This window comes from Pelophylax lessonae (assembly GCF_965119305.1).
Source record: "Pelophylax lessonae genome assembly, chromosome: 1".
Taxonomy (NCBI): domain Eukaryota; kingdom Metazoa; phylum Chordata; class Amphibia; order Anura; family Ranidae; genus Pelophylax; species Pelophylax lessonae.
In genome coordinates this window covers 519491-591579 of record NC_138768.1, presented here as the reverse complement: position 1 = coordinate 591579, position 72089 = coordinate 519491, and positions in this window count along the sequence as shown.

The following is a 72089-nucleotide window of genomic DNA, read 5'->3' as shown; positions in this document are numbered from 1 at the left end:
CATTAATAGCCCCCAACACAGGTGTCAGTGGACGCATTAATAACCCCCAACACAGGTATCAGTGGACACATTAATAGCCCCCAACACAGGTATCAGTGGACGCATTAATAGCCCCCAACACAGGTGTCAGTGGACGCATTAATAACCCCCAACACAGGTGTCAGTGGACGCATTAATAGCCCCCAACACAGGTATCAGTGAAAGCATAATAACCCCCAACACAGTTGTCAGTGGATGCATTAATAACCCCCAACACAGGTGTTAGTGGACACAATAAACCCCCCCCCCCCAGCATTAATGTCAGTGGACGCAATAAAACCCCCCAACATTGATGTCAGTGGACGCACTAATAACTCCAAACACAGGTATCAGTGGATGCATTAATAACCCCCAGTAGAAGTGTTAGTATGGAAATTGAACCCCTCCCATGACCACCAATGTAGGGGGAGGGGTTAGTAATACTGACATTACCACAAATACAGAAGGGGGAGGTGGGATAAAATGGCAATGCCATGAGGACAATGCAAGGTGGGGGTGAGGGGGGTTAACTTTCACTGCCACTGACTCCCCCCCATCCCCCACCTGGATGTGGCAATGTTAACCCCTTCCTCACTTCCAGCCTGCTCTCCAGTCCCATTCTCCTAGTGCTCTGGCAGTTAGGTACAGTCAGCTGATCTTACCTCAGCACACACTTTCTCCTGATCATTAAAGCGGAGTTCCACCCTAGTTATACATTTTTTTATAAAAATACCCCCGGGACAGTCAGGGCTAGCACATTCCACAATGGCTAGCCTCTGATCTGTCCCGGGTTGCACTTACCTTTCAGGAGAAATACTTACCTTGAAATTGTCTTCTCCAGCGCTGCCATCTCGGGTGTGGGCAGCTTGAAGCCAGCGCGATCGTCTTCCGCGTCCTCTTCGGTCCTCTTCCTCCTTCTTCGGTCCCACGATGCACTGCACCGGCCCCGACGTCACTTCCGGGTCGCGCGCGTCATCCCTCCACAGCTTCTGGGCATGCCCAGAAGCTGTTTAGAAGGGAATGACGCGCGCGCCCCGGAACTGACGTCGGGGCCGGTGCAGGCGCAATGATTCCTGGGAGCGATGACGTTCAGCTCCCAGGAATCATTGCAAAAGCCAGGAAGTGACGAATCGCCGTGGCCGCCGAGGGGAGGAAGAAGGAAGTAAGGTGAGTATATTTTCTCTAAAAGGTAAGTGAAAAAAAAAAAAAATTGCGATTATCCATTTGTTTTTCAGGTGACCGGGAGCGAGAAGATGGAGGTAAGTATAAATTTCGGGTGGAACTCCGCTTTAACATCTCTCTCCGAGTTGCAGCAGGTGGCAGGCCGGGCAGGCGGCAGATGATTCAGGTGGGTGGGCGGGCAGTTCAGACATGTGGGTGGGCGGCAGATGATTCAGGTGGGTGGGCGGGCGGTTCAGACATGTGGGTGGGCGGCAGATGATTCAGGTGGGTGGGCGGGAAGTTCAGACATGTGGGTGGGCGGCAGATGATTCAGGTGGGTGGGCGGGCAGTTCAGACATGTGGGTGGGCGGCAGATGATTCAGGTGGGTGGGCAGGCGGTTCAGACATGTGGGTGGGCGGCAGATGATTCAGGTGGGTGGGTGGACGGTTCAGACATGTGGGTGGGCGGCAGGTGATTCAGGTGGGTGGGCGGCTGGTTCAGACATGGAGGCAGTAGGGTGGGATCTCCCAAGCTGGCCGCATCCCGATTCCACCTACACAACAAGAGCCTGGCAGCCAGAGGAGATCCAGTCCCACCCTTGGAAAAAGGGGGGGTGGGGGGGGGAGCAAAAATCAAACCTCCTGCACTGTCCTATTACAACAGGGAGTGACTGCAGTGTCACTCCTGTCGTGTAGGTAGCTGGAGAGCGGAGCGCTCATCTGCTCTCAGCGCCCGCTCTCCACATAGCGCCCCCTACTGATGTGCGCTCTAGGCCGGCGCCTACCTTGCCTATAGGTAGTGCCGGCCCTGGCTGTGTGCATGCGGCCCCCCGCTGAGAGAGAAGGACGGTCGGCTGTTGTAAACCGTTCTTCTCTCTGAAATGATCACAGAGCTCATGTGATCCTTCTATAGAAGATCACATGTCTCTATGGTCATTTCAGAAGCCACGCCCCCCCACATTTAGAATCACTCCCCTAGGCTCACATTTAATCCCTCCATCATAGGGTTAACCCCTTCCCTGCCAGTGTCATTATTACAGTGACAGTGCATATTTTTTAGCACTGATTACTGTAGTAATGTCACTGGTCCCCCCAAAAGTGTCAAAAATGTCAGTTAGGGGTCCGATCTGTCCGCCGCAATGTCACAGTCCCGCAAAAAATCACAGATCACCACCATTACTAGTAAAAAAAACAAAAAAAAAACAAATAAAAATCACATAAATCTTTCCCAAAGTTAGTAGACGCGATAACTTTTGCGCAAAGCAATCAAAATACGCTTATGGTGATTTTTTTACCATAAATATGTAGCCGAAAACAAATTGGCCTAAAATGTTAAAAAAAAATGTAAAAATCTAAATGTTTTGAGAATGTCAAATAGCAGAATGTGAAAAATAAATAAATTATTAAGAAAATTATTATTATTATTTATTATTAGGAATTTGAAAAATATTGGAAATGTATGAATATATATGTATGTGGAAAATATATCATGTTTTTGGGAGTTTTATGTAATCTTTATGCCTAAAATAATTTTTTAAGAATGTCTGCAAAAGTGGGGAAAGAGATCGCCTCAAAGTGTCCATTTATCAGCAATCAGTGTTTGCGCTTTCCTTTCATTCTAATTTACAATGATTTATAGCGGAAAGTAACAAATAGCTGTTTTTTAGTAAATAATCCCCCCCCCCCCAGTGATTAATAAATATCATCAAAAATAAATAAAAATGTTTAAAAAATGATAAGTACGGATCTTTATGGTAATGTGTCAGCTTTGTACATTGAGCCTCACACACACCACAATAAAGATTGTTTAAAAAAAAAAAAAACTGACAGTTATTTTCAGGCTGGCAGATTTGTATTTTGTCAGTTACAGAGGTAAACAACCTCACATGCAAGGCCATGTGACCTCATTTGCATACAGAGATAGCCCCTCCCCTTTTTTCCCTTATATAAAGGTCACACACAGCAACTGTCACTCGCTTGCCGATTTGTCTCTGACTAAGCAAGTAGCGATTTCTCTCTCTCTGCAGTGTTGCTGATTCTATTAGAACAATGACACAATTTCAGAGAAAGAACGATAACAAGGCGAAGAAACTTCTGAAAACCAACCAAGAAGATTCCGTTTTATTACTAAACGTGCGCCCATTAACAGAGGAGTGCCAGACCATCGCACCTCCCACCGCTACCGCCCCTAATAGGGGTGGAGCCAGGGCAATTGGGAAGAGGATCAGGTCTGCCATACGCAGAATCTTTCCCTTCCGATGCCACAAAATCACAAATCCAGATGACGTTGATGGTAAGTAGTTTATGGCTAAGTTTACACCTCTGTGTGCACCGGAGGCATTTTTTTTTTAGTTTTTGCAGCAAATATTTTTTTTTTTTTTTTCCAAACAAGCTTATTTCAATTAGCAAATCAGAATGCAGCACATATTTTATACTTTTTTGTTTTTTAAACACAAAACCCCAGAAAAAAAAATACACATACAAGCGTTTCTCATGCGTTTTTCTTCCACTTTCATTGAAGTCTAATGACCTGAAAATCACTGCTCTGCGTGTAAAAAAAAAAGTCCCTGGACCTTTCCAAAAAACACAATGCAGGAAATTGCATAGATGTGAATGGGAGCCATAGGAAATAATGTCACATGGATTGGCATGCATTCCCGGGGTTCAGCAAACGCACTAAAACCCCCCAATAGGTGTGACCCGAGCCTAATAGTAAAATATAATGCTCATCACTGCAAGGCAACTTAATGGGTGTCATCCACACAGCATTTATATATATAGATACATATATAGATACATATATAGATACATATATAGATAGATACATATACAGTATATGTTAAAGGGATGTGTAAACTGTTGGTGCTATACAAATCCTATATAATAACAATAATTAATAATAATAATAATAATATGCAAATAAATAAATATATATACATATACACATAAAGTATGTAAACCCCCCCAACCCGATGACTGAGTTCAGGTTTCCCAGTGAATCTCCTGATAATATTATCAGATTTTGGGAAAATAATACTCCTTATGGTGAGATGTTACATTGTAGCTTTGTACATTGAGCCTCTCACACACCAAGATAAACATTTGTTTTTTTTTCAAAACTGACAGTTGTTTACCAGGCTGGCAGATTTGAATTTTGTCAGTTGGAGTGAAAAATAGAAACCTCATCCAGCTGTTAAAGCTGTGTGTATACACTCCATAGACAGGACTAAAATGGTTTTATTATGGGCTGGATACAGAAAACAGATGTAAAATGAGCAACGATGCCCCATATTTCATTTATTGATAAAATAATTGCCAAATAAACCCGACATAGCAAGCCCAATGGCTTTCTTTACCAGATATTGTGGTGTGGTTGCAGTAGCAGGGTCATGTGACCTCATTTGCATGTACAGTGATAGCCCCTCCCCTCTGAGAGGAGAAGAATCTTCTGAACACCAACCAAGAAGATTCAGTTTTATTACTAAACGTGCGCCCATTAACAGGGGAGTGCCAGAAAAATGCACCGCCCACCGCTACCGCCCCTAATAGGGGTGGGGCCAAGGCAATTGGGAAGAGGGTCAGGGCTGCCATAGGCAGAATCTGTCTCTTCAGATGCCACAAAATCACAATCACAAATCCAGATGACGTTGATAGTAAGTAGTAGAATGAATAAATATAATGCAAGGCACTGTAAGCTAACATAATGTATATATATATATATTAGGCTTGTGACGGTATCAGATTTTCATGCTGCGATTAATTGATTAAGGTTTTGCCACGGTATACGGTATTATCACGGTATTCTATTATTAAATTTAAATTATTAAATTTCTACCTCACTTGAATTTCATTGCAGAATTTAGGGGCTTTGGTTCACTTTTGCACATTATTATATAGTCAGTCAGTACAGACTCTGTGAACCAGGCCTAAAATAGGTCATCAAGCAGTGTCTGGCCTAACTGGTGATAACTGGTCCTGGCGCTCGGCTCCGATCCGATGGCCTGGTCATTAAGAGGGCAAATCCTTGTGGTCAAGAAGTGGTTAAACCTGAAGGAGGTGTTGTTTATAAATTACTTTACTATTGCTTTAGGCCTGGTTCACATGTATGCGGGTTGGCGGTTCACATGTATGCGGGTTGGCGGCCCACATTTGCACAGGCATAGCAGCCCATTGATTTGAACGGGCTGCTATGCCCTCATTTTCCGCAGAAAAAAGGTGCATGCAGCATTTTTTTAAAATTCAGTGGCCTTGAAATCCATCCTGCTTTTGCACCATGCGACTAACCTGCAGTTCCTGCTCTGGCAAGCTTTCTGCATTTTTTGTATACGTGGGCACGGCATTTAAAAACAGTTTGCGTGTGCAGCAACGACAGGTAAGTCGCATGGTGCAAAAGAAGGATGGATTTCATGGCCACTGCATTTTTTTAAATTCTGCATGCACCTTTTTTCAGCTGAAAACGCAGGCATAGCAGCTCAAGCCCATTCACATTAATGGGCTGCTATGCCTGTGCAAATGTGGGCCCCCAACCCGCATACATGTGAACCACCAACCCGCATACATGTGAACCGCCAACCCGCATACATGTGAACCAGGCCTAAAGCAATAGTAAAGTCATTAATAGATAAAAACACCGGTCCTCCTGCAGGTTTAACCACTTCTGGATCGCAAGGATTTGCCCCCTTAATGACCAGGCCATCGGATCAGAGCGCCAGGACCAGTCATCACCAGGTAGGCCAGACACTGCTTGATGGCTATATAATAATGTAATGTGGGCTGTTATGCGTGTGTGTGTATATGTACATATATATATATATATATATTAGAGCTGCACGATTCTGGCCAAAATGAGAATCACGATTTTTTAGCTTGGAATAAAGATCACGATTCTCTGTGTAACAAAAAAAAAAATTGGAATAACTTTACTGTTACGTTTTTTTTTTTTTTATTCATTAAAGTCTATTAATTGCGTTTGAAAGACTGCTGCGCAAATACAGTGTGACACAAAATATTACAACAATCGCCATTTTTTTCTGTAGGGTCTCTGCTAAAAAAATATATAAAATGTTTGGGGGTTCTAAGTACTTTTCTAGCAAAAAAAAAAAACTGATTTTAACTTGCAAGCAACAAGTGTCAGAAAAAGATCCAGTCTTTAAGAGGTTAAACTTCCTTTCTCCCTGGCAGAGGGAAGGAAAAGGTACAATGTAATCATTTTTGTTTATAGTTAGGTGTTAGCTGTGTGAGTGAATGAGTCATCCAGCTCACTGAAATGTATCAATTCACAAGTCAGACCCAGGAGCAGAGGAACTCGGTATTTTAAAAATGCCACAATAACAATACCGTGGCTATGCAATACCGCGATATATCGAATTACCGAAAACCGCCATATGTCTAATATATATATATATATATTTTGGTAATAGATATTTGGGTCACATCCATATACACATAGCGCAAGCACCCTTTAAGACACACCCAATATTTAGCACAATGTAGCCACACCCCCATATATATTCTTAGTGCATTTAGCACCATGCAGCAATGTATACAGAAGATACATTTTTATGAATGTGTTGGGGGTAGAGCAGAAGTTTTCCGTGTGTTTGGAGGTGATCCTGCCACCTCCTATATGCATTTCTTTTTAAAAAAATTGACCAAAATGTAAAAATTTGGGCTGATGAGACGCGATCACGGCTGTGGTATCAGTACCGCCCCCTCCGACTGCCATAGTAGGATTTAGTATGGGAATTTGGGGGGGGGATCACTGTTAGAGATCTCAGGGGGACCTTTTAGCTTAGACTTGTTTTGGCATAGAAAGCCATGCACTGAGAATGCCCCCCCCCCCCTGTCCCGGTACTGAGAAGTCCCATATTGTCCATGTATATAGAGAATCACCATGATGACACCCAAATATGTAAAAGACAATCCATCTAAATATCCACAGATTCTGGGTAAGATCGATCAATGACGTGGAATGAGCAATAATAATAATGACTGTTTTCTTCTCTCTCCAGGACAAATTCAAGATCGTCTCAGCGTCAGACAGCCTTATATACGGATTCCGTACACCAGTAAGGCTGAACTGGATAAAATGATGGAGGATGAACAACACCAAATCACTCCATCCACCAATGATGACCAGAAGACTGTACAGGACCCAACCGTGGAGGACAGTGACATGCAAGTCACTCCATCCACTAATGAGGACCAGGAGATTGTACAGTCTTGGACCATGGAGGACCACAACACTCCAGCCAGTCCATCCACCGAGGACAATACTGCAGTAAGTTCATCTACTGAGGACAATACTGCAGTCAGTCCATCAATGGAGGACAACACTGATGCAGACAGTCCACCCATCGAGGACAACAATACTGCAGTCAGTTCATCCAGTGGGGACAATACTCCAGCCAGTCCATCCACTGAGGACAATTCTCCAGCCAGTCCATCCACTGAGGACAATAATACTGCAGTCAGTCCATCTACCGAGGACAATAATACTGCAGTCAGTCCATCCAGTGAGGACAAGAAAGCAGCAGAACGGAGAAGCGTCAAACTAAGCAAATCGCTCTCACTCTCACGCCACAGTGCAAAACCAGGCCATGTACCTTCATTTATTGCACTCAGCAGTGATGTTGAGAGTCTGCAATCTTCACCCATCAGCAGCACAAGCCATGAGATGGCCTCACCAGTCCTTTCCAGCGTTGTCATCAAGGTCCCGCCATGCGTACTCTCCTTTAAACAAATGACCTGTTATAGAGTCCTTGGAGAGGGGTCCTACGGGAAGGTGGTGTTGGCCACTCATCCCGCCATTGACCAGAAGCTGGCAGTTAAACTTGTGGAAAAGAAAAGATTACTTGACTACGATGACGATTGTGAGATGCTTTTCTTAGAACGTGACGTGCTGAAGGAAGCCGGGGAGAGTCGATTTATTACACATCTGTTTGGAACGTTCCAGACAAAGGTAAGTCTTTTCACCTTCCAATTTCTTCACCAGACCAGAGCAGACAAAACTAGCATTGCAAAAAAGACAGCAAAGGCAATGGCGGCCTATGTAGTTTCTCTGTTCGCTTTTCCTAAATTGTGTGTGTGTGTCTCTGTCTATTCCTCCAGAAAATGAAATCCTGCATGTCTATAATGTAAACTTTACCTCTTCTATTCACACAGCATCATCTCGTCTTTGCCATGGAATGCCTAAGCAGAGGGGATCTTTGTAATGTCTTGGATGCAGATCTAATTCCTACGCAATCTATAAGGTAAGCTTAATGACCGGGTCACTCTGGAGACGGGGGTGACTGACCACTGAGGACAGCAAGTGACATAGTCAGCCCCTTCACCTGAGCCCCATCCCTCTATAACCCTATGTGCTACAGGGGGAAATCATTTCATTTTTAGATTTCATTGGTCTGAGATGATTTGTGATGCTAATTTATATTTCTCTTTCTCCATCAGATACTTCATAGCGGAAATGATTTGCGGTCTGCAGTTTCTGCATTCTAGGAAGATCGTCCACAGAGACATCAAGCCTGCAAATATCCTCTTGGATGACGCTGGCCACATAAAGATCGCAGATTTCGGCTTGGCAGAAGTCGGTGTCACAGAGTCCAAGAGGACTAGAGAACAATCAGGGACACCAGGGTACATGGCGCCAGAGGTAAGTAACATACCTGATTTTCACCGGATATTAGACCTAATTGTAATATTTGTTATTATGGGATATAGAGATAACCTAAAGGGAGCTTAATTTTCACTAAATGAAGAATTTCTCCACTGGTGCCCTTGTTGCTTTTAGTGGGTTTCCAGGCTGGAACTATATTCAAGTTGTATGCGTTCCCCATTGGTTTGTATTGGTGACCAATGTCATTGGGTAAGAAAGTGAGGGGAGATCCAAAATGTTAGAGTTTTCCCCAGATGAGGCGAGGAGAAACCTTGAATGGGGACACCTGTTCTGGGGAAATTCACCTCAATTTGGAAGATTTCAGCCACTTTCCTTTTTTGTCTCTGCGAGACCTAAAGCCCCTCCTCCAATATTCACAACTCCGCCTTAGTTTGATGTCTTCTGAGCAAAATTTTAAGACTCCTGGGAGTCTTCATAGATCCCATACACCAGCATGGAGTCATCTCTGTCCTCTACCGGACAATAAACTCATCCTTATTTTTCTCTATTATGTTTCTACAGGTCCTTCAAAAGATTCCATACTTTGGTATGGCTGATTATTTCTCCTTGGGAGTAATAGTATATCAGATGGTGTTCGGCTTACATCCATTTCTTACCGGCAAGGAGTCCTTCCTAGAAATACAGATGATAGTGACCACCATGGAACCGTATTATCCAGAGATAAGTGGCACTGATCTCCATGACATCATTGACAGGGTAAGTATACACAGAACTTTTACATCTTTTAGGGACAAAGTCCTTTCCAAGTTACATATATCTTTACAGGATTTTAGAAAACACGATTTCACCTTCTTATCGGCGCACATTGATGGAGGTCACAGCAGTACTTTCAGCAAGCTGACTGCTTAACCACTTAAGCCCCGGAGGATTTAGCTGCTCAAAGACCAGGGCCTATTTTGTGATTTGGCACTGCGTAACTTGAACGGACAATTGCGCGGTCGTTCGACGCTGTACCTAAACTAATTTGACGTCCTTTTTTTCCCACAAACAGAGCTTTCTTTTGGTGGTATTTGATCACCTGTGCGATTTTTATTTTTTACGCTATAAACAAAAAAAGAGCGACAATTTTGAATAAATAACAATATTTTTCACATTTTTTATATAAAATTCCCCCAAAAAATATGTAAAAATCAAAATTTTTTTACATTTTAGGCCAATTTGTTTTCTGCTACATATTTTTGGTAAAAAAAAAAATTGCAATAAGCGTATTTTGATTGGTTTGCGCAAAAGTTATTGCGTTTACTAAATACGGGAAAGATTTATGTCATTTTTATTGTTTTTTTTTTTAAACTGGTAATGTCGGCGATCTGTGATTTTTTTTGCGGGACTGCAACATTGCGGCGGACAGATCGGACCCTTGACTGACATTTTTTACACTTTTGGGGGGACCAGTGACATTACTACAGTAATCAGTGCTATAAATATGCACTGTTACTGTCAAAATGACACTAGCAGGGAAGGGGTTAACTTTATTGGTGATCAGTGGGTTAAATGTCCCTAAGGGCGTGATTCTAACTGTGGGGGGGCGTGGCTTGTTAGATCATAACAGAGACATAGGATCCTACATAGCAGGATCACATAGCCTCTGTCATGATCTAAGGGAGAATGACAGACGGCTGTGTTTACATCAGCCGTCTGCCTTTCTCCCTCTCCTGAGCGGGATCGAGAGTGGACAGCAGGATGCCCGTGAACAAGCGGAAGCGCGCCTCCGGCGGCACGAGCTCTCCCCCTACAGGCTCCTGGGCGAGCGACATAGTCCTATGGCAGTTTGCCCAGGAGAGGCTGACTGCCGCAGTAAATATACTGTGGGTGGTCAACAATTGGTTAATGGAAGGATCTGCCTTCACCTGTCATAAGGAAAACAGAAGCCTTTTTATCCCTTTAGCAGTGGTCACAGAAAGTCCAATCTAAGAAATGAAAATCTAATTGCAGAGGATGTGTGAGGAAATCGGCAGCCCTTGTGTCTCCTAAAATCCAATTGCAGAGGATGTATTTAACTTAAATTCACAGTCTGGGGGTTCCCTTGGATAGTGATGGGGCCAATCACACACACAGCAAATTACATTTCTGGGGACATTCCTTACACAGACAACATATAGAACTACCCTGGGGCTGTCATTATCAGAATAAAAAATCATGGCAGCTGCAGAATTCATAGAACTATATTTTTTAATCCATTCCTCATAACAATTCATTACAAATCAGCTGATATTTATTGTCTTTAAAAAGTCCTCTAAACTAATATGACACAAATAAGACACCATGCTACCATCCAATACATTTAGGACATATTAGCAGGTTAGAAAGCAAAATAAAGAAAACTGCAGGGTTCGGACACCAATTTTACCAATAAAATTCCATGACTTTTCCATGACTTCAAGTAAATATTTATGACCTAATGTTTCATGGAATGTCTATGTAACTATTGTAATTTAACCAATATTATCAACTATATTGGAATATACTGGAGAAAGAAAAAGATTTGATGGGCGCTCCTGCTTGGGGATAAAGCTTCAGTTCAGGCAGTCATGATGGAGGTGCAGCCGGACTGGTATGGATGGCACAGATGCACAAATGTGGCGCTTACATCGAGGGCAGCTCTTTGTTAGGCCGAAGCAACAGTCCCACGAACAGGCAGAAAAGAGAGAAAGGCACCACTCAGTGTAGCAGATGTAAATCATTTTATTGACACATATTAAAAACTTACATGGAGGTAAGCGTCTATCTTCATAGCTCAGCGTCCTTCCGGGTCCACGGTGTTTCCATCCATGACGGGAGATGACACTAGGGGAGAACCAATCAGGGGCTCAGTCAGATCGAAGCAGCTGTGAAGCGCATACCTCACTGAAGGGCCGCACGAACGCGATGACGCGGGGGGGGGGACGTTAACCAGTTTCCAAGCATGCGTGAACCGCTCCAGTGAGGTATGCGCTTCACCACTGCCTCGATCTGACTGAGTCCCCTGATTGGTTCTCCCCTAGTGTCCTCTCCCGGGTGCTGGCCAGCCTAAGGGACGGAATCACCGTGTACCCGGAAGGACGGCGAGCTATGAAGATAGACGCTTACCTTCATGTAAATGTTTAATATGTGTCAATAAAATGATTTACATCTGCTACACTGAGTGGCGCCTTTCTCTCTTTTCTGCATATTCGAATATACAGCGATTGTGAAACAAATTTCCATGACTTTTCCAAAACTTTGTGGGTTAAATTATTTTCCAAAACTTTTCCAGGCCTGGAAATTGCCATTTTTAAATTCCATGACTTTTCCAGGTTTTTCATGACCGTACGAACCCTGTATGTAACTGTCAGAATGAAATAATACAATTTTCAGAGATTGCTCATGTTATTGCAGTGTGTCTTATTATATTTTGTTCTTTTGTACAGTTCCTATGTAAAGACCAAGAGAAGCGGATGAGGCTAGTAAGAGATATCAGAGAACACCCCTTCTTATGGAAGGTGGACTGGAAGGAGACAGAGAAGGGGAAGTCACCGCCTCCATTTCCATCAAAACATGTAAGTATATAGATAAGGGAGGAGTCCCAGCACAATGGGGAGATTTCTAGGGATTTTTTTCTGTATCAGAAACATTGACAAAATATTTTTTTCTCATTCCAGATTTATGAGGAACATCTGACCAAAGGAGTGCCAGGCGATGTATTCATTCAACATGTAGAGCATGGGAGACTGATAGATCCATGGAAGCAGAAGAAATTCTTTGGCTTCACCTACATGAGTGGGCAATTGAATTGCAGCCGGAGGCCTGATAACCACCATTGGAAAACCAGTAACATCAACACAGAGCCTCGTCGCCACTATCATAGGGGCAATGACATTAACAGAGAGCCTCGTCGCCATGATCAAAGGGCAGAGCCTCATTACCACCATCCGAGGGGCAATTACATTAACAGAGAGCCTCCTCGCTACCATTTGAGGGAAGAGCCTCATTTCCACCATCCGAGGGGCACTGACATCAACAGAGAGCCTCCTCCCTACCATTTGAGGAAAGAACCTCATTTAAAGCATCCGAGGGGCACTGACATCAACAGAGAGCCTCCTCGCTACCATTTAAGGGAAAAGCCTCATTTCCACCATCCGAAGGGCACTAACATCAACAGAGAGCCTCCTCGCTACCATTTAAGGGAAGAGCCTCATTTCCACCATCCAAGGGGCACTAACATCAACAGAGAGCCTCGTCCCCACTATCCGAGGGGAAATTAGGTCAACAGAGAGCCTCGTCGCCACCATCCAAGGGAAGAGCCTCATTGCCACCATCCGAGGGGCACTGACATCAGCAGAGAGCCTCCTCGCTACCATCTGAGGGAAGAGCCTCATTACCACCATCCGAGGGGCACTGACATCAACAGAGAGCCTCCTCGCTACCATCTGAGGGAAGAGCCTCATTACCACCATCCGAGGGGCACTGACATCAACAGAGAGCCTCCTCGCTACCATTTGAGGGAAGAGCCTCATTACCACCATCCGAGGGGCAATTACATTAACAGAGAGCCTCCTCGCTACCATTTGAGGGAAGAGCCTCATTACCACCATCCGAGGGGCACTGACATCAACAGAGAGCCTCCTCGCTACCATTTGAGGGAAGAGCCTCATTACCACCATCCGAGGGGCACTGACATCAACAGAGAGCCTCCTCGCTACCATTTGAGGGAAGAGCCTCATTACCACCATCCGAGGGGCAATTACATTAACAGAGAGCCTCCTCGCTACCATTTGAGGGAAGAGCCTCATTTCCACCATCCGAGGGGCACTGACATCAACAGAGACCCTCCTCCCTACCATTTGAGGAAAGAACCTCATTTAAAGCATCCGAGGGGCACTGACATCAACAGAGAGCCTCCTCGCTACCATTTAAGGGAAAAGCCTCATTTCCACCATCCGAAGGGCACTAACATCAACAGAGAGCCTCCTCGCTACCATTTAAGGGAAGAGCCTCATTTCCACCATCCAAGGGGCACTAACATCAACAGAGAGCCTCGTCCCCACTATCCGAGGGGAAATTAGGTCAACAGAGAGCCTCGTCACCACCATCCAAGGGAAGAGCCTCATTGCCACCATCCGAGGGGCAATTACATTAACAGAGAGCCTCCTCGCTACCATTTAAGGGAAGAGCCTCATTTCCACCATCCAAGGGGCACTAACATCAACAGAGAGCCTCGTCCCCACTATCCGAGGGGAAATTAGGTCAACAGAGAGCCTCGTCACCACCATCCAAGGGAAGAGCCTCATTGCCACCATCCGAGGGGCAATTACATTAACAGAGAGCCTCCTCGCTACCATTTGAGGGAAGAGCCTCATTACCACCATCCGAGGGGCACTGACATCAACAGAGAGCCTCCTCGCTACCATCTGAGGGAAGAGCCTCATTACCACCATCCGAGGGGCACTGACATCAACAGAGAGCCTCCTCGCTACCATTTGAGGGAAGAGCCTCATTACCACCATCCGAGGGGCACTGACATCAACAGAGAGCCTCCTCGCTACCATTTGAGGGAAGAGCCTCATTACCACCATCCGAGGGGCACTGACATCAACAGAGAGCCTCCTCCCTACCATTTGAGGGAAGAGCCTCATTTCCACCATCAGAGGGGTACTCACATCAACAGAGAGCCTCCTCGCTACCATTTGAGGGAAGAGCCTCATTACCACCATCCGAGGGGCACTCACATCAACAGAGAGCCTCCTCGCTACCATTTGAGGGAAGAGCCTCATTTCCACCATCCGAGGGGCACTCACATCAACAGAGAGCCTCCTCCCTACCTTTTGAGGAAAGAACCTCATTTCCAGCATCCGAGGGGCACTGACATCAACAGAGACCCTCCTCGCTACCATTTAAGGGGAAAGCCTTATTTCCACCATCCGAGGGGCACTGACATCAACAGAGAGCCTCCTCACTACCATTTAAGGGAAAAGCCTCATTTCCACCATCCAAGGGGCACTAACGTCAACAGAGAGCTTCGTCGCCACTATCCGAGGGGCAATTACATTAACAGAGAGCCTCCTCCCTACCATTTGAGGAAAGAACCTCATTTCCAGCATCCGAGGGGCACTGACATCAACAGAGAGCCTCCTCCCTACCATTTAAGGGAAGAGCCTCATTTCCACCATCCGAGGGGCCTGGACATTAACAGAGAGCATCCTCGCTACCATTTGAGGGAAGAGCCTCATTTCCACCACCCGAGGGGCACGGACAAAAATAGAGAGCCTCCTCCCTACCATTTGAGGAAAGAACCTCATTTCCAGCATCCGAGGGGCACTGACATCAACAGAGAGCCTCCTCGCTACCATTTAAGGGAAAAGCCTAATTTCCACCATCCGATGGGGCACTGACATCAACAGAGAGCCTCCTCCCTACCATTTAAGGGAAGAGCCTCATTTCCACCATCCAAGGGGCACTAACATCAACAGAGAGCTTCGTCGCCACTATCCGAGGGGCAATTACATTAACAGAGAGCCTCCTCCCTACCATTTGAGGAAAGAACCTCATTTCCAGCATCCGAGGGGCACTGACATCAACAGAGAGCCTCCTCCCTACCATTTAAGGGAAGAGCCTCATTTCCACCATCCGAGGGGCCTGGACATTAACAGAGAGCCTCCTCGCTACCATTTGAGGGAAGAGCCTCATTTCCACCACCCGAGGGGCACGGACAAAAATAGAGAGCCTCCTCCCTACCATTTGAGGAAAGAACCTCATTTCCAGCATCCGAGGGGCACTGACATAAACAGAGAGCCTCCTCGCTACCATTTAAGGGAAAAGCCTAATTTCCACCATCCGATGGGGCACTGACATCAACAGAGAGCCTCCTCCCTACCATTTAAGGGAAGAGCCTCATTTCCACCATCCAAGGGGCACTAACATCAAAAGAGAGCCTCCTCGCTACCATCCAAGGGAGGAGCCTAATTTCCACCATCCGAGGGGCAATTACATTAACAGAGAGCCTCCTCGCTACCATTTGAGGGAAGAGCCTCATTACCACCATCCGAGGGGCACTGACATCAACAGAGAGCCTCCTCGCTACCATTTAAGGGAAAAGACTCATTTCCACTATCCGAGGGGCACTGACATCAACAGAGAGCCTCCTCGCTACCATTTAAGGGAAGAGCCTCATTTCCACCATCCGAGGGGCACTCACATCAACAGAGAGCCTCCTCCCTACCATTTGAGGAAAGAACCTCATTTCCAGCATCCGAGGGGCACTGACATCAACAGAGACCCTCCTCGCTACCATTTAAGGGGAAAGCCTTATTTCCACCATCCGAGGGGCACTGACATCAACAGAGAGCCTCCTCACTACCATTTAAGGGAAAAGCCTCATTTCCACCATCCAAGGGGCACTAACATCAACAGAGAGCTTCGTCGCCACTATCCGAGGGGCAATTACATTAACAGAGAGCCTCCTCCCTACCATTTGAGGAAAGAACCTCATTTCCAGCATCCGAGGGGCACTGACATCAACAGAGAGCCTCCTCCCTACCATTTAAGGGAAGAGCCTCATTTCCACCATCCGAGGGGCCTGGACATTAACAGAGAGCCTCCTCGCTACCATTTGAGGGAAGAGCCTCATTTCCACCACCCGAGGGGCACGGACAAAAATAGAGAGCCTCCTCCCTACCATTTGAGGAAAGAACCTCATTTCCAGCATCCGAGGGGCACTGACATCAACAGAGAGCCTCCTCGCTACCATTTAAGGGAAAAGCCTAATTTCCACCATCCGATGGGGCACTGACATCAACAGAGAGCCTCCTCCCTACCATTTAAGGGAAGAGCCTCATTTCCACCATCCAAGGGGCACTAACATCAAAAGAGAGCCTCCTCGCTACCATCCAAGGGAGGAGCCTAATTTCCACCATCCGAGGGGCAATTACATTAACAGAGAGCCTCCTCGCTACCATTTGAGGGAAGAGCCTCATTACCACCATCCGAGGGGCACTGACATCAACAGAGAGCCTCCTCGCTACCATTTAAGGGAAAAGACTCATTTCCACTATCCGAGGGGCACTGACATCAACAGAGAGCCTCCTCGCTACCATTTAAGGGAAGAGCCTCATTTCCACCATCCGAGGGGCCTGGACATTAACAGAGAGCCTCCTCGCTACCATTTAAGGGAAGAGACTCATTTCCAGCATCCGAGGGGCACTGACATCAACAGAGAGCCTCCTCGCTACCATTTGAGGAAAGAACCTCATTTCCAGCATCCGAGGGGCACTGACATCAACAGAGGGCCTCCTCGCTACCATTTAAGGGAAAAGCCTCATCTCCACCATCCGAGGGGCCTGGACATTAACAGAGAGCCTCCTCCCTACCATTTGAGGGAAGAGCCTCATTTCCACCATCCGAGGGGCACTGACATTAACAGAGAGCCTCCTCGCTACCATTTAAGGGACCTGTGACTATAATGAACTCATACTCCAGCCCACGAACTTTCAGATTACTGCACATTAAAAACAATACCGATATTTCCAAGGATCCAATACATGATCGACCAAAATCGGGCAATCAATATCCCGCGGCCAGATCCTCAATCATTTCCTCCAGCATTGCCCCTTCAGCAACCGGTGTGATGAGCCGACATTAAGAAACTCCCACATCACGATCAAACCTGAGTTAGTACAGCTGAGAAGACCAAAATAAAAAGGGATCAACCGACAGACTCAATCACGTCCAGACGAAGCTACGCAAGAGGAAGCAAAACGCGTCGACATCACAGCCCGGCGGCACACTCTATCATCACTCCCCACAGACTACGGACGCCAGGGAGAGCGGAAGCCAACAGACAGCCCGGACAGAGGTCGGACGTGGGTCAGTAACGGCAAGGCAGGTGTACTCGCTCCACGGACCATCGATAAGGTACATGGCACTCGCATAACAGGGGTTAAGAAACGGCTCCAGGCCGTCAGAGCTAACAGGACTAACACTTACCAATATACTGAACCGCCATACTTCACTTACAGTCAGTGGGAAACAGGGACATTGAGCCGATCATTACTGACTCTGCTTAAATTCCACACCATTAATACTAACTAATCAGCCTGAGCAATACCTAGCCAGGAATAGGGGTGAAGAAACGGTTATATACCGTCAGGGATCAGAACAATCACGTTAGATCTCTGCCTAGTCCCCATTAAGCACGGTATTCGCTCAGCTAAAGTGAAGTAACAGCTCATAGCTGTTAGAAGACAATCAAAGGTATCTAACCTGATCATCACCGGCTCTGTCATAGCCCCCTGCACTTATGCATACCGCCATATCACAAATACTAGCTAATAAGCTGTAACCAAGAGCGACACCTAGCCACTAACAGGGGTGAAGAAACGGTTATATACCGTCAGCGATCCAGGCATTTGTCAGATCCCTGCCTAGTCCCCACCAAGCCGTACTAGCATATGATTAGTGTATCACTATACAGCAACTGCTCGAAACAATTATACTGTCTCACCGAACCGCCTGTCGGACCAAAAAGGTACCTCCCAATCCTCTCCCCAAAAAACTGAAGCATACCAATAATTTCATTCCGAGTGATTTCACCAGATGAATACTTAACAATAACGGTATACTCCGAATACCCACTTTATTGGCGCCCTAATGTCCCACAAGGAGTCTCTTCAAGAACATTATTAATGCAAATTTGCAATTGATTGATCACACATGTGTTGAGAGTCTTGAAGTACATTTAAGTGCCGGCCGGTTTTTGTCACTATATGTTTAATGTTAATTACGTCTTGCTTCTTGTCTTTTGCACTGATCGTAACCACATATTCTGTAATCTTGCAGGGTTATCACACCCCAGAATTTTTTATCAATAAATGTCTATGATCACTTTACTTAGAGCCCGTCATCTTTTGCTGACCAATAACCTGTCTTTCCTTCTGTGGTCTATACAGAAAATATTTTGTTTATATGCTGTTTTTTGGTTAAGCGGAGAACACGGGCATACACATAGACTCAGCTAAATCATACTCCTAACAAACTACTTTATATGCATTTAAGGGAAGAGCCTCATTTCCACCATCCGAGGGGCCTGGACATTAACAGAGAGCCTCCTCCCTACCATTTGAGGGAAGAGCCTCATTTCCACTATCCGAGGGGCACTGACATTAACAGAGAGCCTCCTCGCTACCATTTAAGGGAAAAGCCTAATTTCCACTATCCGAGGGGCACTGACATCAACAGAGAGCCTCCTCCCTACCATTTGAGGGAAAAGCCTCATTTCCACTATCCGAGGGGCACTGACATCAACAGAGAGCCTCCTCCCTACCATTTGAGGGAAAAGCCTCATTTCCACTATCCGAGGGGCACTGACATTAACAGAGAGCCTCCTCCCTACCATTTGAGGGAAAAGCCTCATTTCCACCATCCGAGGGGCCTGGACATTAACAGAGAGCCTCCTCCCTACCATTTGAGGGAAAAGCCTCATTTCCACCATCCGAGGGGCACTGACATTAACAGAGAGCCTCCTCGCTACCATTTTAGGGAAAAGCCTCATTTCCACTATCCAAGGGGCACTGACATCAACAGAGAGCCTCCTCCCTACCATTTGAGGGAAGAGCCTCATTTCCACTATCCGAGGGGCCTGGACATTAACAGAGAGCCTCCTCCCTACCATTTGAGGGAAGAGCCTAATTTCCACCATCCGAGGGGCATGGACATTAACAGAGAGCCTCCTCGCTACCATTTGAGGAAAGAACCTCATTTCCAGCATCCGAGGGGCACTGACATAAAACAGAGAGCCTCCTCCCTACCATTTAAGGGAAAAGCCTCATTTCCACTATCCGAGGGGCACTGACATCAACAGAGAGCCTCCTCCCTACCATTTAAGGGAAAAGCCTCATTTCCACTATCCGAGGGGCACTGACATTAACAGAGAGCCTCCTCGCTACCATTTAAGGGAAAAGCCTCATTTCCACTATCCGAGGGGCACTGACATCAACAGAGAGCCTCCTCCCTACCATTTGAGGGAAAAGCCTCATTTTCACCATCCGAGGGGCCTGGACATTAACAGAGAGCCTCCTCCCTACCATTTGAGGAAAGAGCCTCATTTCCACCAACCCGAGGGGCACTGACATCAACAGAGAGCCTCCTCGTTACCACTTAAGGAAAGAGCCTCATTTCCACCATCCAAGGGGCGCTAACATCAACAGAGAGCCTCCTCGCTACCATTTGAGGGAAGAGCCTCATTACCACCATCCGAGGGGCATGGACATCTACAGAGAGCCTCCTCCCTACCATTTGAGGAAAGAACCTCATTTCCAGCATCCGAGGGGCACTGACATCAACAGAGAGCCTCCTCGCTACCATTTAAGGGAAAAGCCTCATTTCCACCATCCGAGGGGCACTGACATCAACAGAGAGCCTCCTCGCTACCATTTAAGGGAAAAGCCTCATTTCCACCATCCGAGGGGCACTGACATTAACAGAGAGCCTCCTCCCTACCATTTAAGGGAAAAGCCTCATTTCCACCATCCGAGGGGCCTGGACATTAACAGAGAGCCTCCTCGCTACCATTTGAGGGAAGAGCCTCATTTCCACCACCCGAGGGGCACGGACAAAAATAGAGAGCCTCCTCCCTACCATTTGAGGAAAGAACCTCATTTCCAGCATCCGAGGGGCACTGACATCAACAGAGAGCCTCCTCGCTACCATTTAAGGGAAAAGCCTAATTTCCACCATCCGATGGGGCACTGACATCAACAGAGAGCCTCCTCCCTACCATTTAAGGGAAGAGCCTCATTTCCACCATCCAAGGGGCACTAACATCAAAAGAGAGCCTCCTCGCTACCATTTGAGGGAAGAGCCTAATTTCCACTATCCGAGGGGCACTGACATTAACAGAGAGCCTCCTCCCTACCATTTGAGGGAAGAGCCTAATTTCCACTATCCGAGGGGCACTGACATCAACAGAGAGCCTCCTCCCTACCATTTAAGGGAAAAGCCTCATTTCCACTATCCGAGGGGCACTGACATTAACAGAGAGCCTCCTCCCTACCATTTAAGGGAAAAGCCTCATTTCCACCATCCGAGGGGCACTGACATTAACAGAGAGCCTCCTCGCTACCATTTAAGGGAAAAGCCTCATTTCCACTATCCGAGGGGCACTGACATCAACAGAGAGCCTCCTCCCTACCATTTAAGGAAAGAACCTCATTACCACCATCCGAGGGGCACTGACATTAACAGAGAGCCTCCTCGCTACCATTTAAGGGAAAAGCCTCATTTCCACCAACCGGAGGGGCACTGACATCAACAGAGAGCCTCCTCCCTACCATTTGAGGGAAAAGCCTCATTTCCACCATCCGAGGGGCCTGGACATTAACAGAGAGCCTCCTCCCTACCATTTGAGGGAAAAGCCTCATTTCCACTATCCGAGGGGCACTGACATTAACAGAGAGCCTCCTCGCTACCATTTAAGGGAAAAGCCTCATTTCCACTATCCGAGGGGCACTGACATCAACAGAGAGCCTCCTCCCTACCATTTAAGGGAAAAGCCTCATTTCCACTATCCGAGGGGCACTGACATTAACAGAGAGCCTCCTCGCTACCATTTAAGGGAAAAGCCTCATTTCCACTATCCGAGGGGCACTGACATCAACAGAGAGCCTCCTAGCTACCATTTGAGGGAAGAGCCTCATTTCCACCATCCAAGGGGCACGGACATCAACAGAGAGCCTCCTCCCTACCATTTGAGGGAAGAGCCTCATTTCCACCATCCAAGGGGCACGGACATCAACAGAGAGCCTCCTCCCTACCATTTGAGGAAAGAGCCTCATTTCCAGCATCCGAGGGGCACTGACATCAACAGAGAGCCTCCTCGTTACCACTTAAGGAAAGAGCCTCATTTCCACCATCCAAGGGGCGCTAACATCAACAGAGAGCCTCCTCGCTACCATTTGAGGGAAGAGCCTCATTACCACCATCCGAGGGGCATGGACATCTACAGAGAGCCTCCTCCCTACCATTTGAGGAAAGAACCTCATTTCCAGCATCCGAGGGGCACTGACATCAACAGAGAGCCTCCTCGCTACCATTTAAGGGAAAAGCCTAATTTCCACCATCCGAGGGGCACTAACATCAACAGAGAGCCTCCTCGCTACCATTTAAGGGAAAAGCCTAATTTCCACCAACCGGAGGGGCACTGACATCAACAGAGAGCCTCCTCCCTACCATTTAAGGGAAGAGCCTCATTTCCACCATCCGAGGGGCCTGGACATTAACAGAGAGCCTCCTCGCTACCATTTGAGGGTAGAGCCTCATTTCCACCATCCGAGGGGCACTGACATCTACAGAGAGCCTCCTCCCTACCATTTGAGGAAAGAACCTCATTTCCAGTATCCGAGGGGCACTGACATCAACAGAGAGCCTCCTCGCTACCATTTAAGGGAAAAGCCTAATTTCCACCATCCGAGGGGCACTAACATCAACAGAGAGCCTCCTCGCTACCATTTAAGGGAAAAGCCTCATTTCCACCAACCCGAGGGGCACTGACATCAACAGAGAGCCTCCTCCCTACCATTTAAGGGAAGAGCCTCATTTCCACCATCCGAGGGGCCTGGACATTAACAGAGAGCCTCCTCGCTACCATTTGATGGAAGAGCCTCATTTCCACCATCCGAGGGGCACTGGCAAAAACAGAGAGCCTCCTCCATACCATTTGAGGAAAGAACCTAATTTCCAGCATCCGAGGGGCACTGACATCAACAGAGAGCCTCCTCGCTACCATTTAAGGGAAAAGCCTCATTTCCACCATCCGAGGGGCACTGACATCAACAGAGAGCCTCCTCGCTACCATTTGAGGGAAGAGCCTTATTTCCACCATCCAAGGGGCACAGACATCAACAGAGAGCCTCCTCCCTACCATTTGAGGAAAGAGCCTCTTTTCCAGCATCCGAGGGGCACTGACATCAACAGAGAGCCTCCTCCCTACCATTTGAGGGAAGAGCCTCATTACCACCATCCGAGGGGCACTGACATCAACAGAGAGCCTCCTCCCTACCATTTGAGGAAAGAACCTCATTTCCAGCATCCGAGGGGCACTGACATCAACAGAGAGCCTCCTCGCTACCATTTAAGGGAAAAGCCTCATTTCCACCATCCGAGGGGCACTGACATCAACAGAGAGCCTCCTCGCTACCATTTAAGGGAAAAGCCTAATTTCCACCAACCGGAGGGGCACTGACATCAACAGAGAGCCTCCTCCCTACCATTTAAGGGAAGAGCCTCATTTCCACCATCCGAGGGGCCTGGACATTAACAGAGAGCCTCCTCGCTACCATTTGAGGGTAGAGCCTCATTTCCACCATCCGAGGGGCACGGACATCTACAGAGAGCCTCCTCCCTACCATTTGAGGAAAGAACCTCATTTCCAGCATCCGAGGGGCACTGACATCAACAGAGAGCCTCCTCGCTACCATTTAAGGGAAAAGCCTCATTTCCACCATCCGAGGGGCACTGACATCAACAGAGAGCCTCCTCGCTACCATTTAAGGGAAAAGCCTCATTTCCACCAACCCGAGGGGCACTGACATCAACAGAGAGCCTCCTCCCTACCATTTAAGGGAAGAGCCTCATTTCCACCATCCGAGGGGCCTGGACATTAACAGAGAGCCTCCTCGCTACCATTTGAGGGAAGAGCCTCATTTCCACCATCCGAGGGGCACGGACAAAAAAAGAGAGCCTCCTCCCTACCATTTGAGGAAAGAACCTCATTTCCAGCATCCGAGGGGCACTGACATAAAACAGAGAGCTTTCTCGCTACCATTTAAGGGAAAAGCCTCATTTCCACCATCCGAGGGGCACTGACATCAACAGAGAGCCTCCTTCCTACCATTTAAGGGAAGAGCCTCATTTCCACCATCCAAGGGGCACAAACATCAACAGAGAGCCTCCTCGCTACCATCCAAGAGAGGAGCCTCATTGCCACCATCCGAGGGGCAATTACATTAACAGAGAGCCTCCTCGCTACCATTTGAGGGAAGAGCCTCATTACCACCATCCGAGGGGCACTGACATCAACAAAGAGCCTCCTCGCTACCATTTGAGGGAAGAGCCTCATTTCCACCATCCAAGGGGCACGGACATCAACAGAGAGCCTCCTCCCTACCATTTGAGGAAAGAGCCTCATTTCCAGCATCCGAGGGGCACTGACATCAACAGAGAGCCTCCTCGTTACCACTTAAGGAAAGAGCCTCATTTCCACCATCCAAGGGGCACTGACATTAACAGAGAGCCTCCTCCCTACCATTTAGGGGAAGAGCCTCATTTCCACCATCCGAGGGGCACTGACATCAACAGGGAGCCTCCTCGTTACCACTTAAGGAAAGAGCCTCATTTCCACCATCCAAGGGGCGCTAACATCAACAGAGAGCCTCCTTGCTACCATTTAAGGGAAAAGCCTCATTTCCACCAACCCGAGGGGCACTGACATCAACAGAGAGCCTCCTCGCTACCATTTGAGGGAAGAGCCTCATTTCCACCATCCAAGGGGCACGGACATCAACCGAGAGCCTCCTCGCTACCATTTGAGGGAAGAGCCTCATTACCACCATCCGAGGGGCACTGACATCAGCAGAGAGCCTCCTCGCTACCATTTGAGGGAAGAGCCTCATGTCCACCATCCGAGGGGGACTGACATCAACAGAGAGCCTCCTCGCTACCATTTAAGGGAAAAGCCTCATTTCCACCATCCGAGGGGCACTGACATCAACAGAGAGCCTCCTCGCTACCATTTAAGGGAAAAGCCTCATTTCCACCAACCCGAGGGGCACTGACATCAACAGAAAGCCTCCTCCCTACCATTTAAGGGAAGAGCCTCATTTCCACCATCCGAGGGGCCTGGACATTAACAGAGAGCCTCCTCGCTACCATTTGAGGGAAGAGCCTCATTTCCACCATCCGAGGGGCACGGACATCTACAGAGAGCCTCCTCCCTACCATTTGAGGAAAGAACCTCATTTCCAGCATCCGAGGGGCACTGACATCAACAGAGAGCCTCCTCGCTACCATTTAAGGGAAAAGCCTCATTTCCACCATCCGAGGGGCACTGACATCAACAGAGAGCCTCCTCGCTACCATTTAAGGGAAAAGCCTCATTTCCACCAACCCGAGGGGCACTGACATCAACAGAGAGCCTCCTCGCTACCATTTAAGGGAAGAGCCTCATTTCCACCATCCGAGGGGCCTGGACATTAACAGAGAGCCTCCTCGCTACCATTTTAGGGAAGAACCTCATTTCCACCATCCGAGGGGCACGGACAAAAACAGAGAGCCTCCTCCCTACCATTTGAGGAAAGAACCTCATTTCCAGCATCCGAGGGGCACTGACATAAAACAGAGAGCCTCCTCGCTACCATTTAAGGGAAAAGCCTAATTTCCACCATCCAAGGGGTACTAACATCAACAGAGAGCCTCCTAGCTACCATGCAAGGGAGGAGCCTCATTGCCACCATCCGAGGGGCACTGACATTAACAGAGAGCCTCCTTTCTACCATTTGAGGGAAGAGCCTCATTTCCACCATCCAAGGGGCACGGACATCAACAGTGAGCCTCCTCCCTACCATTTAGGGGAAGAGCCTCATTTCCACCATCCGAGGGGCACTGACATCAACAGGGAGCCTCCTCGTTACCACTTAAGGAAAGAGCCTCATTTCCACCATCCAAGGGGCACTAACATCAACAGAGAGCCTCGTCGCCACCATCCAAGGGAAGAGCCTCATTACCACCATCCGAGGGGCACTGACATCAACAGAGAGCCTCCTCCCTACCATTTAAGGGAAGAGCCTCATTTCCACCATCCAAGGAGCACTAACATCAACAGAGAGCCTCGTCCCCACTATCCGAGGGGAAATTAGGTCAACAGAGAGCCTCGTCACCACCATCCAAGGGAAGAGCCTCATTGCCACCATCCGAGGGCGGAGCCTCATTACTATACATAGCATGTCTACATTGCACCATACACAACACCCTACATTGCATGTCTACATAGCACCATACATAGCATAATACATATCACCATATATAGCACCGTACATAATCACCATTTATAACTCCATCAGGACCTCCAATAAGGGGGTACCACCAATCCTCTTGTAGTGGGCTGGGCACAGACGACATGAGGAATTGGTTCGCCGGGTGGATGCACTGATCAGTGGGGGGGCACTGATCTGTGCAGATGCTCAATGCATATATTCTGAATGATGATTGTGAACAAGCAGATACGTGTGCTTCATAACATATATACCACAATACATATCACCATATATAGCACCGTACATAGGCACCATTTATAACTCCATCAGGACCTCCAAAAAGGGGGTAGCACCAGTCTTCTTGTAAGGGGCTGGGCACAGACAATATGGGGAATTGGTGCGGCGGGTGGATGCACTGATCAGTGGGGGGGCACTGATCTGTGCAGATGCTCAATGCATATATTCTGAATGATGATTGTGAACAAGCAGATACATGTGTTTCATTACATATATACCACAATACATAGCACCATACATACCACCATACATAACATATGTCGAGGAGATGAACTGGGCACCCTAGACTGATGATTCAGGGATATTCTGATCGCCTTAGGGGGTCAGGAAGGAATTTTTTTCCCCTTTGGAGCCCATGTGACTGAGGGGGTTTTTCGCCTTCCTCTGAATCATCAGAAGGTTTAGGAGTGTGAAAAGGCTCCTCCTCTAAGGAGTCCGAGGATAACAGTGACCGATCTCTGATGCTCTCCGAAGAATGACAATCATTTCCTTCTATGTATTTATCTCCAATAAAAATTGGTTGTACCTTAATTATCTTTGTGAATGTTCTTTCTTCTTTACTCTAATGATAAATATAATGAGGAATTAATGCAGGGTGAGGAATCTCGCCCCATATTTCACTACTAGATCATCCTTCAGCCATGGGATGTTGTTGGTAAACACCATAAGGCTCAGCTTACATACAGTATTTGCGACTTGGATGGATTTTGAACCACATCCGATCGGCATTTCATGTGAACCAGCAGCCTTTTCTATGGAGCTGGTTCACATATATGAGGTGCAGCAGCAGTGCGAATTTGCTGCAAATTGAAAGAGTCCTGTGTGTTTTCTGAGCACTGTGGTGCAGTTCAGATGGGAATTCCCAGCTATTGCCTTCTATTGAATCGCATCTGATTTGCACGTTATCAGTTTTGAACACAAATTCCATCCGAAAAAAAAAAAAAACCAGCGGTGGGGGCCTCCCCCCATCCATACCAGACCATTATCTGAGCATGTATCCTGGTAGGCCAGGAAAGGGGGGAAATGAGTGAGCACCCCCTTCTGAACCATCAACGCCAGGTCGAGGGCAATAATTCTTGCAGTAGACCTCCTCTGTAAGTCCAAAGTGGTAACCTGTAAAGACTTTTAAAGGCTTTTAAAACCGTACGTAGTTTGTTGCCCTTGCGCAATTTTTAAAGCATGTCATGTTTGGTGTCTATGTACTCGGCATAAGATCATCTTTTAAACTTTACCAAACAATAAGGAATTATATAGTGTATTTCATCAAATATAAAAAAAGTGTTTTTTTCCGCAAAAATTGCATTTGGAAAATCTGTGTGCAAATACCGTCTGACGAAAAAAATTGCAACATCCACCATTTTGTTCTGTAGGGCCTCTGCTTTAAAAAATATACAATGTTTGGGGGTTCAAAGTTATTTTCTAGTAAAAAAAAATATATTTTTTCATGTAAACAAAAAAGTCACAGAAAAGGCTTGGTCTTTAAGTGGTTAGAAGAGTGGGTGATGTGTGGCTAAGATTGAGCATAAAATGCCAGGACAGTCCAAACAACCCCCAAATGACCCCTTTTTGGAAAGTAGACACTCAAAGCTATTTGCTGAGAGGCATATTGAGTCCATGGAGTATTTTATATTTTGCCCTAAGTTTCGGGAAGGTGACAATTTGTATTTTTTTTACACAAAGTTGTCACTAAATGATATATTGCCCACGCATGCCATGGGTATATGTGAAATGACACCCCACAATACATTCTGCTGCTTCTCCTGAGTACAGGGATACCACATGTGTGAGACTTTTTGGGAGCCTAGCTGTGTACAGGACCCCGAAAACCAATCCCCACCTTTAGACTTTCTAAGGGCGTAAATTGTTGATTTCACTCCTTACTACCTATCACAGTTTTGAAGGCCATGAAATGCCAAGATAGCACAAACCCTGCCCCCCCCCCCCCCCCCAAATGACCCCATTTTGCAAAGTAGACACACCACGGTATTTGCTAAGATGCATGGCGAGTATTTTGCAGCTCTCATTTATTTTGGAAAATGAAGAAAAAAAGACACTCAACATGCCTCTTGGCAAATAGCTTGGAGTGTCTACTATGCAAAATTGGGTCATTTGGGGGGGGTTTTGTGCTATCTTGGCATTTCATGGCCTTCAAAACTGTGATAGGTAGTCAGGTGTGAAATAAACAATTTATGCACTTGGAAAGCCTGAAGGTGGCGATTGGTTTTCGGGGTCCTGTACTCGGCTAGACTGCAAAAAAGTCTCACACATGGGGTATCCCCATACTCAGGAGAAGCAGCAGAATGTATTTTGGGGTGTCATTTCACGTATACCCATGGCATGTGTGAGCACTATATCATTTAGTAACAACTTTGTGTAAAAAATAAATAAATAAATAAATAATAATAATAATTTCCCGACTTTTGTGGCAAAATATAAAATATTCCATGGACTCACCATGCCTCTCAGCAAATAGCTTTGAGTGTCTACTTTGCAAAATAGGGTCATTTGGGGGGTGGGGGGGGGGGTTTGTGCTATCTTGTCATTTCAGGGCCTCTGAAACTGTGACAGGTAGTGCAGAGGTGAAATGCACAATTTACACCATTAGAAAACCTGAAGGCGGTGATTGGTTTTCGGGGTCCCGTACACAGCTAGGCTTCCAAAAAGTCTCACAAATGTGGTATCCCTGTACTCAGGAGAAGCAGCAAAATGTATTTTGGGGTGTTATTCCACATATACCCATGGCATGTGTGAGCTATTTATCTTTTAGTGACAACTTTGTGTTAAAAAAATAAATAAAAAATAAAAATTTTATTTTCCCAAAACTTGTGGCAAAATATAAATTATTCCATGGACTCACCATGCCTCTCTGCAAATAGCTTGGGATGTCTACTTTCCAAAATGGGGTCATTTGGGGGGATTTGTGCTATCTTGACATTTCAGGGCTAGGCTCCCAAAAAGTCTCACATATGTGGTGTCCCTGTACTCAGGAGAAGCAGCAGAATATATTTTGGGGTGTAATTACACATATGCCCATGGCATGCGTGAGCAATATATCATGTCAATGACAACTTTTTGTATAAAAAAAATTTTTTTTTTTAGTCATTTTTCAAACACCTGTGACAAAAAAAATGAAATATTCAATGAGCTCAACATGCCTCTCAGAACATTCCTTAGGATGTCTTCTTTCCAAAAAGTGGTAATTTAGGGGGGTTTTGTACTGCCCTGCCATTTTAGCACTTCAAGAATTGAGATAGGCGGTCAGAAATTAAAGCTGCGTAAATTCCAGTATTTACACCATAGTTTGTAGACGCTAAAACTTTTGCGCAAACCAATAAAAATACGCTCAATTTTTTTGTCAAAGACATGTAGCTAAATACGTTTTGGCCTAAATATATGACAAAATTGAATATATTGGATATTTCTTAACTGTCAAAGTAGAAAATGTCAAATTTTGGAAAAATTTTCGTTGTTTTTTATTAATATCGCAAAAAATAAAAAGCGCAGAGGTGATCAAATACCACCAAAAGAAAGCTCTGTTTGTGGGGAAAAAGGGTATCAGTGGACGCATAATAACCCCCAACACAGGTATCAGTGGACGCATAATAACCCCCAACACAGGTGTCAGTGGACGCATTAATAACCCCCAACACAGGTATCAGTGGACGCATAATAACCCCCAACACAGGTATCAGTGGATGAATACTAACCTCCAACACAGGTGTCAGTGGATGCATTAATAACCCCCAACACAGGTGTCAGTGGATGTAATAATAACCCCCAACACAGGTATCAGTGGGCGCAATAATAACCCCCAACACAGGTATCAGTGGACGCAAAAAAAACCCCGAACACAGGTATCAGTGGATGCATTAATAACCCCCAACACAGGTATCCGTGGACGCATTAATAACCCCCAACACAGGTGTCAGTGGACGCAATAATAACCCCCAACACAGGTGTCAGTGGACGCATTAATAACCCCCAACACAGGTATCAGTGGACGCATAATAACCCCCAACACAGGTATCAGTGGATGAATACTAACCTCCAACACAGGTATCAGTGGATGCATTAATAACCCCCAACACAGGTGTCAGTGGATGTAATAATAACCCCCAAACACAGGTGTCAGTGGATGCATTAATAACCCCCAACACAGGTATCAGTGGATGCATTAATAACCCCCAACACAGGTATCAGTGGACGCATAATAACCCCCAACACAGGTGTCAGTGGACGCATTAATAACCCCCAACACAGGTATCAGTGGACGCATAATAACCCCCAACACAGGTATCAGTGGATGAATACTAACCTCCAACACAGGTGTCAGTGGATGCATTAATAACCCCCAACACAGGTGTCAGTGGATGTAATAATAACCCCCAACACAGGTATCAGTGGGCGCAATAATAACCCCCAACACAGGTATCAGTGGACGCAAAAAAAACCCCGAACACAGGTATCAGTGGATGCATTAATAACCCCCAACACAGGTATCCGTGGACGCATTAATAACCCCCAACACAGGTGTCAGTGGACGCAATAATAACCCCCAACACAGGTGTCAGTGGACGCATTAATAACCCCCAACACAGGTATCAGTGGACGCATAATAACCCCCAACACAGGTATCAGTGGATGAATACTAACCTCCAACACAGGTATCAGTGGATGCATTAATAACCCCCAACACAGGTGTCAGTGGATGTAATAATAACCCCCAAACACAGGTATCAGTGGATGCATTAATAACCCTCAACACAGGTATCAGTGGACGCATTAATAACCCCCAACACAGGTATCAGTGGATGCAATAATAACCCTCAACACAGGTATCAGTGGACGTATTAATAACCCCCAACACAGGTGTCAGTGGATGTAATAATAACCCCCAACACAGGTATCAGTGGGCGCAATAATAACCCCCAACACCGGTGTCAGTGTATGCATTAATAACCCCTAACACAGGTATCAGTGGACGCAATAATAACCCTCAACACAGGTATCAGTGGACGCAAAAAAAACCCCGAACACAGGTATCAGTGGATGCATTAATAACCCCCAACACAGGTATCCGTGGACGCATTAATAACCCCCAACACAGGTGTCAGTGGACGCAATAATAACCCCCAACACAGGTGTCAGTGGACGCATTAATAACCCTCAACACAGGTATCAGTGGACGCATTAATAACCCCCAACACAGGTGTCAGTGGATGTAATAATAACCCCCAACACAGGTATCAGTGGGCGCAATAATAACCCCCAACACCGGTGTCAGTGTATGCATTAATAACCCCCAACACAGGTGTCAGTGGACGCAATAATAACCCCCAAACACAGGTATCAGTGGATGCATTAATAACCCTCAACACAGGTATCAGTGGACGCATTAATAACCCCCAACACAGGTGTCAGTGGATGTAATAATAACCCCCAACACAGGTATCAGTGGGCGCAATAATAACCCCCAACACCGGTGTCAGTGTATGCATTAATAACCCCCAACACAGGTGTCAGTGGACGCAATAATAACCCCCAACACAGGTGTCAGTGGACGCATTAATAACCCTCAACACAGGTATCAGTGGACGCATTAATAACCCCCAACACAGGTATCAGTGGATGCAATAATAACCCCCAACACAGGTATCAGTGGACGCATTAATAACCCTAAACATAGGTGTCAGTGGATGCATTAATAACCCCCAACACAGGTGTCAGTGGACGCATTAATAACCCTAAACACAGGTATCAGTGGACGCATTAATAACCCTAAACACAGGTGTCAGTGGATGCATTAATAACCCTAAACACAGGTGTCAGTGGATGCAATAATAACCCCCAACAAAGGTATCAGTGGATGCATTAATAACCCCCAACACAGGTATCAGTGGATGCAATAAAACCCCCAACACAGGTGTCAGTGGATGCATTAACAACCCCCAACACAGGTGTCAGTGGATGCAATAATAACCCCCAACAAAGGTATCAGTGGATGCATTAATAACCCCCCAACACAGGTATCAGTGGATGCAATAAAACCCCCAACACAGGTATCAGTGGATGCATTAACAACCCCCAACACAGGTGTCAGTGGACGCATTAATAACCCTAAACACAGGTATCAGTGGACGCATTAATAACCCTAAACACAGGTGTCAGTGGATGCATTAATAACCCTAAACACAGGTGTCAGTGGATGCAATAATAACCCCCAACAAAGGTATCAGTGGATGCATTAATAACCCCCAACACAGGTATCAGTGGATGCAATAAAACCCCCAACACAGGTGTCAGTGGATGCATTAACAACCCCCAACACAGGTGTCAGTGGATGCAATAATAACCCCCAACAAAGGTATCAGTGGATGCATTAATAACCCCCCAACACAGGTATCAGTGGATGCAATAAAACCCCCAACACAGGTGTCAGTGGATGCAATAATAACCCCAAACAAAGGTGTCAGTGGACGCATTAATAACCCCCAACACAGGTATCAGTGGACGCATTAATAACCCCCCAACAAAGATATCAGTGGATGCATAATAACCCCTAACACAGGTATCAGTGGATGCATTATTAACCCCCAACACAGGTATCAGTGGATGCATTAATAACCCCCAACACAGGTATCAGTGGACGCAATAATAACCCCCAACACAGGTGTCAGTGGATGCAATAATAACCCCCAACACAGGTGTCAGTGGATGCATTAATAACCCCCGACACAGGTATCAGTGGACGCATTAATAACCCCCAACACAGGTATCAGTGGACGCATTAATAACCCCCAACACAGGTATCAGTGGATGCATTAATAACCCCCAACACAGGTATCAGTGGATGCATTAATAACCCCCAACACAGGTATCAGTGGACGCATTAATAACCCCCAACACAGGTATCAGTGGACGCATTAATAACCCCCAACACAGGTATCAGTGGATGCATTAATAACCCCCAAACACAGATATCAGTGGATGCATTAATAACCCTCAACACAGGTGTCAGTGGACGCATTAATAACCCCCAACACAGGTATCAGTGGATGCATTAATAACCCCCAACACAGGTATCAGTGGATGCATTATTAACCCCCAACACAGGTATCAGTGGATGCATTAATAACCCCCAACACAGGTATCAGTGGATGCATTATTAACCCCCAACACAGATATCAGTGGATGCATTAATAATAGGGATGCACCGAAATTTCGGCCACCGAAATTATCGGCCGAAAATGAGCCTCTCTCATTTCGGCCGATAATGGGTTAACGGTGCCGAAATTAATATGGCCGCCGTGAGGAAGGAGGAGGGCGCAGCGCAGCGCAGGTTTTAAAAGTCCCGCCTCTGGCCGGCCGCCCGCCTCTCAATGACGTCCCTGTTACTAGGATCTCTGCATTAGTGAATGGACATACCAGGCAGGAGGGCGGGGCGAGCGGCCGCTAATACAATGTACTATGTGATCCTTCCTGTCAGCTCAGCGGGACTATGACTATGTGTGAATGAGATCTGATCTGACACCGGGCGGGGGGGGGGGCCGCTATTAGCTGTAACTATGCAAGCGCTTCACTTCCTTGTCAGGCATGTATCTCCGCTGACAAGGAAGTGAAAGGCTCACATAGTTACAGCTAATAGCGGCCCCCCCCCCGCCCGGTGTCAGATCAGATCTCATTCACACATAGTCATAGTCCCGCTGAGCTGACAGGAAGAATCACATAGTACATTGTTGTTTTTTCCAAATTGTCGCTCTATTTTTATTAATATCGCAAAAAATGAAAATCGCAGAGGTGATGAAATCCCAACAATAGAAATCTCTGTTTGTGGGAAAAAAAGGACGTCAATTTCATTTGGGTGCAGCGTCGCACGACCGCGCAATTGTCAGTTAAAGTCACGCAGTGCCGAATGGCAAACAACTGCCCGGTCATTAAGGGGTAAATCTTCCGCTCCAGAAGCGGTTAAGAAAAAAAAGAGGCATGAAAAACGCTGATGCAGAAAAGATCTGTAAGGCGTTTCTATGGCGGGAACCGCCCCTTTCACACTTGTCGCAGGATTGTGGGCGGAGTAATCCTGAAAAGACATGAAAGGATTGTGGGGGATGGGGGAGTATGATATATTCATCCCGGTTACCATAGCGATGAGCTGATCAAAGCCAATCCAAGCAGCTGGGGGATGGGTCGGCTGGTCGGAGGGGGAGGCACCGGCACCTCGCTCCTCCGGAAGTGGATAATATATCCCAAGATAATCCCCCCCTCCCCCTCCCTATAGCGTAAGGGAAGGATTTTCTATGATTTTTTCCATCTGTGTCCCCATTGGGGAGATTTACCGTCACTTCCTGTCCCATATAGAAAAACAGGAAGTGAGATGAAAAGTGAGGGAATCTGATTGGAGGATTCCTGTTCTGGGGACAATGATGTCACCAATATCCCCGTCCTCGTGTATAGGTGAAGCCAAAGGGGCGGGGAATGGATCGGCTGCCTCTGATTGGCCAGAAAACTATTATCACTGAGACAGGAAGTAGGGGGTAAATCTTCCAACGGGGACACCGGTGTTACCTGGTGACTTCCTGTCATCCTTCACTACTTTATCCAAACAAAACAAAGGATAGGATGAGGCCCCGCCCACCCCTAACCCCGCCTTCTACACCCAATTAGGGTTTACATTCCATTCATGTCACTTCTTCCCCGTCAGAGGAGTAAACCCCGCCCACTACACTTCATCTATGACAGAATGCTATACCTCGTCACTTCCGCCCCGGTGCGCATGCGCAGAAGGCATTCTGGAGGTCCGATGTGTATAGCGGAATGAGAAGAGGCGGGGCTGAGGCGTCATCGAGTTCTTACAGGGGGCGGGGAGTATAAAGTACCGAAGGAACTACTTTTAATACATTTATTACACGGCCGCAAGTCTCCTAATCCTCCCCGCCCCGCCCCCTGTAAGAACTCGATGACGCCTCAGCCCCGCCTCTACTCAATCAGCTGTGCGCTATACACATCGGACCTCCAGAATGCCTTCTGCGCATGCGCACCGGGGCGGAAGTGACGAGGGTATAGCAACGGGCTGCGCGCGCCGCTCTATCTGGGCCAATGATTGGAATTCTTCCCCTTCAGAAGCTAAACCCCGCCCACCACACCTCACATGAGACTAAGCTGCGTGCGCACACTGTCGTGATCAGTGCATGGGGTGCGCGTGGCCAGCGCATGGAGTGGGAGTGGCCTGAGCTCAGAATAAGCAGAGCGGCGAATCACGCCGGGGCTGAGGGTAAGTAGGCGTGACCAGTGGAGCCGTTGGCGTCATCAGTGGAGCGATGGGCGTGGCCTAAACCCTATAAATATGCGAGCCCAGGAGACGCGGGCCAGTGTGCGGACAGAGCAGCAGGCGGGAAGGTCGCTCCACTCACAGCGCTGCTCTCCGGAGCCGGAGCTACTACAAACCCCAGCACTATAGCACTACTATGCCGGCGAGGAGGACTACAACTTCCAGCATACACTAATAATGAGGTCTCAATCTTTAATATTCTACAACTGAACTGAATCCCAGCATGGATTATTCTATAGATTTAATACAAGTTCTATAATGGATCCCAGCAATCTCTACATACCCCATTGGTATTGCTGAGATCTGTAGTTCCTCCATAGAATAAACATGCTGGATTATGTATTCCCATAGCATCCTATTCCACACTGGGACCCATAACTTACAGTGTATGCTGAGAGTTGTACTTCCTCAGGGACACACAGACATGCCGGCTGCAGTACAGACAATGATTGTACCCGACTCCGGAGAGCAGATCTGTGTGTGTGGGGAGATCTTCCCTCCTCTCCGCACACTGACACCTCCCCCTCCCCCACTCATCTCCCACCAAGGGTGGCAGTGCCTCTTCCCGGGCTCTGCTACCCTCCTCACCTACAACCACAGGGCTACCTCAGCCCCACCCTCCATCTGCCCACCCAACCCCACACCCCTAACCCTTACTCACCAACCCCCAGGGTTGTGCTGCTTTTCCCAACCCCCACCTACCTGCATCTATCTCCCACAAAGGACGGCAATGCCTCTTCCCAGGCTCTGCTATCTGCACTCTACCACCAAGGGTGACAATGCCTCTTCCCAGGCTGCCCTACCTACCTCACCTACCACCAAGGGTGTCAATGCCTCTTCCCTGGCTCCCCTTCCTACCTCACCTACCACCAAGGGTGTCAATGCCTCTTCCCGGACTGCCCTACCTACCTCACCTACCACTAAGGGTGACAATGCCTCTTCCTAGGCTGCCCTACCTACCACCAAGGGCATGCTACCACCCATGCTCCATCGTGCTTCACTCACAAACACCCAGGGTTGTGCTGCTTTCCCCAGACCCCATCTACCTGCATCCATTTCCCACAAATCCCAGCATGGGTTATTGTATAGATCAGTGTTTCTCAATCTTTTTTCAGTCAGGGCGCCCTTGAAAATTATTTTCACTCTTGAGGCACCCCCTTCCAAGGCTTGGTTCACATTACTGTGTGTCACGGAACGTGCAAAATCGTGCTTGTTTCTGACACACAGACAAATGCTCTGCTCTTAAAGAGGTTGTAAACCGAAAAATTTATTTATTTTTTTTTTTTTACCCTGAAAGAGAAACACATAATGAGCTAGTATGCATCGCATACTAGCTCATTATGAAATATTTACCTTAGAACGAGCCCGTGCCGTCCGCTTACCTCTATGACGGGCGACATGTCCAGTCGCCCGTCTTCTGGGATCGCGGCATCCGGCCATCTGATTGGCCGGAGCCGCGGTGACGTCACTCCCGCGCGCGGGAGCCGTCGGTCACGGCACGGGGCTCTGAAGGAACAGCAAAAGCGGCCGTTCCTTCAGAGCGCATGCACCAATGATGTCACTGGCTGCATGTAAGGTAAAGATCTAAACGGTACATGTTTAGGAGATATTTACAGTACCTATAGGTAAGCCTTATCATAGGATCACCTATAGGTACAACTTGCAGAGGAGGGTTTACTTCCTCTTTAACCTCCCTGGCGGTATGATTCTTTTGGATTTTAGGTGCTGAAAGCGGTACCATTATTTTGCATGTAATTCTTGTGAATGAGCAGTCCAAACCAACTGTATACATTTATTATACATATTATATATATATATATATATATATGTATGTATACATATATTATGTATACATATATTATATATATATATATATATATATATATATATATGTATATATATACGTATATATATATATATATAATGTATACAGTTGGTTTGGGCTGCTCATTCACAAGAATTACGTGTATATATATATATATATATATATATATATATATATATATATATATATATATATATATATAATATGTGTGTGTGTGTGTGTATATATATATACATATATTTACATAAAAAGTACAGTAAAACTGCAGGAAAGGGCACTGGGGGCAATGTAATGTGATTTTATTTTATTTTGAACGATATCAGTGTGTTTGGTGCATTTTACATTCGAATTTGCCGCCGGTTCCACCCCCCGGCGGACGTCACGCCGCCGGAGACGGAAGCCGGGGCTCGCAGACGATCGGGAGAGAGCTCCGCCGCCGCACACCGCTCGCAGTCTTCGCTGGATCCCGGAGAAAAGGTAAGTAAAACCTCCTCCAGCATCCAGCGATCTTCTTAGCGCTACCCTGAGTGTGACTCGGGGTTACCGCTTTTGGCACTAAAATCTTACCCCGAGTCACACTCGGGAATACCGCTAGGAAGGTTAAGGCCCCTTTCACACAGGCGGACCGTTCAGATCCGCCTGTCAGTTTTTTTGGCGGATGTGAACGGTCCTTCCATGCATCCCTATGGGGCATCGGATGTCAGCGGAGACATGTCCGCTGACATCCGATCCGTCAAATCTGGGCAGATGGAAACCCTATTTTCCATCTGTCCAGCGGATTGAATGAGAACGGACCGACGGTCCGTTCCCATCCGATTCCCCCATAGAGATGTATGTGGCTCTGACAGCTGTGTCTCTGCACACAGTGCAGAGAACAGCTGTCATTGTCCTGCTCAGCGGGGGATCGGCGGATCGATCACCCGCTGAGATAAATGGAGTCCGCCGACGGAGCGGACTGTGTGAAAGGACCCTTAGTGTCGGTTCACATTATTGCGGTTTACGAGATCGCATGTAATTTGGAGCGCACTGCTCCTTCATTACATGCGATCTCATGTGCGGATGCGAGTTCAGCCATACACTTTGTATGGCTGAATTTGCAGCGCTTCCGCAGCAAACTCGCACATGAGGCATTTTTTGAGCCGCCTCAGAATTGGATCGCACAGTGGTTCACACTTGTGCGATCCGATTCTGTGCGAACTTGCAGATCGCAACTGGGGGTGTCGTTAACTTTTAATTGAGACCCCCTGCATATCGCATATGGCAGTGTGAACTGCCAGATGTGCGGATGCGATGCGGGAACACGCTGCATATTCGCAGCGTTCCCGCATCGCACAAGTGTGAACCGGCACTTAGGGGTGCCATTAATTCTTAATGGTACCCCACACATTGGAAAACATGGGTTGCTTTTGGTGCGGCCCAATTTAAAAAAGGGGTCAGGGACTTCTTTCCCTGCATTTCTGGGGGTAGGGAAGCCCATTGAAATGAATGGGCTGCCCTACAGGCAGCAAGCAGCAACATAGATAGGAACCAAGGGCTTGTTCACATGTCAGGTTGGAGGGGGCAGTAAAAACACATGGTTGAGCTGTTTTTATTACCCCCAACTTCTACCCCTTTAGCTGCAAAGGCAGCAGCTGGGGGTGTACACATGCTGTGGCTGCAGATGCAGGTATACCCAGGGTGAATGGGGCTGCACTGCAACCACCCCACAACTGTGTGCATTGCATGGTTGCGGTGTGGTAATGCCGCATTTACGGGCTTAAAACAGGTGGTGGGGAGGCAACATATTGCCTCTTTACCACCAGTTAAAGAGGTTGTAAACCTCAGAATTTCTTTTTTTTTTTAAAGTACACCTGAAAGACAAACACATAATGAGCTAGTATGGATTGCATACTAGCTCATTATGAAATACTTACCTAAGAACGAATCGTCGACCGCTCACCTCTCTCGTGGGTGACATATTCTGTCACCCTTCTTCCGGGTTTGCAGCATCCGGCCATCTGATTGGCTGGACCCGCGATTACTTCACTCCCGCGCATGCGCACGGGAGCCGACGGCACGGGGCTCTGAAGGAACACGGCACCAACGGCCGTTCCTTCAGAGCGCATGCGCCAGTGATGTCACTGGATGCATGTAAGGTAAATATCTCCTAAACGGTACATGTTTAGGAGATATTTACAGTACCTATAGGTAAGCCTTATCATAGGATCACCTATAGGTACAACTTGCAGAGGAGGGTTTACTTCCTCTTTAAATGCTTCTGAAAAGCAATCTGAGCATGGATTGCTTTTCAGAGTAGCAGCAGTCCTTGCTGCTATCACAAACAAGCCCTACAAAAGCAGGTCTAATGGTACAGGAAAAGGGGGGGGTCAGGATTAAAACATACATACTGTACATGCACACTCACACACACACCTACATACAGACACATGTACATACGTACACACACATACATGTACACATATGCACACACATGTACACACACACACACACACACCTACATACAGACACATGTACATACGTACACACACATACATGTACACACACACATACATGTACACATATACACACACATATACACATATACATACACACACATGTACATACATACACATACATACACACACATGTACACATATACATATATATACACATGTACACATATACATACATATATACACACACACACACACACACACGTATACTACATACACACACATGTACACATACATACACACACACACACATTTACACATATACACACACACTTACACATATACATACATACACACATGTACACATATACATACACACACACACACACATGTACACATATACACACACACGTACACATATACATACACACACACACGTACACATATACATACATACACACACACACACGTACACATATACATACATGAGTGGGCAGATGGAGCGTGGGGCCGAGGCAGCCTCTTGGTTGTAGGTAAGGAGGGTAGGGCAGTCCGGGAAGAGGCATTGACACCCTTGGTGGTATGTGAGGTAGATAGGGGAGCCTGGGAAGAGGCATTGACACCCTTGGTGGTAGGTGAGGTAGGTAGGGCAGCCTGGGAAGAGGCATTGTCACCCTTGGTGGTAGAGTGCAAATAGCAGAGCCTGGGAAGAGGCATTACCATCCTTTGTGGGAGATAGATGCAGGTAGGTGGGGGTTGGGAAAAGCAGCACAACCCTGGGGGTTGGTGAGTAAGGGTTAGGGGTGTGGGGTTGGGTGGACAGATGGAGCGTGGGGCCGAGGCAGCCCCGTGGTTGTAGGTGAGGAGGGTAGCAGAGCCTGGGAAGAGGCACTGCCACCCTTGGTGGGAGATGAGTGCGGGAGGGGGGGTGTCAGTGTGCGGAGAGGAGGGAAGATCTCCCCACACACACAGATCTGCCCTCCGGAGTCGGGTACAATCATTGTCCGTACTACAGCCTGCATGTCTGTGTGTCCCTGAGGAAGTACAACTCTCAGCATACTCTGTAAGTAATGGGTCCCAGTGTGGAAGCACGTACAAATCCCAGCATAGATTATTCTATAGATGTACTACAAATCCTATAATGGATTTTTCTATAGATCCCAGCAATCTCTACATACCCCAGGGGTATTGCTGAGATCTGTAGTTCCTCCATAGAAAAAAACATGCTGGCATATGTAGTCCCATAGCATCCTATTTCACACTGGGACCCATTACTTACAGTGTATGCTGAGAGTTGTACTTCCTCAGGGACACACAGACATGCCGGCTGCAGTACAGACAATGATTGTACCCGACTCCGGAGAGCAGTGCTGTGTGTGTGGGGAGATCTTCCCTCCTCTCCGCACACTGACACCCCCCCTCCCGCACTCATCTCCAACCAAGGGTGGCAGTGCCTCTTCCCAGGCTCTGCTACCCTCCTCGTCTACAACCACAGGGCTGCCTCGGCCCCACGCTCCATCTGCCCACCCAACCCCACACCCTTAACCCTTACTCACCAACCCCCAGGGTTGTGCTGCTTTTCCCAAACCCCACCTACCTGCATCTATCTCCCACAAAGGATGGTAATGCCTCTTCCCAGGCTCTGCTATCTGCACTCTACCACCAAGGGTGACAATGCCTCTTCCCAGGCTCCCCTACCTACCTCACCTACCACCAAGGGTGTCAATGCCTCTTCCCAGGCTCCCCTACCTACCTCACTTACCACCAAGGGTGTCAATGCCTCTTCCGAGGCTCCCCTATTTACCTCACCTACCACCAAGGGTTTTAGTACCTCTTCCCAGGCTCTGCTACCTACTAAATTTAACACCAAGGGCATGCGAACACCCCGGATGTGGCGTGAGTGTGGGCGGTGGAGCTTCCCCCCAGGCTCCATCTCCCCTCACTCACCAACACCCAGGGTTGTGCTGCTTTTCCCAGACCCCACCTATCTGCATCCCATCTCCCACAAATGGATTTTTCTATAGATGGACTACAGATCCCAGCATTGATTTTTCTATAGATGTACTACAGATCCCAGCATGGGTTTTTCTATAGATGTAGTAAAAATCCCAGCATGGTTGTGATGCTTTTCCCAGACCCAACCTACCTGCATCCATCTCCCACAAAGGATGGTAATGCCTAATGGAAAGCTCTTCTAGCCGCATTCTACCACCAAGAGTGGCAAAGGCTCCCCTACCAACCTCACCTACCACTAAGGGTGACAATTCTTCTTCCCAGGCTCCCCTTCCTACCTCACCTACCACCAAAAGTGGCAATGCCTCTTACCAGGCTCCCCTACCTACCTCACCTACCACCCCGGATGTGGCGTGAGAGTGGGCGGTGGAGCTTCCCCCCAGGCTCCATCTGCCCTCACTCACCAACACCCAGGGTTGTGGTGCTTTCCACGGAACCCACCTACCTGCATACACCTCCCTTAAAGGATGGCAATGCCTCTTCCCACACTCTGCTAGCCTCACTCTACCACCAAAAGTGGCAATGCCTCTTCCCAGGCTCCCCTACCTACCACCAAGAGTGGCAGTACCTCTTCCCATGCTCTGTTACCTACTAAATTTAACACTAAGGGCATGCTACCACCCTGAATGTGTCGTGAGTGTGGGCAGTGGAGCTTCCCCCCAGGCTCCATCTGCCCTTACTCACCAACCCCCAGGGTTGTGCTGCTTTTCCCAAACCCCACCTACCTGCATCTATCTCCCACAAAGGATGGTAATGCCTCTTCCCAGGCTCTGCTATCTGCACTCTACCACCAAGGGTGACAATGCCTCTTCCCAGGCTCCCCTACCTACCTCACCTACCTCCAAGGGTGTCAATGCCTCTTACCAGGCTCCACTACCTACCTCACCTACCACCAAGGGCATGCTAATACCCTGGATGTGGCATGAGTGTGGGCAGTGGAGCTTCCCCCCAGGCTCCATCTGCCATCACTCACCAACACCCAGGGTTGTGCTGCTTTCCACAGAACTAGAGATGTGCCGGTTTTCGGTAATTCGATATATCACGGTATTGCATACCCACGGTATTGATATTGTGGTCATTTTTAAAATACCGTGTTTCTCTGCTCCTCAAGTCTGCCTTTTGAAATTATAGATTTCAGTGAGCTGGATGACTCATTCACTCGCTCAACAGAGACAGCTCTGGTAATATGATCCTAGAGTGAGAGCTTAGCTCCTCCCTGTAACCAATCAGATGGCTCCCAGCACACACCCACATGCTTCTTCCAGGGCTCAGACACAGACAGAAACACTGCCTAATACAAGCAAGTCTCTGCAGATAGAATAAGATAGATAGAAAGAATAAGATAGATAGAAAGAATAAGATAGATAGAATAAGATAGTTAGAATAAGATAGATAGATAGAATAAGATAGATAGTTAGAGTAAGATAGTTAGAATAAGATAAGTTAGAATAAGATAAGTTAGAATAAGATAAGTTAGAATAAGATAGATAGAAATAATAAGAGATTGATTAAGATAGATAGAAAGAATAAGATAGATAGAAAGAATAAGATAGATAGATATTATATATATTTATATATATATATAGAGAGAGAGAGAGACATACACACATACGTGGGCATAGTAGAATATATATATAGATGCACAGGCATAGCAGCCCACATTACATTATTATATAGCCATCAAGCAGTGTCTGGCCTACCTGGTGATGACTGGTTCTGGTGCTCGGCTCTGATAGCCTGGTCATTAAGGGGGCAAATCCTTGCGGTCCAGAAGTGGTTAAACCTGCAGGAGGAGCTGTGTTTTTATTTGTAAAATACCTTACTATTGCTTTAGGCCTGATTCACATGTATGCGGGTTGGTGACCCACATTTGCACAGGCATAGCAGCCCATTGATTCGAATGGGCTTGAGCTGCTATGCCTTCAAAGTAAACCAAAGTCCCTAAATTCAGCAATGAAATTCAAGTGAGGTAGAAATGTAATAATTATAATTGAATACCGTGATAATATCGTATACCGTGGCAAAACCTTAATCAATTAATCGCAGTATGAAAATCTGATACTGTCACTAGCCTAGCTACTACCCCGGATGTGGCGTGAGTGTGGGCAGTGGAGCTTCCCCCCAGGCTCCATCTGCATTCACTCACCAACACCCATGGTTGTGCTGCTTTCCCCAGATCCCCCTTCCTACATCCACCTCCCACAAAGGATGGTAATGCCTCTTCCCAGGCTCTGCTAGCCACACTCTACCACCAAAAGTGGCAATGCCTCTTCCCAGGCTCCCCTACCTACCTCACCTACCACCAAGGGTGTCAATGCCTCTTCCCAGGCTCCGCTACACTCCTCACCTACCTCCATGGGGCTGCTTCGGCTCCACGCTCCATCTGCCTGCCCAACCCCACACCCAGGGTTGTGCTGCTTTCCCCAGACCACACCTACCTCAATTCATCTTCCACCAAAGGTGACAGTACCTCTTCCCAGGCTCTGTTACCTGCTAAATTTAACACCAAAGGCATGCTAAAACCCTGGATGTGTCGTGAGTGTGGGTGGTGGAGCTTCCCCCCAGGCTCCATCTGCCCTCACTCACCAACACCCAGGGTTGTGCTGCTTTCCCCAGACCCCACCTACCTGCATCCATCTCCCACAAAGGATGGTAATGCCTCTTCCCAGGCTCTGCTAGCCGCACTGTACCACTGAAAGTGGCAATGCCTCTTCCCAGGCTCCCCTACCTACCTCACCTACCACCAAGGAAATGCTAAAACCCCGGATGTGGCGTGAGTGTGGGCAGTGGAGCTTCCCCCCAGGCTCTATCTGCCCTCACTCACCACCATTCAGGGTTGTGCTGCTTTTCCCAAACCCCACCTACCTGCATCTATCTCCCACAATAGATGACAATGCCTCATACAAGGCTCTGCAATCTGCACTCTACCACCAAGGGGGGCAATGCCTCTTCCCAGGCTCCGCTACCCTCCTCACCTATCACCATGGGGCTGCTTCGGCCCCACGCTCCATCTGCCCACCCCACACCCAGTGTGGTGGGGCTTCCCCCAAGTCCCAGCTACCTGACTGGCTACTAACATTTATAGGTAAAGTTGATCCAGGGAATAGCCGATTGCCTCTCGGGGGATCAGGAAGGAATTTTTCCCCCTGCTAGAGCAAATTTGATTGTGCTTTGCAGGGGTTTTTTTCCTTCCTCTGAATCAACTATGGGTACTTCTCCCAGACTTCACCTACCTCAATTCATCTTCCACCAAGGGGGGCAGTGCCTCTTAGCAGGCTCTGCTACCCACACTTATCTATCACCAAAGGTGACATACCTCTTCCCAGGCTCTGTTACCTACTAAATTTAACACCAGCGGCATGCTTCAACCCTGGATGTGTCGTGAGTGTGGGCAGTGGAGCTTCCCCCCAGGCTCTATCTGCCCTCACTCACCAACATTCAGGGTTTTGCTGCTTTTCCCAAACCCCATCTACCTGCATCTATCTCCCACAATAGATGAAAATGCCTCATACAAGGCTCTGCAATCTGCACTCTACCACCAAGGGGGGCAATGCCTCTTCCCAGGCTCCGCTACCCTCCTCACCTACCACCATGGGGCTGCTTCGGCCCCATGCTCCATCTGCCCACCCAACCCCACACCCAGTGTGGTGGTGCTTCCCCCAAGTCCCAGCTACCTGACTGGCTACTAACATTTATAGGTAAAGTTGATCCAGGGAATAGCCGATTGCCTCTCGGGGGATCAGGAAGGAATTTTTCCCCCTGCTAGAGCAAATTTGATTGTGCTTTGCAGGCGTTTTTCGCCTTCCTCTGAATCAACTGTGGGTACCTCTCCCGGACCTCACCTACCTCAATTCATCTTCCACCAAAGGTGACAGTACCTTTTCCCAGGCTCTGTTATCTGCTAAATTTAACACCAAAGGCATGCTAAAACCCTGGATGTGTCGTGAGTGTGGGTGGTGGAGCTTCCCCCCAGGCTCCATCTGCCCTCACTCACCAACACCCAGGGTTGTGCTGCTTTCCCCAGACCCCACCTACCTGCATCCATCTCCCACAAAGGATGGTAATGCCTCTTCCCAGGCTCTGCTAGCCGCACTGTACCACCGAAAGTGGCAATGCCTCTTCCCAGGCTCCCCTACCTACCTCACCTACCACCAAGGAAATGCTAAAACCCCGGATGTGGCGTGAGTGTGGGCAGTGGAGCTTCCCCCCAGGCTCTATCTGCCCTCACTCACCAACATTCAGGGTTGTGCTGCTTTTCCCAAACCCCACCTACCTGCATCTATCTCCCACAATAGATGACAATGCCTCATACAAGGCTCTGCAATCTGCACTCTACCACCAAGGGGGGCAATGCCTCTTCCCAGGCTCCGCTACCCTCCTCACCTATCACCATGGGGCTGCTTCGGCCCCACGCTCCATCTGCCCACCCCACACCCAGTGTGGTGGGGCTTCCCCCAAGTCCCAGCTACCTGACTGGCTACTAACATTTATAGGTAAAGTTGATCCAGGGAATAGCTGATTGCCTCCTCTGAATCAACTGTGGGTACTTCTCCCAGACCACACCTACCTCAATTCATCTTCCACCAAAGGTGACAGTACCTCTTCCCAGGCTCTGCTACCTACTAAATTTAACACCAAGGGCATGCTAACACCCCGGATGTGGCGTGAGTGTGGGCGGTGGAGCTTCCCCCCAGGCTCCATCTCCCTTCACTCACCAACACCCAGGGTTGTGCTTCTTTCTCCAGACCCCACCTACCTGCATCCCATCTCCCAGAAAGGATGGTAATGCCTCTTCCCAGGCTCTGCTAGCCGCACTGTACCACCGAAAGTGGCAATGCCTGTCATGGACTTGCAATAGAGCTTGGCAAGCTTACCTGTACCTCCATGTCTGTATTAGAGGTCAGACTGCATTTCTGGATCCTTTTTATCACCTCTACTTCCTGTTCCTGCCCCGCCCAGGTCATCACAGGAAGTCTATATTAACCAACGCACTGCAGGCCTGCTTTGCTGTTCAACAGTATTAGTTTCCTGTTCCTGTTTGCTTGAAATTACTCCTCTGTGTACCGACTTTTGGCTTGTCCCTGACTATTCCTGTTTGCTTGTTACCCTGACCTTTGGCCTGTCCCTTGACTACCCTTGTCTGCCTGTTACACCGACCTCGGGTTAACCTTCACCATTCTGTGTGTCCTGAGTGGCTGCTTCCCTTCTCTCCCTACGGAGCGTGACCTGGGGGACCCCAGGGGCCGCGACCTGGGCCCAGCTGCAGTAAAGTCCATCCTCACCACTAGAGGCCCTGGTGAACACCTGCTGGGTCTTAGACTCCGCTCCCTGGGGAATCTTGGGTTCACGTTCTGGTCCATCCGCAGCAGTCTGCTATAGGGTTCACTACCTTGCGCTGCGCCCCTGCCTCCAACAGGGTGCAGTTGTCACCTGGCCACAGGTGACCTGACAGCCTCTTCCCAGGCTCCCCTACCTACCTCACCTACCACCAAGGAAATGCTAAAACCCCGGATGTGTCGTGAGTGTGGGCAGTGGAGCTTCCCCCCAGGCTCTATCTGCCCTCACTCACCAAAATTCAGGGTTGTGCTGCTTTTCCCAAACCCCACCTACCTGCATCTATCTCCCACAATAGATGACAATGCCTCATACAAGGCTCTGCAATCTACCACCAAGGGGGGCAATGCCTCTTCCCAGGCTCCGCTACCCTCCTCACCTACCACCATGGGGCTGCTTCAGCCCCACGCTCCATCTGCCCACCCCACACCCAGTGTGGTGGTGCTTCCCCCAAATCCCAGCTACCTGACTGGCTACTAACATTTATAGGTAAAGTTGATCCAGGGAATAGCCGATTGCCTCTCGGGGGATCAGGAAGGAATTTTTCCCCCTGCTAGAGCAAATTTGATTGTGCTTTGCAGGGGTTTTTCGCCTTCCTCTGAATCAACTGTGGGTACTTCTCCCAGACCACACCTACCTCAATTCATCTTCCACCAAAGGAGACAGTACCTCTTCCCAGGCTCTGTTACCTACTAAATTTAACACCAAAGGCATGCTACAACCCTGGAGGTGTCGTGTGTGTGGGCGGTGGAGCTTCCCCCCAGGCTCCATCTGCCCTCACCAACACCCAGGGTTGTGCTGCTTTCCCCAGACCCCACCTACCTGCATCCCATCTCCCACATAGGATGGTAATGCCTCTTCCCAGGCTCTGCTAGCCGCACTGTACCACCGAAAGTGGCAATGCCTCTTCCAAGGCTCCCCTACCTACCTCACCTCCCACCAGGGAAATGCTAAAACCCCGGATGTGTCGTGAGTGTGGGCAGTGGAGCTTCCCCCCAGGCTCTATCTGCCCTCACTCACCAACATTCAGGGTTTTGCTGCTTTTCCCAAACCCCATCTACCTGCATCTATCTCCCACAATAGATGACAATGCATCAAACAAGGCTCTGCAATCTGCACTCTACCACCACGGGGGGCAATGCCTCTTCCCAGGCTCCGCTACCCTCCTCACCTACCACCATGGGGCTGCTTCGGCCCCACGCTCCATCTGCCCACCCCACACCCAGTGTGGTGGGGCTTCCCCCAAGTCCCAGCTACCTGACTGGCTACTAACATTTATAGGTAAAGTTGATCCAGGGAATAGCCGATTGCCTCTCGGGGGATCAGGAAGGAATTTTTCCCCCTGCTAGAGCAAATTTGATTGTGCTTTGCAGGGGTTTTTCGCCTTCCTCTGAATCAACTGTGGGTACTTCTCCCAGACCACACCTACCTCAATTCATCTTCCACCAAAGGAGACAGTACCTCTTCCCAGGCTCTGTTACCTACTAAATTTAACACCAAAGGCATGCTACAACCCTGGATGTGTCGTGTGTGTGGGCGGTGGAGCTTCCCCCCAGGCTCCATCTGCCCTCACCAACACCCAGGGTTGTGCTGCTTTCCCCAGACCCCACCTACCTGCATCCCATCTCCCACATAGGATGGTAATGCCTCTTCCCAGGCTCTGCTAGCCGCACTGTACCACCGAAAGTGGCAATGCCTCTTCCCAGGCTCCCCTACCTACCTCACCTCCCACCAGGGAAATGCTAAAACCCCGGATGTGTCGTGAGTGTGGGCAGTGGAGCTTCCCCCCAGGCTCTATCTGCCCTCACTCACCAACATTCAGGGTTTTGCTGCTTTTCCCAAACCCCATCTACCTGCATCTATCTCCCACAATAGATGACAATGCCTCAAACAAGGCTCTGCAATCTGCACTCTACCACCACGGGGGGCAATGCCTCTTCCCAGGCTCCGCTACCCTCCTCACCTACCACCATGGGGCTGCTTCGGCCCCACGCTCCATCTGCCCACCCCACACCCAGTGTGGTGGGGCTTCCCCCAAGTCCCAGCTACCTGACTGGCTACTAACATTTATAGGTAAAGTTGATCCAGGGAATAGCCGATTGCCTCTCGGGGGATCAGGAAGGAATTTTTCCCCCTGCTAGAGCAAATTTGATTTTGCTTTGCAGGGGTTTTTCGCCTTCCTCTGAATCAACTGTGGGTACTTGTCCCAGACCACACCTACCTCAATTCATCTTCCACCAAAGGTGACAGTACCTCTTCCCAGGCTCTGTTACCTACTAAATTTAACACCAAAGGCATGCTACAACCCTGGATGTGTCGTGTGTGTGGGCGGTGGAGCTTCCCCCCAGGCTCCATCTGCCCTCACTCACCAACACCCAGGGTTGTGCTGCTTTCCCCAGACCCCACCTACCTGCATCTATCTCCCACAAAGGATGGTAATGCCTCTTCCCAGGCTCTGCTAGCCGCACTGTACCACCGCAAGTGGCAATGCCTCTTCCCAGGCTCCCCTACCTACCTCACCTACCACCAAGGAAATGCTAAAACCCGGATGTGGCGTGAGTGTGGGCAGTGGAGCTTCCCCCCAGGCTCTATCTGCCCTCACTCACCAACATTCAGGGTTGTGCTGTTTTTCCCAAACCCCACCTACCTGAATCTATCTCCAAAAAAAGATGGCAATACCTCATACAAGGCTCTGCTATCTGCACTCTACCACCAAAGGTGACAATGCCTCTTCCCGGGTTCCCTACCTACCACCAAGGGCATGCTACCACCCTGGGTGTGTCGTGAGTGTGGGCAGTGGAGCTTCCCCCCAGGCTCCATCTGCACTCACTTCCCCACACCCAGGGTGGTGGTGCTTCCTACCCCCCCCCCCCCAGGCCCCACCTACCTGAACTCATCTGTGGCTTGGAGTCCACATGTCCATGTGGCTTTTTCTCCTTCATGGCCTCGTATATGCTTCCATATGTTGTATACAGCTTCAACAGTATATGTTTTCATGTAAGGAGACAGTTATATCTACCAAAGCTGCTCTTCCTGAAGAAAAAAAAAAAAAAAAAAAAAAGGCTCCATAGCTCAGGGGTTAGAGCACTGGTCTTGTAAACCAGGGGTCGCGAGTTCAAATCTCGCTGGGGCCTCCCTGCAAGTGTTGGCGACTGTATCTCACATAGTAACGTGATAAGAATTTTCCTCAAAAGTTCCAAGGAAATATAACAGTGTAAACCGTTCAAGACATCTAGATTACTTTCCATTGGCAAATGTCGTGCCCATTCACAAGAAAGGTAGTAGGGAGGAATCGAGCAACTATAGAACAGTGAGTCTGACATCAATAGTAGGCAAATTAATGGAAACCCTATTAAAGGATAGGATTGTGGAACATCTTAAATCCTATGGATGGGTTTACTTCAGGGAGATCATGCCAAACAAATCTTATAGATTTTTTTGACTGGGTGACTAAAATAATAGACGGTGGAGGTGCAGTAGACATTGCATATCTAGATTTTAGTAAGGCTTTTGACACTGTCCCACATAGAAGACTTATCAATAAACTGCAGTCATTGAGCATGGACTCCCATATTGTTGAGTGGATTAGGCAGTGGCTGAGTGACAGACAACAGAGGGTTGTAGTCAATGGAGAACATTCAGAACAAGGTCATGTTACCAGTGGGGTACCTCAGGGATCTGTACTGGGACCAATTTTGTTTAATATCTTCATAAGTGATATTGCAAAAGGCCTCGATGGAAAGGTTTGTCTTTTTGCTGATGACACAAAGATATGTAACAGGGTTGATGTTCCTGGAGGGAAACGCCAAATGGAAAAGGATTTAGGAAAACTAGAAGAATGGTCAGAACTCTGGCAACTAAAATTTAATGTGGATAAGTGCAAGATAATGCACCTGGGGCGTAAAAACCCAAGGGCAGGATATAGAATATTTAACACAGTCCTGACCTCAGTATCTGAGGAAAGGGATTTAGGAGTAATTATTTCAGAAGACTTAAAGGTGGGAAGACAATGTAATAGAGCAGCACAAAATGCCAGCAGAATGCTTGGATGTATAGGGAGAGGTATAAGCAGTAGAAAGAGAGAAGTGCTTATGCCGCTGTACAGAACACTGGTGAGACCTCACTTGGAGTATTGTGCGCAGTACTGGAGGCCATATCTCCAGAAGGATATAGATACTCTAGAGAGAGTTCAGAGAAGAGCTACTAAACTAGTACATGGATTGCAGGAAAAAACTTACCAGGAAAGGTTAAAGGACCTTAACATGTATAGCTTGGAAGAAAGAAGAGACAGAGGGGATATGATAGAAACCTTTAAATACATAAAGGGAATCAACTCGGTAAAGGAGGAGAGCATATTTAAAAGAAGAAAAACTACCACAAGAGGACACAGTTTTAAATTAGAGGGGCAAAGGTTTAAAAGTAATATGAGGAAGTATTACTTTACTGAGAGAGTAGTGAATGCATGGAATAACCTTCCTGCAGAAGTGGTAGCTGCAAATACAGTGAAGGAGTTTAAGCATGCATGGGATAGGCATAAGGCTATCCTTCATATAAGATAGGGCCAGGGACTATTCATAGGATTCAGATATATTGGGCAGACTAGATGGGCCAAATGGTTCTTATCTGCCGACACATTCTATGTTTCTATGCTCTGTCCTGTGAAACAAGTCGAAGAAACAGCTCGTATATGCTTCCATATGTTGTATACAGCTTCAACAGTATATGTTTTCATGTAAGGAGACAGTTAAATCTACCAAAGCTGCTCTTCCTGAAGAAGAAGAAGGCTCTGTCCTGTGAAACGAGTCGAAGAAACAGCCGAGATGCTACTACTGCCACTTTCCATCCTGAGACCATAATATTGAGGGAATGACTATATTTGGCTATTGTGATAACATGAATCATCCTGTAACTGTCTATACCACGTTATCAAACTCTATAGTGTTTTCTACATTTTCAATTTAGACCCTTCTGTGGGATTTTGTTATTGGATATTGTAATAAAATTTTAACCTAACAATACTTGTTGGTGTGGTACTGTTAATGTCGGTCCTATATAACTGTTTCTTTAGAGGTTCTTTTTTTTATGTGAACAGATGGGGGTGGGGATTTCATTCGTTTTTTCTGATCAGCCCGCTGGCTGATTGAAAAAGAATAAAAAGCACTCCTCTATGGCCAACCTTAGGGACTTAGGAGACCCCTGATCTATGGGCTGCTTAACTATGGCCCTCCAGTTGTTAAGGAACTGCAATTCCCATCGTGCCTAATCATGTCTGTGAATGTCAGAGTTTTACAATGCCTCATTGGACGTGTACTTTCGCAACAGCTGGAGGGTCGTAGTTTGGAGATCCCTGCCATAGATTATGCCATTTTCTTTCTTTCCACAATGGGTGGAACTTAATAAAATTGCTCAATTTCCCCATCAACACAGATGGGGGAATCCCTTCCATAGTGCCATTGTGTTCTGCCAGTGGGAAGCATTCTCTGCCGGAAGAATAGAATGATCACTGCTGGCGGCCATAGCCTCTGGCACTGATCACATGACAAAAATCCGAAAGGCTGATTGTACTGAAGTCAATCGATTTCAATACAACCAGCCTGTCCATGGATGGATTGAATCTCAGGCCTGTCCCTGCTGAATCAGCCGAGGTTCAATCCTTCTATGGCCGACTTTAGATTATAAGATCCTAGAGGGCTGATCTGAATGTGCAATATAAATGTGTAAATTGTCCGCAGTATAGAAATACCTGTGATTAAAAAAATGAATGTTTCAATGAAGTCAGATAAATTGAAAAGTTGTAACTAGTGACTGGTTCTCTTTATGGGATATTTTGTGAAAGCAATAAAGAGTAACAATCCTATGTGGGGACTCTTCGGGACATTTTGTAGATAGGCAACTCCTATCCTCATATTGATTGGTGCTTCCAAATAACTACTACAGTAGGGAACAAAAAGATACACTCCGCATCTTTCCCAATGAACTCTTCTGTTTTATTTGACGCAGTTGAAGGCTTTTATATGGAGACACAGAATTTAGAGTTAGGACCACAAAAAATGGGGTGCCTTGACGGGGCTTTGTGGCTTACGCATGTATTTGCAAATGGGTGCAACTAAACCCCTGTTTTTAATGCATATGGTTGGATAGGTCAATTTGGTTGGTCGCTGACTGGTCGCTAAGGAGAGCTTGGAATTTTTTTGTGTCTTGTCGAAGGCTTTTATACACATGATTATGTAGGTATCACATTATTGTTACAATTGTACTTTTATGGTAACAAGGGGCGTAACATAGGCAGGCTAATTCTAATAGGACTCGAAATAATGCAAACATTATTAGTGCCGTGTGCAATACATACAAAATAAAATACAATAATATACAGCAAGTAAAAATTTCCTTTACAACCTCACCTCTTTTGATCAATTTTTTGATCACTAACCATACCTACTATCGCCTTTAACCTGGAACCTCCACACGCTTAGGTGGAGGGTAGTCCCGGCCAAAGAGGCAAACTCCATTGTGGAGAATATAATAGCTGAGAGCAGCTTTTTCATTACAAAATTACTTTTTTTTTTTAATTATTTCTTTATTTATCAAAAATTACAGTGTATAGTACAAGGTATGCATAGAACAGTTTGCAAGAATATAATATTTTAAGGTCAACCGGTGAAAACAAACAATAGGCAGCAAAAACAACCATAATCATATTCCACATAGGGTAATAGAACTTCATGTGCAGGACCAAAGCTGGCCAGCAAGGTATAAAACTATGACCCAAGGATCAGGAAGGGTCAATGATTACCAGTGCAAAGGGTCATCGTGTCTCCATAATAGACACCCCTTGAAATGGACCATCTTGAGCATGTAATGCAGGTCTCAAGGGGCACAATCCCCATTGCAGAAAAATAAAAAGAGACATGCTGCTCGAGTATTCGGAAACAGATATGCGGGTCAAGGGATGGTAGTCCCGTAGTAAGAAATATGGGATGGCACTACAGGAAGAGGATTCGTGGATTCAGTGGTTATGAGTGGTGTAATGTGAGCGCCAACTATACAGAGAATGAGGTTGGGATATAGTGGAAATGGGAACAGGTAAAAGAGAAAGGCAATAAAAGAAAGGAGGGTAAATGACTGTAAAGGAGAAGGGATCCGTGCCCCCACCCCCGGGGGCTGCCAGGCATCACTCACACAGAAACATCATGCCGTGCGGCCTCCTGTAGTCTGTATGCGTCTGTACCAACAAAGTACAGACAAGGTCCCCAGGTGTCACAAAAGGACCCCTCCCTACCGTGATGAGTGGCTGTAAGGTCTTCCATGTCCATGTCGTGGATTCAGTGGTTATGAGTGGCGTAATGTGAGCGCCAACTATACAGAGAATGAGGTTGGGATATAGTGGAAATGGGAACAGGTAAAAGAGAAAGGCAATAAAAGAAAGGAGGGTAAATGACTGTAAAGGAGAAGGGATCCATGCCCCCACCCCCGGGGGCTGCCAGGCATCACTCACACAGAAACGTCATGCCGTGTGGCCTCCTGTAGATATGCATCTGTACCAACAAAGTACAGACAAGGTCCCCAGGTGTCACAAAAGGACCCCTCCCTACCGTGATGAGTGGCTGTAAGGTCTTCCATGTCCATGAGTTCATTTATTTTAGTATACCAGAGAGACCTCGTTGGCAGGTGTACCGATCTCCAACAGACAGGAATGCAGGCCCTGGCTGCATTCAGGAGTTGAATGGTCAGGGAGAATTTGTATTTCTTGATCGGCCTCTGCGTGAGGTGGAGCAGGCATGCCGCTGGGTCGTCTGCCAGATCCACATTGGTCAGATGTATAATGGTGTCAGTCACTGTCTGCCAAAAGGGTTTGAGTTTTGGGCACATCCTAAAAATGTGCAGTATGGTGCCCCGTTCACCATTGCAGCTCCAGCATATATCTGGAACCTGCGGGAAATATTGATGGAGAGTTGTGGGCACCCTATACCATCTGTTCAGGATCTTGTACCCAGTTTCCTGAACTTTGAAGCTATGGAGGATTTTTGCGCAAAATACAAAATCTTCTCATTTTGGGAAGCCTGAGATTGTTGAGGTCAGATTCCCATTGGGAAAGAAACTGAGGGCAAAAATCAGATGCCGGGCGAAGCAAGGCCTTGTAGAGAATAGAAAGGCCGTGACGGATTGGTTCTCCCCTCTGACAAATGGATTCCAACTTCGTGAGTTGCCGGGAAATACCCGGCTTGCGGTTGCAGTGATGCAGGAAATGTCTTAATTGAAAACTACACCAGAAGTCCAGGGGGATGGGGGGGGGGGTCGGCAGCAGATGCAACCGCACTCGGAACTAGATTTCCATCATCCCCAAGAAAATCCCAAACACGAGTACCGCCACCCGAGACCAATCACTGGAACTGGGGGTTCTGGGAACCGGGAGGAATCTCAGGATTGCCGAGGACTGGAGTCATGGGAGATGGTAATGGCGAGACTGAGGTGCCAAGGAAGGCCTCTCTGGACACCTGGATCGTAGCGCCCAAGGTAGGACGGCGGAGGAGATCCCCTGGAGTCGGGGAAGCAATCCAGACAAAATGACTTTTCATTGTAAAAAAACTATTGATAAAAAATATTTACAGAGTAATTGGCTGCACACTCCTATGGCCAGAATGGCCTTCTAGCTTAATTGTGAACATGCTGACTTATTAGCATAGGTGATCACAGACAATTCTACATAAAATGGAAGACGTATAGAAGACAATAGGACTTCAACATGACTGAACTACTTTTCAAATCACATTAAATATATATATTTATAAATGTCTTAACAATCCACAAGTCACCTGGCTTTAGTTTATCAGATCCTTCCAAACGTTTAGGATCTGGAATTGGGGAGAAAACACATAAATGAGCTTGTAGACCAGAAACATTCTCTGTGAGATCTGAAAGGAGGCCTTCAGCTGCTGAGACAAATCCCCTTACGGCTTAATAAAAAAATATGTGAAGACATTCAGGCAATCGTTTTCTAGTTTCTTACTCTACTTTTTCCCCTACATTGTAGATGGTAGGAGGTGTAAAATAAAACCTCAAAACTTTTTGTAAGGACTCTCTCATAAAAATAGTTCCTCTGTTACTCTCTAGCTTCTGGGACTCCGTACTTACAAACTACTTCTAAAAACACCTTTTACTGTGGCCTTTGCAGTAGTATTTGCCTCTGGCCATCCAGAAAACATGTCCATGCAGATAAAATGCATACTCATAAGATCCTGACTTGGGCATCTTGATATAACCTTTTGTAATCTCTGGAAGGGATGTTCAGCTTTTGGTAACACCTTTGGTAACAGGTAAAACAAGAAACGGTCATTATAAAAAACAACTATGGTGAACCCTGGCACTATCCCACACTCATTTACTAAGATAGCCATAACTGCCTTGACTTATGACACGGTCCATGGGTCAAGCTGCTTCCATGTGTTTTAATGTTAGTATTGCTATCTCAGTAAGAAGCTGGAAGGCTGAAGACAGCCAATCACTTAACCTAGCATGTTTGATTGGTTTACCTGCCGAAGTAAAAACAAACTTCTGGCCCTTCAAATGGAACCAAAAGCTCTGTAAATCTCTATCTGTATAAATGTAAAGTCTTTTCATAGCTCACAGGTATTGCTAAAGCATGGAGCTCTTCTTCTTGAGCTGGGGAAGAAGGATCCAATGACTCTGAATGATCGACCGATTATCGGCAAAGCCGATTATGGGAGGGCCGATATTCACTTTTCCCGATATATATCGGTATCGGCCCCGGAACCTGCCGATATTACCGATATTCCAAATATAGTGAAAATATAAAAAGTATCAATTTATAAAATCACACCCAGCGCCTATGAAGTCCTAAACAATAAATAAATGTCCAGCAAATACTATATAAGTCCATCAATCTAATAATCATGAAATGAGAGAATAGTCCATAAATAGAGCACAATACATCATCACATTAGTAGCGCTAGACTCTGAATATCCACCAGCTCACTAGTACATTCACCCTACAATCAGTGAGTGAATCACAGTCCCAACATATGGTGAAAAATACTGTACTGGATAAACAGTAGAATGTTCCAGATAAGTGCTCCTTCCACCACACCACGCAGGGGCATTGCTAGGTGGGGAAAAGACCAGGGGCTTCAGCCCGAAGGTAAATTTCATATCCCCCTCTCACATTTTAAATTAGACCCTAACCCTAAGCCATAACCCTAACCATAACATTAACCCTAACCCTAACCCTAAGCCATAACACTAATCCTAATCCTCTAACCCTAACCCTCTAATCCTAACCCTAGCCCTAAAAATAACCCTAACCCTAATTCTAACCCTAAACCTAACCCTCTAAACCTAGCACTAAAATAACCCCTAACCCTAGCCGTAACCATAGCCCTAACCCTAATGCAAATCCTAACTCTAACCCTAGCTCTAGGCCTGACCCTAACCCTAATGCTAACCCTAAGCCATAACCCTAACCCTCTAACCCTAACCCCCTAACGCTAACCCTAGGTATCTAAACCTAACCCTATGTATCTAACCCTAACCCTATGTATCTAACCCTAACCCTAAGTATCTAACCCTAACCCCAAATCCTAGCCCTAGACAAGCCCTAACCCTAGCCAAAACTTCACCCAATCCTAACCCTAACCACTAACCCTAACCTTAACCCCAACCCTAACACTTACCCTAACCCTAAACCATAACCCTAACCCTCTAACTCTAACCATAACACTAACTGTAACACCCTAACCCTCTAACCCTAACCCTTACCCTAATCCTAAAACTCTAACCCTAACCCTAAGTAGCTAACCCTATCCCTAACCCTTACCCTAAGCCTAACCCTAACCCCTAACCCTTACCCTAAGCCTAACCCTAACCCTAAGTATCTCACCCTAACCCTATCCCCTAGCCCTAACTCTAACCCCCTAACCCTAACCCTCTAACCGTTACCCTTACCCTAATCCTAATGCTCTAACACTAACCCTAACAGTAAGAACCTAACCCTAAGTCCTAACCTTCTAACCATAACCCTCTCACCTTAACCCTAACCCTCTTACCCTAACCCCCTAACCCTCTAACCCTAACCCTAACCCTAAAAATAACCCTAACCCTAATTCTAACCCTAACCCTGTAACCCTAATCCTAACCCTCTAAACCTAGCACTAAAAAAACATTAACCCTAGCAGTAACCATATCCCTAACCCTAATGCTAAGCCATAACCCTAACCCTTAACCCTAACCTTTAACCCAAACCCTAACTCTAACCCCAAACCCTATCCAACCTTAAAACAAACCCTATCTAACCCTAACCCCCCTAACCCTAAATTCAAACCCTACCCCTAACCCTCTAACCCTAACCCTCTAACCCTAAGCAGCAAAAATAACCCTAACCCTAGCCCTAACCCTAATTCTAACCCTAACTCTAACAATAGGTCTGACCCTAACATAATGCTACCCCTAAGCCATAACCCTAACCATAACCCCTAACCCTCTAAACCTAACCCTTAACCCTAACCCTAGACCCTAACTCTAACCCCAAACCCTATACAACCATAAAACGTACCCTATCTAACCCTAACCCTAACTCCCTAACCCTAACTCCTAACCCCTAACCCATCCCTAACCCTAACCTTAACCCTCTATCCCTAACCCCCTAACCCATATCTAACTGTAACCCTAACACTATGTATCAAAACCGAACCCTAACCCTATGTATCTAACCCAAGCCCTAACCCTAACCTAACCCTCTAACCCTAACCCCCTAACGCTAACCCTAGGTATCTAAACCTAACCCTATGTATCTAACCCTAACCCTATGTAACTAACCCTAACCCTAAGTATCTAACCCTAACCCCCAATCCTAGCCCTAGACAAGCCCTAACCCTAACCCAAACCTCACCCAACCCTAACCATTAACCCCTAACCTTAACCCCTAACCCTAACCATTAACCCTAACCTTAACCTCAACCCTAACACTAACTCTAACCCTAACCCTCTAACTCTAACCATAGCACTAACTGTAACACCCTAACCATCTAACCCTTACCCTAATCCTAAAACTCTAACCCTAACCCTAAGTATCTAACCCTATCCATAACCCTAACCCTTACCCTAACCCTAAGTATCTAACCCTAACCCTTACCCTAAACCTAACCCTAACCCTAAGTATCTCATCCTAACCCTATCCCCTAGCCCTAACCCTAAGCCTAACCCTAACCCGAAGTATCTAACCCTAACCCCTAACCCTTACCCTTACCCTAAACCTAACCCTAAGTATCTCACCCTAACCCTATCCCCTAACCCTAAGCCTAACCATAACCCTAAGAATCTAACCCTAACCCTAACTCCCTAACCCTAAATTCTACCCCTAACCCTACCCCTAACCCTCTAACCCTAAGCACTAAAAATAACCATAACCCAAACCCTAATTCTAACCCTAACCCTGTAACCCTAATCCTAACCCTCTAAACCTAGCACTAAAAAATCCCTAACCCTAGCCGTAACCATAGCCCTAACCCTAATGCTAATCCTAACTCTAACCCTAGCTCTAGGCCTGACTCTAACCCTAATGCTAACCCTAAGCCATAACCCTAACCCTTAACCATAACCTTTAACCCAAACCCTAACTCTAACCCCAAACTCTATCCAACCTTAAAACAAACCCTATCTAACCCTAACCCCTAACCCTAACTCCCTAACCCTAAATTCAAACCCTAACCCTACCCCTAACCCTCTAACCCTAAGCCTCTAACCCTAAGCACTAAAAATAACCCTAACCCTAGCCCTAACCCTAATTCTAACCTTAACTCTAACCCTAGCCCTAGGTCTGACCCTAACCCTAATGCTAACCCTAAGCCATAACCCTAACCATAACCCCTAACCCTCTAAACCTAACCCTAGACCCTAACTCTAACCCCAAACCCTATCCAACCTTAAAACATACCCTATCTAACCCTAACCCCCAAACCCTAACTCCCTAACCCTAACTCCTAACCACTAACCCCATCCCTAACCCTAACCTTAACCCTTTATCCCTAACCCCCTAACCCATATCTAACTATAACCCTAACATTATGTATCAAATCCAAACCCTTACCCTATGTATCTAACCCTAACCCTCTATATCTAACCCTAGCCCTAACCTTAACCTAACCCTCTAACCCCCTAACGCTAACCCTAGGTATCTAAACCTAACCCTATGTATCTAACCCTAACCCTATGTAACTAACCCTAAGTATCTAACCCTAACCCCCAATCCTAGCCCTAGACAAGCCCTAACCCAAACCTCACCCAACCCTAACCATTAACCCCTAACCTTAACCTCAACCCTAACACTAACTCTAACCCTAACCCTAAACCCTAACCCTCTAACCCTAATTCTCTAACTCTAACCATAGCACTAACTGTAACACCCTAACCCTCTAACCCTAACCCTTACCCTAATCCTAAAACTCTAACCCTAACCCTAAGTATCTAACCCTAGCCCTTACCCTAAGCCTAACCCTAACCCTTACCCTAAACCTAACCCTAAGTATCTCACCCTAACCCTATCCCCTAGCCCTAACCCTAACCCGAAGTATCTAACCCTAACCCCTAACCCTTACCCTAAACCTAACCCTAAGTATCTCACCCTAACCCTATCCCCTAACCCTAAGCCTAACCATAACCCTAAGTATCTAACCCTAACCCTAACTCCCTAACCCTAAATTCTACCCCTAACCCTCTAACCCTAAGCACTAAAAATAACCCTAACCCAAACCCTAACCCTAATTCTAACCCTGTAACCCTAATCCTAACCCTCTAAACCTAGCACTAAAAAAACCCTAACCCTAGCCGTAACCATAGCCCTAACCCTTAACCCTAACCTTTAACCCTAACTCTAACCCCAAACCCTATCCAACCTTATAACAAACCCTATCTAACCCTATCCCCCTAACCCTAACTCCCTAACCCTAAATTCAAACCCCAAACCTACCCCTAACCCTCTAACCCTAACCCTCTAACCCTAAGCACTAAAAATAACCCTAACCCTAATTCTAACCCTAACTCTAACCCTAGCCCTAACCCCAATTCTAACCCTAACTCTAACCCTAGCCCTAGGTCTGACCCTAACCCTATTGCTAACCCTAAGCCATAACCCTAACCCTAACCATAACCATAACCCCTAACCCTCTAAACCTAACCCTAGACCCTAACTCTAACCCCAAACCCTATCCAACCTTAAAACTTACCCTATCTAACCCTAACCCCCAAACCCAAACCCTAACTCCCTAACCCTAACTCCTAACCCCATCCCTAACCCTAACCTTAACCCTCTATCCCTAACCCCCTAACCCATATCTAACTGTAACCCTAACACTATGTATCAAATCCAAACCCTTACCCTATGTATCTAACCCTAACCCTCTATATCTAACCTAAGCCCTAACCCTAACCTAACCCTCTAACCTTAACCCCCTAACGCTAACCCTAGGTATCTAAACCTAACCCTATGTATCTAACCCTAACCCTATGTAACTAACCCTAACCCTAAGTAAGTAACCCTAACACCTAACCCCCAATCCTAGCCCTAGACAAGCCCTAACCCTAACCCAAACCTCACCCAACCCTAACCCTAACCATTAACCCCTAACCTTAACCCCTAACCCTAACCACAAACCCTAACCTTAACCCCAACCCTAACACTAACCCTAACCCTAAACCATAAACCTAACCCTCTAACCCTAACCCTCTAACTCTAACACTAACTGTAACACCCTAACCCTCTAACCCTAACCCTCTAACTCTAACCATAGCACTAACTGTAACACCCTAACCCTCTAACCCTAACCCTTACCCTAATCCTAAAACTCTAACCCTAACCCTAAGTATCTAACCCTATCCCTAACCCTAACCCTTACCTTAGACCTAACCCTCTTACCCTAACCCCCTAACCCTCTAACCCTAACCCTAAAAATAACCCTAACCCTAATTCTAACCCTAACCCTGTAACCCTAATCCTAACCCTCTAAACCTAGCACTAAAAAAACCCTAACCCTAGCCGTAACCATAGCCCTAACCCTAATGCTAATCCTAACTCTAACCCTAGCTCTAGGCCTGACCCTAACCCTAATGCTAACCCTAAGCCATAACCTTAACCCTAACCTTTAACCCAAACCCTAAACCCTAACCCTAACTCTAACCCCAAACCCTATCCAACCTTAAAACAAACCCTATCTAACCCTAGCCCCCCTAACCCTAAATTCTAACCCTAACCCTACCCCTAACGCTCTAACCCTAACCCTCTAACCCTAAGCAGTAAAAATAACCCTAACCCTAGCCCTAACCCTAATTCTAACCCTAACTCTAACAATAGGTCTGACCCTAACCCTAATGCTAACCCTAAGCCATAACCTTAACCATAACCCCTAACCCTCTTAACCTAACCCTTAACCCTAACCCTAGACCCTAACTCTAACCCCAAACCCTATCCAACCTTAAAACGTACCCTATCTAACCCTAACCCTAACTCCCTAACCCTAACTCCTAACCCCTAACCCATCCCTAACCCTAACCTTAACCCTCTATCCCTAACCCCCTAACCCATATCTAACTGTAACCCTAACACTATGTATCAAAACCGAACACTAACCCTATGTATCTAACCCTAACCCTCTATATCTAACCCAAGCCCTAACCCTAACCTAACCCTCTAACCCTAACCCCCTAACGCTAACCCTAGGTATCTAAACCTAACCCTATGTATCTAACCCTAACCCTATGTAACTAACCCTAACCCTAAGTATCTAACACTAACCCCTAACCCCCAATCCTAGCCCTAGACAAGCCCTAACCCTAACCCAAACCTCACCCAACCCTAACCATTAACCCCTAACCCCTAACCTTAACCCCTAACCCTAACCACTAACCCTAACATTTACCTCAACCCTAACCCTAACACTAACTCTAACCCTAACCCTCTAACCCTAACCCTCTAACTCTAACCATAGCACTAACTGTAACATCCAAACCCTCTAACCCTAACCCTTACCCTAATCCTAAAACCCTAACCCTAAGTATCTAACCCTATCCCTAACCCTTACCCTTAACCTAAGCCTAACCCTAACCCTAAGTATCTCACCCTAACCCTATCCCCTAGCCCTAACCCTAACCGTAAGCCTAACCATAACCCTAAGTATCTAACCCTAACCCTAACTCCCTAACCCTAAATTCTACCACTAACCCTACCCCTAACCCTCTAACCTTAAGCACTAAAAATAACCCTAACCCAAACCCTAACCCTAATTCTAACCCTAACCCTAACCCTATAACCCTAATCCTAACCCTCTAAACCTAGCACTAAAAAAACCCTAACCCTAGCCGTAACCATAGCCCTAACCCTAATGCTAACCCTAACTCTAACCCTAGCTCTAGGCCTGACTCTAACCCTAATGCTAACCCTAAGCCATAACCCTAACCCTAACCCTTAACCCTAACCTTTAACCCAAACCCTAACTCTAATCCCAAACCCTATCCAACCTTAAAACAAACCCTATCTAACCCTTACCCCCTAACCCTAAATTCAAACCCTAACCCTACCCCTAACCCTCTAACCCTAACCCTCTAACCCTAAGCACTAAAAATAACCCTAACCCTAGCCCTAACCCTAATTCTAACCCTAAGCCATAACCCTAACCCTAACCATAACCCCTAACCCTCTAAACCTAACCCTAGACCCTAACTCTAACCCCAAACCCTATCCAACTTTAAAACGCACCCTTTCTAACCCTAACCCCCAAACCCTAACCCTAACTCCCTAACCCTAACTCCTAACCCCTAACTCCATCCCTAACCTTAACCCTCTATCCCTAACCCCCTAACCCATATCTAACTGTAACCCTAACACTATGTATCAAATCCAAACCCTTACCCTATGTATCTAACCCTAACCCTCTATATCTAACCCTAGCCCTAACCCTAACCTAACCCTCTAACCTTAACCCCCTAACGCTAACCCTAGGTATCTAAACTTAACCCTATGTATCTAACCCTAATCCTATGTAACTAACCCTAACCCTAAGTATCCAACCCTAACCCCTAACCCCCAATCCTAGCCCTAGACAAGCCCTAACCCTAACCCAAACCTCACCCAACCCTAACCCTAACCATTAACCCCTAACCTTAACCCCTAACCCTAACCACTAACCCTAACCTTAACCCCAACCCTAACACTAACCCTAACCCTAAACCATAACCCTGAGAAACTTAACATAAATAAATCCCCGGGACCGGATGGCTTGCACCCGAGGGTTCTTAATGAGCTCAGCCAGGTGATTGCCAGACCATTATTCTTGATCTTTAAGGATAGTTTACAGACGGGTATGGTGCCAGCTGATTGGAAAAAAGCCAACGTGGTACCAATATTTAAAAAGGGGCCGAGATATATCCCGGGTAACTATAGGCCGGTCAGCCTAACATCAGTAGTCTGCAAAATTTTGGAGGGGATGTTAAGGGACCACATACAAGACTTTAGTAATGAAAACGGTATTATAAGTAGAAATCAACATGGATTCATGAAAAATCGTTTGTGCCAAACCAATCTATTAACCTTCTACGAAGAAGTGAGCTGCCACCTAGATAAAGGTAAGCCTATGGATGTGGTGTATCTGGATAAAGGAAGGCCTGTGGATGGGGTGTATCTGGATAAAGGAAGGTCTGTGGATGTGGTGTATCTGGATAAAGGAAGGCCTGTAGATGGGGTGTATCTGGATAAAGGAAGGCCTGTGGATGTGGTGTATCTGGACTTTGCAAAGGCCTTTGACACCGTTCCCCACAAACGCTTACTATACAAACTAAGGAAGGTAGGTATGGACCATAAGGTGAGTACCTGGATAGAGAACTGGCTCCAGGGGAGAGTACAGAGGGTGGTGATTAATGGGGAGTACTCGGATTGGGCGGGTGTGGAAAGTGGGGTCCCCCAGGGTTCTGTCCTGGGACCAATGCTGTTTAATTTATTCATAAATGATCTAGAGGAGGGGATATCTAGTACAATCTCAGTATTTGCAGATGATACTAAATTAGGCATGCCAATATCTTCTATGCAGGATGTGGAAACCTTGCAAGCGGACCTGAACAAAATAACGGGGTGGGCAACTACATGGCAGATGAGATTTAATGTTGAAAAATGTAAAGTAATGCACTTGGGGGCCAGTAACCAGAAAGCAAGCTACTCACTAGGGGGGGAACCTCTGGGTGAGTCTAGGATGGAAAAGGACTTGGGGGTACTGGTAGACAACAGGCTTGGCAGTGGCATGCAATGCCAAGCCGCCGCAAGCAAAGCCAACAGAATACTGGGATGTATAAAAAAGGGGATTCACTCCAGAAATAAAGAGATTATTCTCCCGCTCTACAAGACTCTGGTCCGGCCACATCTGGAGTATGCTGTCCAGTTCTGGGCACCGGTCCTCAGGAAGGATGTGCTGGAACTGGAGAAAGTCCAGAGAAGGGCAACAAAAATAATTAGGGGAATGGAGGACATCAGCTATGAGGAAAGACTACAAGCACTGAACTTATTCTCTCTGGAGAAGAGACGATTGAGGGGGGATATGATATCAATGTACAAATACTGTACTGGTGACCCTAGCATAAGGAACAAACTATTCAGAGAAAGGAGATACAATAAGACACGTGGCCACTCACTAAAACTTGAGGAAAGGCGGTTTAACCTTAAAGTGCGTAAGGGGTTCTTCACTGTAAGAGCGGTAAAGATGTGGAACTCTCTTCCACAAGCAGTCGTATCAGCAGGGAGCATTGATAGTTTCAAAAAACGATTAGATGGACACCTTAAAGACCACAACATACAGGGGTATACAATGTACGGTTAAAAGCAAACACACACATCATAGGTTGAACTGGATGGACTGATGTCTTTTTTCAACCTCACTAACTATGTAACTATGTAACTATGTAACCCTCTAACCCTAAACCTCTAACTCTAACCATAACACTAACTGTAACACCCTATCCCTAACCCTTACCCTAACCCTAATCCTAAAACTCTAACCCTAACCCTAAGTATCTAACTCTATCCCTTACCCCAACCCTAAGCCTAACCCTAACCCTAAGTATCTAACCCTAACCCTAAGTATCTAACCCTAACCACTAACCCCTAACCCCTAAGATTAACCCCTAACCCTAACCTTAACCCCAACACTAACTCTAACCCTAACTTTAACCCTAATCCTAGACCATAACCGTAACCCTCTAACCCTAACCCTCTAACTCTAACCATAACCCTAACTGTAACACCCTAACCCTCTACCCCTAACCCTTACCCTAACCCTAATCCTAACACTCTAACCCTAAACCTAATCCATAACCCTTACAATAACCCTAAGCATAACCCTAAGTATCTAACCCTAACCCCTAACCCTTACCCTAAGCCTAACCCTAACCCTCTAACCCTTACCCTAACCCTAATTTTAATGCTCTAACACTAACCCTAACCGTAAGTATCTAACCTTAACCCTAAGCCCTAACCCTCTCACCTTAACCCTAACCCTCTCACCTTAACCCTAACCCTCTAACCCTAACTCCCTAACCCTAACCCTCTAATCCTAACCCTAGCCCTAAAAATAACCCTAACCCTAATTCTAACCCTAACCCTCTAACCCTAACCCTCTAAACCTAGCACTAAAAAAACCCTAACCCTAGCCGTAACCATAGCCCTAACTCTAATGCTAATCCTAACTCTAACCCTAGCTCTAGGCCTGACCCTAACCCTAATGCTAACCCTAAGCCATAACCCTAACACTAACCCTAACCCTAAGCCATAACACTAACCCTAACCCTTAACCCTAACCTTTAACCCAAACCATAAACCCTAACCCTAACTCTAACCCCAAACCCTATCCAACCTTAAAACAAACCCTATCTAACCCTAACCCCCTAACCCTAACTCTAACACCCTAACCCTAAATTCTAACCCTAACCCTACCCCTAACCCTCTAACCCTAACCCTCTAACCCTAAGCACTAAAAATAGCCTTAACCCTAGCCCTAACCCTAATTCTAACCCTAACTCTAAACCTAACCCTAGGTCTGACCCTAACCCTAAAGCTAACCCTAAGCCATAACCCTAACCATAACCCCTAACCCTCTAACCCTAACCCTTACCCTAACCCTAGACTCTAACTCTATCACCAAACCCTATCCAACCTTAAAACATACCTTATCTAACCCTAACCCTATCTAACCCTAACCCCCTAACCCTAACTCCCTAACCCTCTAACCCTAACTCTAACCCTATCCCTCTAACCCTAACCATAACCCTAACCTTAACTCTCTAACCCTAACCCTCACCCTCTAACCCTCTAACGCTAACCCTAATCCTAACAACGTAACCCTAACCAAAACCCAAACCTCACCCAACCCTAACCCTAACCCCAATCCCCTAACCATAACCCTAAGCACTAACCCCTAAACCTAACACAAATGCCTAACCCTAACCCCTAACTCCTAACCCCTAGCCCCATCCCTAACCTTAACCCTCTATCCCTAACCCCCTAACCCATATCTAACTGTAACCCTAAAACTATGTATCAAATCCAAACCCTAACCCTATGTATCTAACCCTAACCCTATGTATCTAACCCTGACCCTAAGTATCTAACCCTAACCCCTAACCCCCAATCCTAGCCCTAGACAAGCACTAACCCTAACCCAAACCTCACCCAACCCTAACCCTAGCCACTAACCCCTAACCTTAACCCCTAACCCTAACCACTAACCCTAACCTTAACCTCAACCCTAACCCTAACACTAACTCTAACCCTAAACCATAACCATAACCTTCTAACCCTAACCCTCTAACTCTAACCATAACACTAACTGTAACACCCTAACCCTCTAATCCTAACCCTTACCCTAACCCTTACCCTAACCCTAATCCTAAAACTCAAACCCTAACCCTAAGTATCTAACCCTATCCCTTACCGTAACCCTAAGCCTAACCCTAACCCTAAGTATCTAACCCTAACCCTAACCCTTACCCTAAGCCTAACCCTAAATCTAAGTATCTCACCCTAACCCTATCCCCTAGCCCTAACCCTAACCCTCTAACCCTTACCGTTACCCTTACCCTAATCCTAATGCTCTAACACTAACCCTAACCATAAGAATCTAACCCTAACCGTCTAACCATAACCTTAACCCTCTCACCTTAACCCTAACCCTCTTACCCTAGCCCCCTAACCCTAACCCTCTAACCCTAACCCTAGCCCTAAAAATAACCCTAACCCTAACCTTAACCCTGTAACCCTAATCCTAACCCTCTAAACCTAGCACTAAAAAAACCCTAACCCTAGCCGTAACCATAGCCCCAACCCTAATGCTAATCCTAACTCTAACCCTAGCTCTAGGCCTGACCCTAACCGTAATGCTAACCCTAATCCATAACCCTAACCCTTAACCCTAACCTTTAACCCAAACCCTAACCCCAAACCCGATCCAAACTTAAAAAAACCCTATCTAACCCTAACTCCCTAACCCTAACCCTAACCCTAAGCACTAAAAATAGCCTTAACCCTAGCCCTAACCCTAATTCTAACCCTAACTCTAAACCTAACCCTAGGTCTGACCCTAACCCTAAAGCTAACCCTAAGCCATAACCCTAACCATAACCCCTAACCCTCTAACCCTAACCCTTACCCTAACCCTAGACTCTAACTCTATCACCAAACCCTATCCAACCTTAAAACATACCTTATCTAACCCTAACCCTATCTAACCCTAACCCCCTAACCCTAACTCCCTAACCCTCTAACCCTAACTCTAACCCTATCCCTCTAACCCTAACCATAACCCTAACCTTAACTCTCTAACCCTAACCCTCACCCTCTAACCCTCTAACGCTAACCCTAATCCTAACAACGTAACCCTAACCAAAACCCAAACCTCACCCAACCCTAACCCTAACCCCAATCCCCTAACCATAACCCTAAGCACTAACCCCTAAACCTAACACAAATGCCTAACCCTAACCCCTAACTCCTAACCCCTAGCCCCATCCCTAACCTTAACCCTCTATCCCTAACCCCCTAACCCATATCTAACTGTAACCCTAAAACTATGTATCAAATCCAAACCCTAACCCTATGTATCTAACCCTAACCCTATGTATCTAACCCTGACCCTAAGTATCTAACCCTAACCCCTAACCCCCAATCCTAGCCCTAGACAAGCACTAACCCTAACCGTTACCCTTACCCTAATCCTAATGCTCTAACACTAACCCTAACCATAAGAATCTAACCCTAACCGTCTAACCATAACCTTAACCCTCTCACCTTAACCCTAACCCTCTTACCCTAACCCCCTAACCCTAACCCTCTAACCCTAACCCTAGCCCTAAAAATAACCCTAACCCTAACCTTAACCCTGTAACCCTAATCCTAACCCTCTAAACCTAGCACTAAAAAAACCCTAACCCTAGCCGTAACCATAGCCCCAACCCTAATGCTAATCCTAACTCTAACCCTAGCTCTAGGCCTGACCCTAACCGTAATGCTAACCCTAATCCATAACCCTAACCCTTAACCCTAACCTTTAACCCAAACCCTAACCCCAAACCCGATCCAAACTTAAAAAAACCCTATCTAACCCTAACTCCCTAACCCTAAATTCTAACCCTAACCCTACCCCTAACCCTCTAACCCTAACCCTCTAACCCTAAGCACTAAAAATAACCCTAACCCTAGCCCTAACCCTAATTCTAACCCTAACTCTAACCCTAGCCCTAGGTCTGACCCTAACCCTAAGCCATAACCCTAACCCTAACCATAACCCCTAGCTCTCTAAACCTAACCCTAACCTTAGACCCTAACTCTAACCTCAAACCCTATCCAACCTTAAAACGTACCCTATCTAACCCTAACCCCCTAACCCTAACCCCCTAACCCTAACTCCTAACCCCTAACCCCATCCCTAACCCTAACCTTAACCCTCTATCCCTAACCCCCTAACACATATCTAACTGTAACCCTAACATTATGTATCAAATCTGAACCCTAACCCTATGTATCTAACCCTAACCCTCTAAATCTAACCCAAGCCCTAACCCTAACCTAACCCTCTAACCCTAACCCCCTAACGCTAACCCTAGGTAGCTAAACCTAACGCTATGTATCTAACCCTAACCCTATGTAACTAACCCTAACCCTAAGTATCTAACCATAACCCCTAACCCCCAATCCTAGCTATAGACAACCTGAAACCCTAACCCAAACCTCACCCAACCCTAAACCTAACCATTAACCCCTAACCCTAACCACTAACCCTAACCTTAACCCCAACCCTAACCCTAACACTAACTGCAACCCTAACCCTAAACCATAACCCTCTAACCCTAACCCTCTAACTCTAACCATAACACTAACTGTAACACCCTAACCCTCTAACCCTAACCCTTACCGTAACCCAAATCCTAAAACTCTAACCCTAAGTATCTAACCCTATCCCTAAACCTCACCCTTACCCTAAGCATCTCACCCTAACCCTATCCCCTAGCCCTAACCCTAAGCCTAACCCTAAGTATCTAACCCTAACCCTAACCCCTAACCCTTACCCTAAACCTAACCCTAAGTATCTCACCCTAACCCTATCCCCTAGCCCTAACCCTAACCCTTAACCCTAACCTTTAACCCAAGCCCTAAACCCTAACCCTATCTCTAACCCCAAACCCTATCCAACCTTAAAACAAACCCTATCTAACCCTAACCTCCTAACCCTAACTCCCTAACCCTAAATTCTAACCCTACCCCTAACCCTCTAACCCTAACCCTCTAACCCTAAGCACTAAAAATAACCCTAACCCTAACCCTAGCCCTAACCCTAACTCTAACCCTAGCCCTAGGTCTGACCCTAACCCTGATGCTAACCCTAAGCCATAACCCTAACCATAACCCCTAACCCTCTAAACCTAACCCTTAACCCTAACTCTAACCCCAAACCCTATCCAACCTTAAAACGTACCCTATCTAACCCTAACCCCCTAACCCTAACCCCTAACCTTAACCCTAACACTGTGTATCAAATCCTAACCCTAACCCTATGTATCTAACCCTAACCCTCTATATCTAACCCTAGCCCTAACCCCCTAACTCTAACCCTAGGTATCTAAACCTAACCCTATGTATCTAACCCTAACCCTATGTAACTAACCCTAACCCTAAGTATCTAACCCCTAACCCCCAATCCTAGCCCTAGACAAGCCCTAACCCAAACCTCACCCAACCCTAACCCTAACCATTAACCCCTAACCTTAACCCCTAACCCTAACCACTAACCCTAACCTTAACCCTAAAACTAACTCTAACTCTAACCCTAACCCTAAACCATAACCCTAACCCTCTAACCCTAAGCCTATAACCCTAACTGTAACACCCTAACCCTCTAACCCTCAAACCCTAACCCTTACCCTAACCCTAAAACTCTAACCCTAACCCTAAGTATCTAACCCTATCCCTAACCCTAACCCTTACCCTTACCCTAAGCCTAACCCTAACCATAAGTATCTAACACTAACCCTAACCCCTAACCCTTACCCTAAACCTAACCCTAACCCTAAGTATCTCACCCTAACCCTATCCCCTAGCCCTAACCCTCTAACCCTAACCCTCTAACCCTAACCCTTGACGTTACCCTTACCCTAACCCTAATGCTCTAACACTAACCCTAACCGTAAGTATCTAACCCTAACTCTAAGCCCTAACCTCTAACCATAACCCTAACCCTCTCACCTTAACCCTAACCCTCTAACGCTAACCCCCTAACCCTAACCCTCTAACCCTAGCCCTAGAAATAACCCTAACCCTAATTCTAACCCTAACCCTGTAACCCTAATCCTAACCCTCTAAATCTAGCACTAAAAAAACCCTAACCCTAGCCCTAACCCTAATGCTAATCCTAACTCTAACCCTAGCTCTAGGCCTGACCCTAACCCTAACGCTAACCTTAAGCCATAACCCTAACACTAACCCTTAACCCTAACCTTT